General features: G+C 56.2%; 4 protein-coding genes across 4 annotated transcripts; 3 read left to right on the top strand and 1 right to left on the bottom strand.

Moving 5' to 3' along the window:
• Positions 1-2,534: 2,534 nt before the first annotated feature.
• On the bottom strand, positions 2,535-3,554 carry LOC133777356 (keratin-associated protein 10-4-like). Its single transcript, XM_062216901.1, has one exon. It carries the CDS (start codon positions 3,552-3,554, stop codon positions 2,535-2,537), a length of 1,020 nt encoding a protein of 339 aa, XP_062072885.1.
• Positions 3,555-18,074: 14,520 nt separating this feature from the next.
• LOC133777346 (uncharacterized) lies at positions 18,075-31,915 on the top strand. Its single transcript, XM_062216888.1, has 5 exons — positions 18,075-18,966; positions 20,449-20,578; positions 21,199-21,331; positions 27,685-28,460; positions 31,105-31,915. The coding sequence occupies exons 1-5, from the start codon at positions 18,075-18,077 to the stop codon at positions 31,913-31,915; spliced, it is 2,742 nt and encodes a 913-aa protein (XP_062072872.1).
• Positions 31,916-38,800: 6,885 nt separating this feature from the next.
• LOC133777342 (keratin-associated protein 10-8-like) lies at positions 38,801-39,520 on the top strand. The gene is made up of 2 exons (XM_062216875.1): positions 38,801-39,178; positions 39,242-39,520. Exons 1-2 carry the CDS (start codon positions 38,801-38,803, stop codon positions 39,518-39,520), a joined length of 657 nt encoding a protein of 218 aa, XP_062072859.1.
• A 16,498-nt stretch (positions 39,521-56,018) lies between these two features.
• Positions 56,019-56,702, top strand: LOC133769249 (keratin-associated protein 10-12-like). Its single transcript, XM_062204523.1, has one exon. It carries the CDS (start codon positions 56,025-56,027, stop codon positions 56,700-56,702), a length of 678 nt encoding a protein of 225 aa, XP_062060507.1. The 5' UTR covers positions 56,019-56,024.
• The last annotated feature ends 4,246 nt before the right edge of the window (positions 56,703-60,948 follow it).

The following is a 60,948-nucleotide window of genomic DNA, read 5'->3' as shown; positions in this document are numbered from 1 at the left end:
TGAACTGTAGTGCAGCTGGAACTCCTGCCAGGAGGTGCAAGTGTGAATCACAGAGGGACTGCACTGGATGCATCCTGTGAAGCAGCCGGGTTCAGTGACTGCCAGGACCCTCTGCTGCCTCGTCCTATGCCATGGAACAGGGGAGCCACTGGGCGCACGCAGTTGCCGAGCCCTAGACATGCAGCTTGGGCACACGCTGGAACGACGGCACTTTGGAGAGGCTGGGAGAAATAGAGCTGAGTTCACTGCACCTGGTGCCATTTGTTGGCTGTGGTAAACTGGGGCTCCGCTCCTCCTGGGGTCCCCTTCCCCGAGATCCCAGGCAGAGACGCCGAGGGACAGGAGCTCCTGCCCTACCCGGTGCCTCCCCAGCCACGCTGCTCATTCCTGACTTTAGTAACTAAAAATCCACATCAAGGAAAACTGATAACTCCTCCTTAGTACAGCCAGAAGCACAGCAGTGCACGCCTTCTAAAGTTCTGGAGAACGATGAAGGAAGAAACCAGATCCTCAAAGATCTTATTAAAATCAATTAACTAATTTTTATTTATTTGAAAGGCAGAGCAGCACAGAGAAAGAGGGAGAGAGAGGTCTTCCATCCACTGGTTCACTCCCCAAATGCCTGCAACAGCTGGGCCGAAGCCAGGAGCCGGGAGCTCTGGCCAGTCTTCCATGTGGGTGCGAGGGCCTGCGTGCTGGGGCCGTCGTCGCTGTCTCCCAGGGCGTGCATTAGCAGAAGTGGGGCCAGGACTCAGATCCAGGCTCTCCAGTACGGGCTGCAGGCATCCCCACGGCAGCTTCACCAGAGCACCACGCCTGTCCCTGTATTTTAGACTGAGAAGCGACAAAAGCAACAGACACAGAAGCAACATCAAGAGCAAAGAAATGCATCCAAATGGCAGGATGAGGAGTGAAATCATCAGTTGTGAAGTTTATCAAATATTTTTTCTTAGATGAAAAAAAAATCAAATGTAAAAGCCAGAAAGAAAGTGCCCAACGTTGACAGACAAACGTGGCAAAATGAGGGAAGGCAGGAGCTCTGTGAGCCTTGCAAGGGCATGTGTGGGGCCTGCTCCTCTCCTCTCTGGCCATCAGGACAGACTAGGGGGCGTCCTGTGCCTGGGCTGCCATCTCCCCATGCCTGCAGGGCTCAGCACAGGGCTGGCCCAGCTCATCACTGCATTGTTTCCAACTCAGGGAGGTGCAGCCCCCTGATAGAGCCAGGCTGGCCACCCAGTGGGGTGCACTTGGAGGGGGCCAGGGCCCCCAGCTCAAGGAGCCCCCTTGCGGCTCCAAGCTCCCAGGTGCTGAGCCTGCTGACTGCACCAGCAGGGTGTACGATGGTGACATGGTCCAGGATGGGGCAAGCCCACTCCTGGCTGCACACCAGACCCTGGACATTGGGGGCCCACTGCTCCCTGCTGTGCATGTGCCCCTCACATCCCTCACCCCCGCAGGTTTGGGACTTGGAAAGCAAAAGGAAACAAGAAGGACCCTGTCCTCCTGGGGCCTGCAGTGCTCCGAGAGTGGCTTCCTAGCTCTGTGTGGTCTGCCCAGAGGAGCTGGGAGCACACGGGCTGTGAAACCTGGCTAACGAGTGATACAGGGCTCAGGGTAGCGCTGTGGGAGGATGAGGGACTCAGCCCAGGGGTCAGAGTTGGTGCATAGCGGCAGCTGCAGGTCAGCGAGGGGGCTTCAGTGCCCCAGGATGGGGAGCTTCAGGCCAAGACCCAGGCAGGAGCTCCTCCCTCTGGGGCTGGGGTCTAGGGGAATCTCTGGAGTAGGAATAGGAAGACCAAGGGCATGGAAGCACAAACAGGAAAAGCAGTGGCCGGGGGTGACTCCAGTAGCCTGCAGGGTGTGCAGGCCACAATGAGGCACTGGCAGCCGTCACCCTCTTGTGCTCACAGGCCTGACAGCTGGCGACCAGGCCACTGCTGCTCCCAGGGGCCTACTGTCTGCAGCTGTGAGGGACCGACCACTGAATCCCACCAGAGGCTGTAGAAGACAGGCCGCCGGGGGCCCAGCCCTGACCGGCAGCACTGAGCAGGTGGAGCCAGAGTGGCTGTGCTCTCAGGGACGCTGCTGGTGTGATGGACTGACCGAGGCTGGCACATGTCTACAGGGGGAAGGGAAAGCATGCACGGCCTGGAGGCCACCTTGCCTGCAGGGCTTCCCTGCCCCCAGCACAGTCACCCCGGACACAGTTCCAGGCCAGGTCCCAAACGAGCCCACCACTTGCCAAGGCCATTCTCTGCCCATGGCTCGCCCAGACACACAAGGGAGACCTTAGAGGAGCACAGGCAGCTTTATTTGTTAACAAGCAGGTCAGACAGGTCACTCCCACGGGGCAGGACACATCTAGCTGGTGTGTTAATGAAGGGCTGGCAGAGGCATGGATCAGCGGGACTCAGAGCCAGCACGGCACCAGCCTGCCCACGAGGATGCAGGGCATGAGGCGGGAAAAGGAGCTAATGGTGCCAGGTGAAAATGAGTGTCTGCCCTGGACAACTTTGGAGGGCAGGACGTGTCGGTCAGCAGCAGGACTGTCCCGAGGAGAGGCCACAGCAGGCGGGGCGGGAGCAGGCGGGGCGGCAGAGCAGGGACACGCAGGAGGCCGGGCGGCAGCAGCTGGGCTGGCAGGAGGGGGCGGGCACACAGCAGGCGGGCCTGCACACGGGGCGGCAGAGCAGGGACACGCAGGAGGAGGGTCTGCAGCAGGACGAGGGGCAGGGGCTGGGCTGGCAGCACGAGGGGCGTGGGCAGACGGGCACACAGCTCACGGGCCTGCAGCAGAGGGTCACACGGCTGGGCTGCTGGCAGGGGGAGGGGCTGCAGGACGGCTGGCAGCAGGAGGAGGAGTCCCCAGAGCAGACTGGCACACAGCTCACGGGCCTGCAGCAGAGGGTCACACGGCTGGGCTGCTGGCAGGGGGAGGGGCTGCAGGACGGCTGGCAGCAGGAGGAGGAGTCCCCAGAGCAGACTGGCACACAGCTCACGGGCTCGCAGCAGAGGGTCACACGGCTGGGCTGCTGGCAGGGGTTGGAGGAGCAGCAGGAGGGCTGGCAGCAGGGGGAGGAGTCCCCAGAGCAGACGGGCACACAGGAGACGGGCACACAGCTCACGGGCTTGCAGCAGAGGGTCACACAGCTGGACTGCTGGCAGGGGGAGGGGCTGCAGGAGGGCTGGCAGCAGGGGGAGGAGTCCCCAGAGCAGATGGACACACAGGAGACGGGCACACAGCTCACAGGCTTGCAGCAGAGGGTCACATGGCTGGGCTGCTGGCAGGGGTTGGAGGAGCAGCAGGACGGCTGGCAGCTAGACTGCTGGCAGCACAGGGGCTTGCAGGAGCTGGTGCACACTGACTGGCAGCTCCCTGGGGTGCAGACGAGGGTCACGGAGGGGGCTGGGGCGCAGCAGCTGGGGGCACAGCAGGGGGGCTCGCAGCAGCTCTCTGGGCAGTCGTCCACCTGCCAGGAGTCGGGGCAGGGGTCACAGGAGCCGGGCATGCAGACGTTGCTGCCATAGCTCAGGTTGCTGGAGCAGACGGACATGGTGGGCGGTGAGCTGGGCAGGGGTGAGTGAGTGAGTGAGTGGGTGAGGATGTGAGGTGCTCAGGGCTGTTGGGGCTTTTATACCCCTCTGTGGTGTTTGTTTTCCCAGCAGCCGCTGGGTGGAGCCTCCTGCTTCCTGGCTTTTGGGAGCTTCATTGTTTTCTTGTTCTTTGTTCACACTTCATGGATGCTGCTGTCTTGTTGCTCTCTGGAGCTGTGCTGGGTTGTCCCGCCCTGCTTTATCCTGGAGAAAACCAGCAGCGAAGCCGATTGCCACAGCGCTCCATGGGCACAGCAGCAGCCGTGAGGCGCTCTCAGTGCCAGTGCCTGCTGCTCCCCGGGGTCGTCTTTAAATGAAATCCTCCTCCAGAGGGGGACAAGGACGGGGAACTCAGGCTCCAGGCTCTGCGGGAAGGCAGACGTGCATTCCACTGTGATGGGTCCAATGACACTGGGCTGTGCTGGTCACACTGAGGATGGGCTCTGTGCGTCCTCGTTGCTGGTTGTGAGTGGGGGGATGGACAGGAGCGGACGCAGGCCCACTCAGCACAGGAGGGATGACCACGAGGGAGAAAGCCTTTGATTCATTGCAAGCCAAACTTTTGAGACCCTTCCTTCTGATCAAGCGCATAATACTTGCACCATACCCAGTCCTCATGGCTCCTACAGATCCCAGGTATGGATCCTAGCAAGCTCTGTACTCTCATGGACATGATCTTCCTTGGCCAGAAACTCAACCAGAGGTGCTGGCCCCACTCATCTTCTGGACATGTCATGGTAAATGTACAGACAACAGGGTCGGCTGCACATGGAGCCTTGAACAGTCACGTCTGTATGTAGGGAACTATGGCCCAGTGCTTGGAACTATAACTGTGGGCTGGATAGCAGGCCCCCGCCCGCCCTTTCTGTCACTGGACTCCACCAAGACCTCTGACAAGGCAAGGGCTGGAGCCTGGTGAAGTTCAGAGCTGCAAGGATCTCTCCAGAATCAGCCCAGGCCCAATGAGTGCTTTTGGGGGCAGCGAGCTCCAGGGTTTGTGGCCCCACTGACCTCTGATGGTGGGGTGGGGACCCTGCTGGAGTCTGCATGCATGATCCCCAGTAGAGAAATCCTATTTCCAAAAAATAAGGACCTAAACTTTCCAAGTATATTTTCATGTACACATTCAAGAAGACCAGCCAGTGCCAAGTAGGACAGAAAACCCACATAACCGCAGGAAAGTAAAAATCTGAAGTCAAGAAAGGGAGAACATTCCAGAAGCAGCGAGAGGAAATGACAGGTCACATCCACAGGAACCCCGGGAGCTCAGTGATCGACATCATCAGACTAATGGCTGGGGCGTGGTGGGTGATCAGTACTCCAGGTACTCAGAGGGCCAAAACTGTAAGCCAGGAATCCTGTATCCAACACAGCCATCATTCAGAATTGACGGCAAGGGCAGACATTCTAGATAAATAAAATACTGAAGGGTGACATCTCTGGGTGCGTGCCCTGGAGTCCAGGTGAGAAGTGGCCCCAGGCAGAAGTCAAACTCAGTGGAAAACCTGGAGCACGGTGAGGAATTACACGGTGGTAGAGGGCACTCTGCACGCACGGCTTCCTCCTCTCAGAAGGAAACTGTGTGAGAACGTGCACTATGTCGGGCTGGGCCTGTGCCACACAGAAGCCTGATGGCTTTGAGCACCATGGCACGAAACAGTGCATGGGGAGAAAGCTGCACTGGGCCGACCTTGACGTCTGCAGGACCGAGGGGACCAGGCAGTAAACACGAACCTACTCTCGTCTTCTCTAAGCATCTTTAAAAGTCAAGAAACCCTAGGAATCAGTCATCGTGAAGACACAAAGTCCGGCCTTTCCATTTGTAGATGTAGTACGTGGAACAACGAAGCCACAGAAACAGAAAGGGAATAGACATACACAGGACAAATTCTTTTTATCCTCACTGGAATTAAGTTACCATAAGTCGGAAGTTACTTTTGATAAGATAAGAGTATGGTAAGCAGTGGGCAACCACTACAGACAAGCTACAGCAGCAGCGTGAAGGCATCATGGACTAAATCAAAATGCTGCGTTGGAAAGATCTTCACCTGATGCCAAAAAAGAGTAAAGAAGGAAGAGAAGAGTGAAGTGCAGGAAAAGATGTCGGACGGACCAGGAGTAAAAGTAAAATAGAAGACACCAAGGCGACTACCGCTGACTTTTGTTTGTGCTGGTAATTACGTCACATGAAGCCACTGCCAGGACTGAACATATTGAATAAGCAAGTGTTACACTTTGTTCCTAGCAGAAATACAGAGTTAGGTTCCTGAGAAGTTCTGGTCATGTGGTTAGCAGTACATCACCTTGTTTTGTGCGTGTGTGATTTTACAGCTTATGCATCAGCGTTGAGTTTGTACCCAACAACTGTAACTCACAACTGCATAGATGAGTCTGACACACACGTGTCCACAGTCACGACAGAGCCTGTGCCCTAGGACACTGCACTGCCTCCATCATCACACTGAGGGAAATCACAACAGCAAAACACAAACACCGGGACAGGCGGTGTTAAAAGGGCCCCCGAAGCTACTTCCTGTACGAGGCTGAAAGGAGGCGGAGTCTCGCCTTGCTTAGCCTCTGTAGGGCCAGGTGTTGGGGGCTGACATTTTCTTACCACCCTGTGGATGCCCATGAGTGACCACAAAAGCCCGCAAGTATGGGTTTGGAGGTTACAATCAGTTTAAATGAGTGCAAATAGAAAATCCAAAAATAATGAGGATCAACTGTATATCAAGAACAACATTAGCTATGAATGAATTACATAATCCACTCAAAAGGCAGAGACTGTTCTATTGGATTGAAAAGTACAAGATTCAAGTAAATGCTTTACGTCATAGACATAGCTGAGATTCAAAGGAACAGATTGAACGTAAAAGGATGGAGAGAGCTGTACAAGGCAAACAGCAGCTATAAAAAAGTGTGGCTGACCTGAGTTCAGACAAAATAGACTTGAAAACAAGAACCTTTACTAGAAATATAGGGTCACTTTATAATGATTAAAAGGTCAACCCATCAGGAAGATACAACAAACAAATGCAAATGATATAGAGCAGCAAAATACAAGTAAAATGCAACAGGAAGACAGAAATAGACAACTCAGCAACATTATTGACAACATCAACTGCGTCCATTTCGATAACGGGTGGAATGACTAAGTAGATCACCAAGGACACAGAAGGCGTGAGCAGTACAAGCACAGAGGACCTGGAGACGTCTGCAGTGACGCCGCCTGACAACCGCAGAAGGCACCTGCGGCTGACAGCACAGGGGCCTTGTCTAGGGTAGGACCCATGCTGGGCCGTGACCCCAACCTCAGTCAGTCACAGAGCAGAGAAATGATGCCAAGTGTGTTCTCTGACTACAATGTAGTGGAATTAGAACTAATTGGAAACTTCACAAGAATGTGGGAATTCAACACAGTGCTAGAATATCAAAGGGTCAAAGAAGACATCAGAAAGCAAATAAAAATATATTAGTGTGAGTAAAAATGGAAACCAAACTGCTGGAGTGTGTGGGATGCAGCAAAAGCACTGTTTAAAGGGAAGTTGATAGTTGTAAACAGCTATTTTAAGAAAGGTCTCAATCAATAATTCAGCCTCCTGCTTTAAAACATTGGGAAATGACAACAGCTACATATAAAGCCAGCACAGAAAAGGAAATAATAAAAATTAGAGCAGAAATAGATCAAGAGGAGTTAATAGCTAATGCTGCACAAACTCTTCTAACAACTAGAAGAAGAGCCGATACTTCCAAGCCCATGCTGTGAGGCCAGGATGACTTCTGCTCTCACATTCCATAACTGTACAAAGACATCACCAGGAAATACAAGTAGAGACCATTGAGTCTGGTGGTTATAAAATCCTCAACACAATACGGACTCTTGCAACATGAAAAGAATTGTTCAGCATCACCAGGAATGGGAGATTGACAGTGTAGTACAGTGTATCAAAACAGGCGGAATGAGATGTCAACAAATGAGAAAAGGCACTGAGTAATAGCCACCACTCTTGTGAAAACAGAAATCACAAAGCCAGCACCAGAAGGAAACTTCCTCCATGTGTGGCCCACAGAGGACACCACACGCAGGGTGAAAGACCGGGTGCTTCTCCCTGAGATCAGGAAGGAGACGGGCATGTGTGCTGCCGCTTCTGTCCAGCCTGGTGCTGGCAGCTCTTGTGAGGGCACTAGGCAAGAAAAAGAACACGTGTGGAGATTGGAGAGGAAGAAACCACAGTTTCTCTACTCACAGGCGACATGATCTCACACATGGAAAGCCCTAAGGAATCTACTAGAAAGACGGAACTAGTAAATGACTTAGCAAGACTGCAGATACAAGATCAACACACCAAAATCAACTCTATTTCTACACATTGGCAATGGAAAAGCCAAAGGAATTGGGAGGATTCTATATGTAATAGCATCAAAGGAAAAGATATACACAGGACTTGATTTGACAAAAGAAGTACAAAACACATCCCCTGAAGGCTATAAACCATGGCTTTTGTCTTATTAAAAGAATGTGAATCAATGGCCAAACACCCATGCTCGGGGGTCAGGGGGTGCAGCCTTGTTGCTGTGGCAACATTCCCAAATCTACCTACTGATTTATTTTCTCCCTATCAGACTCCAAGCTAACTTATTTGTAGACATTGGCAAATTTGTTTGGAATTAATATGTAATTGCAAAGGTTAACAACAACAAAAACACTTTGAAAAATAAGAGCAAAGTTGGATGACTCATGGTAGTACATTTTAAAATGTCCTACAAACTTAATAGTATTGAAGACACTGTGGTTGCGGCATAGAAATAGACAAGTCAATAGAATGAAATTGAGACTCCAGAAATAAGCTCATAAGTATGTGGCCCATTAATTTTCAGAACAGGTGCCAAGTCCTTCCAGAGGGGGACATTTTGTCTTTTTAACAAATGCTGCTAGGACAGTGGATAGCCATATGCAAAAAAAGCAAGCTGGACCCCTACTTCATATCATACACAAAATCAACCCCGATGAATCAGAGATTTAAATCTAAGTACTAGGTCTGTAAAACTCTTAGGAGAAAACACAGGGGTAAGTCTTACCTCAGATTTGGCATCAGATTCTTAAATATTGTGCCAAAAGTATAAGCACCAAAAGAAGTTGAACTTCATAAAAATTAAAAAGTGTGCTTCAAAGAATTCTATCAAGAAAGTAAAACTGCAGTCCACAGAATGGGAACAAATACTTCACATCCTGTATTTGACAAGGGAGTTTTATTGAATATACAGAGAACTTTTTATACCTGAACAATACAGTGGCAATTAACCCAGTGAAAAGCCTTCACAGAGAATTTGGACAGGTATTTCCACAGAAGATACAAGAATGGCCAGCACACCACAGCAGAATCCTCAGTGCAATGACTCAGCTGGGACATACAAGTCAAACCATGACGAGACACCAGTGCTTGCCCACGTGAGGGATAGAACCATAGAGCTCGTGCTGGCTGGGACATGAAGACGTCTAAGGCCCTGTACCACTGGAGAGCGTACAAAATGGCGGTGCTACCCGGGAAAGAAGTCTGAAGTTCCCCCAAAAGCCATCACAGAATCACCCTGACTGGAGAATTCCCCGCAAGGTGTAGACCCAAGAGAAAAGAAGACATAAACAGTATACGTGAATGCTTATGTTTCGGCAACAGTCGTCATCCCAAAGGTGGAAGCAACTCAAGTGTCCATCGCCGGATGAGTGGACAACCAGAATCCAGATGTCCGCAGGAGCACTATTCAGCCACGGGAGGGAGCGATGCACTGACTGTGCCCTGACCTGGCCCGGGAAGGCGGTGTGCTGAGCACAGGAAGCCAGTCACAAGATCCTAAATCGTAGCAGTGCACTCGTGTGGCCAGAGAGGTGGGTGCACAGAGCCAGAGAGGAGGACAGGTGCCGCTCAGGGCAGAGGCCGATGCAGGGCCCAGGGCAAGAGCTGAAGAGGGCAGGACTGTAGGGTATGTGGATGACATCTCAGGACGGCTGTGGAAAACTGCTGTGTAGGACAGAAAGGAGAAAGTATGGCTGGCGGCAGGTGCCTTCCAGACCAATGAGGGACAGAGCTGGGCACACAATGGCATCATTGGAACCAGACGGTGGAGTCCGGTGGGCAGGCGCTGGCACAGCGGTTCACTCACCAGGCCAGACACCCGCATCCCACATGAGTGCCTGGGCTTGAGTCTCGTCTCCACTCCTGATCCCAGCTTCCTGCTGGTGTGCACCCTGGGAGGCAGCAGGTGATGGCCCAAGCGGTCAGGTCCCTGCCGTCCCTGCGGGAGCCCTGGGTTGGGTTCCCAGCTCCGTCTTGATACCCAGCATTTGTGGGTTTTGGAGCGTGAACCACTGGGTGGGAGCTCTCTCTGCCTCTCATACCAATCAGTCAATCATATTTAAAAAATTTATAGCTGCATTCAGTAAGATAACTGGCAAGATGAAGAATCTAAACTGAAAGTGGGAATTTGTGTGTGTGTGTGTGTGTGTGTATAAAAGAGTGAAATGGAAATTATAGGACAGGAAAATTCTGTCACTGAAAGTGGAGCAGCTGGGTTTTCCAGGAGATGAGACAAGAGGACCAGGAATGGGACGGCTGAGAAGTCAACAGGAAGTGCCAGGACTGCCGACCCCAGGAAACCCTCAGGGTGCTGCCGCCCCCGGGAAGACCTGGGCTCCCCGAACCTGCATGACCTCACTCTTGGCCACTCCAGAGGAGTTTGCTGCACACATGACGCCCATCATCCCAGGAACCGTGGGGGAGGGGGACCGACGAGCACCGTTGGCCTCCACCTTGCAGACCATTGGGAGGGGGAGAGGCAGGGGTAAGTCTGGGTCTGGGATCCGTGGGGCAGCAAACAGGTGAGGGGCCAGCCAGCGCAGGTTGCATTTGTGGTTTCACCGTTTCCTGCCAGAGGGCATCAAGACTGCGACTCCAAGCTCTGCACCTATAACGGCAGGCAGTACCAGCACAGACCCCGAGACCCCGCATGCATGTCCCAGTGACGGGGACCTCACCACCTAGCCAGGCGAGGCTCTTCTGATCCCCATGGTGCCCTTGAGTCCTCACCGTGCCCGACCAGTGGCACCCTTGCACCACTGGCATGGGGAGCCTCGGAGAGGGAACAGGGTATCCTGACATAAAGACAAAAAGTGCCACTGACCTTGGGTGTGAGATGGGGGCATTTCAAGGTCATGACGATGGAGAATTCTTCAGGGAAGAGGTCACACCTGAAGAAGATCCTCGAGGCAGGGAAGCTCGCTGCACGGGGGGCGGTGGCCTGGAGCTGGAGGCCCCACACACCCTGCACCTGCACCGTCCTCACTCCGCCCATGGCGCTGTGCAAAGGGACTGCCTCTGCCAGGAGGTCCAGGGGCCGCAGGTCTGTGGCAAAGACAGCACAGCTGGGTTAGGCTGGAGTCCCTGTAGGGTGATGACTGTTGTCTCTGGCATTTTTGGGGCATAGAGGTGGGCTCTGGGTTCAGTGTCTTCAGCTCTGCACACTGTGAGAGCTGCCAGAATCAAAATGGAGTCTCTTGTCAGGCCCTCACCAACGAAGCTAGTAGCTGTGAACCTGGGGGCCTGGGAAGGGGGTGATGATAGGAACCGTTGGCCAAGGCCGGGAGTACTGCAGCCTGCACAGACACCACTCCTGTGAGGACGTCTGCCTGGCAGAGCCTGTCTCTCTGCCCTGGGGCCACCGTGTCATCCGTCTTTGTGGCAGAGGGTGATTCTTCAGAATGCATCACACAGGCCTCACTCTGCCCTTAAAGGTTCCCTGGTCAGAATCGCTGAGTGGCTCGGAGACCCCCACTGCAGGGCCCTGCTTGCTGCTTAGGTTGCCGGCTCTGCCCTCGCCACAGCTGGGCAAGCTGTGGCCCAGGAGCGTCCCAGACCCTAGTGAGGAGTGGTAACAACTGCCTCTGGCTGCCCGCGTGTCACTCCTGAAATCTGCCCAGGCTGAGTGGGCCCTGCCTTTTGGTTGTGCGTGCTCAGAGGAGGGAGCAGGGCCCTCACACAGAGAGGCCTGCCGTAGTGGGGCTCCTGGGAGAAGGATCCCATCACTAGGCCTCTGTGTGCCATGTGCCCTGGCAGAGCCTGTCCAGGTGCTGTCGCACGGTGCCGTGTCCCACATGGGCCTGGACACTGCCATGGAGCTGGGCAGTGCCTCCCCCTGGCCCGCATCTGAAGCAGTTGCACCCTGGGGAGAGGCTCCCTTTCCAAGTTCAAAGTCGTCAGAGGTACCTGCTGGGCTGATGCGGCCTGACATGTGCCTGGCAAAAGCAAAGGGGGTACGTGGAGAGCCTCAGGACAGATGGGGGCTTCTGGAGCAGCTCATCCAGGCCAGCTGATTGGCTGGGATGCCTTCTGGCCCTGCTGCCAGTCTGGCCATGCAGCCTATGGAATGACCCAGAAATCTGAGCAGCACCCTCCCTAGGAGTCGAACCAGTGACCTTCCTGAAGCAGTATGGCTGTGGCTCCACTGGGCCATGGGGGGTGTTGGGGTCAGTGCTGTGAAGTGGTCTGGACCACAGGAGAACCATGACAGACACCCCGCTACGTGCAGCACCCCATGAACAGGGGGTGGCAATTGGAGGGTCTCTGCCCTTGGCCAAGCTGCCCCTGCATGGATGACTCCCTCCAAGACAAAGGAGGGGCTGGCAGCAGGCAGGTGCAGCTTCCTGGAGGGTGCTGGGAGCAGCGGCCACAGGAGACAGAGCTGGCTGCTGGCGGGGTTTTGGCAAGGACCACTCGCCAGGAAAAGGGAGAAGTGGACAAAGCCGAGCCCACTTCTCTCCACTCAAGGAAAGCAGCCTGTCCACAGCGTGGTCAGGTATCAGGCAGATGTTGCAGCAGACAGGAAACAGGGCCATCGCAGGTACAGACACGAGGGAAGTTGGGGAGGTGGGGATGACACAGCCACAGGAGGATGAGCAGTGGATGGCACTCCTGCTCGTCAGTACATCAGCCTCCATACAAATGGCAACGCCACGTCGAACATTTTACGGCACAGGAGACCCCTGCAGCCACAGACCAGGGCGAGTGGCACGGTCTGGACCAGAAGCCCGAGCCCTCTGCCCCATGTCTGGAGCATCAGGCTGGGTGCAGAGAGGGCCCCAGGCCCCTCCATCCTTGCACAGCATGGCCGCCAGGCTGGAGTGAGCTGCAGAGCACTGCACCCCCCTGACCCAGTCCCCCATTGGCATGGGACAAGCACATCCTTGTTCTGCAGAATCTGGCTGTGCTCTTGGGGCAGCGAGTGCCCCTGCTGTGACTGCTCTGTGGGCGTGGCCAGCACAAGGTGGGACTCCCTCACAGTACATACTGTGGGCGTGCATGGCTGCATGGCCCATGGCCGCAGAAGGATCCTGGGCACGTGTGGATGGGAGGCTGTCTTAGTACACGATGCTGTGTTTGACCGCAGGAGGCCAACAGTGCGGCAACTCTCGTGACCTTGCACAGTGCTATGGGATAAGCCACCGGGTGGGGAGGGAGGTTTTTGCCACAATGGTTACGTCACACTTGGGATGCCTGCATTGTGTATCTGAGTGCCTGGTTCCACTTCCTGTCCAGCTTCCTGCTAATCCTCACCTTGGGAGGCAGCAGGTGATGGATGGCTCAAGCACTAGGCCTCTTCTTCGTGGGAGGCCCAAATGGAGCTCCTGACTCCTGGCTCCAGCACTGGTTGTTGCGCCCATGTGGGGAGTGAACCAGTGGATGGAAGATCTCTCTTTGTCTTCCTCTCAGTGTCTCTGCCTTTCGAATAGTAATGAAAATGAATAAATTTTAAAAAGCTTAAAAAGCCACCAGGCCATGGAGCACCCATGAGGAAGGACCTGTGTTTTCTCCACTGTCATGAACACTTAAAGGTAGCCAACACCTGGAGGAGGGACAGGTCCCACTATGATACAGGTAGGATTCTGGCCCCTGGAGGTGGGGATTGGGGGACAACTCTGTTCTGGGACCTTGACCAACATCCTAGAGAGTCTGGGCTTGGCCCCAGGAATGCCCACTGAGGCCCAGCAGGTTCTGTGCACCCAAGGCCTACCCCAAGCCTCTGAGAGACCCTGCTGGGGGGGCGGGTTCCCTGTGGCACTGCCAACCCCCAGGGTATGGCTGGGCCATGTAGAGCCCCTTCCCCACTCCAGGCAATCTGGGCAAATAGGAGAGGGCTTTGCTTTGGCAAAAACCCACCCCAGATGTGGTGTTGTTCCCTGCCTACACAGGGAGCTTTGTCTCTTCCTGAGGGAGTTCTCCATGGACAGAGTGGGAGAAGCTGGCTTGGTGCCGATCACAGCCTCCCTGAGCACACTCTCCTCCGTGGCCATCCCAGGAAACGACACAGCTCTGCCCCGGCACAGGTGACAGGGCTCAGCCCAGGACCTACCCAGAAGGCCAGAGATGCCGCACATCCATCACAGGCCACACCGGGGGCCATCCGTGGTCCACGTGCCCGTGGGAGCCCTGCTGGGGCCAGCCTGGCTTCTTGTGATGGTCCTTTCAGAAGGGAGCAGTGGCTTCCTTGAAGCTGAGTGTAGCTTGGCAGAGGGATGTGCTAGCCAGAGAGACCAGCTCAAAGCTGGCTGCACACGGGACCCTAAAACAGACCACGGTCTCCAGATCTGGCCTACGGCTCCCTCAGCCTCTCAGCCTCACCTGGAAAATGGAACCTTGGAGACCGTCACCTGTCAGGAGCTCAGCTGAGCTGGAGAAGGTGGAACATACTGCTGAGTGGAAAATGCATTTACTGCGCCCAAGCCACCGCACACTTAGCACAAGCGCCGTGCTGAGCACAGTCACTTCCCTCCCGCCATGGCTGAGGAGAGGATGGGGCCGCAGATAGCCGCCCAGGAAGGCTCCGAGTGCGGAATCCCAAGTGTGGCTTCTGTGGCGTGTGCTCTGCCACACCTCTGTGAGGCTGAAAGTCTTAGTGGAAGGCGTCTGTCGTGAGAACCATCAGTGAGTGTCACTGCCTCGTTCCCAACTGGAGCCGAGTGACCATGCACCTGTGACACATGGAGGCCGAGAGCAGCACAGGGCCTGCGTTACTCAGGCTGCCCCTGCCGACTTGTGCATCCCCCAGTGCCGTATCCTGTGACCTGAAGGTGGCTGGGGCCCTCAGACCTGGAATCTGCTTGGATGGGCTCATCCTGTGACCGCATCTTACGAGCCTGAGTTTGCCGGCTGGAGCCCGTCACCAGGGCTGCTGTCTCACCCACTGCACATGGTGGGCAGCAGGGCTCTTGGTGAGGCTCACACAGAGCCTGGGAACCCATTCACCCATGGCCACACGCCTGCCAGCTCGAAGCCAGATCTTCACTTCCTGTCATTCTCATGTGTGGTCCAGCGGCGTGCAGGGATGGCGTCTCAGGAGACTGCCCAGGGCCGGCCTGGGGACGGAGAGCATCATCCCCAGTTCTTCCAATACCGGACACTCCGCGCCTGGGATCCCACCCAGGGAGCTCCTTCCAGGACCCAGGACACTTCCTCCTCCTCCTGCTCCCGCCTCTGACCCCAGGATTTTGCAGGAGGAAACACTGCTGTCTCCTGCCAGGCGGGATTAGCCCCACAATCCAGTGGCTTTCCGGGCCTGCTCCATGTCCCAGTTGGCAGGCGCAGGCAGGAACAGCAGAGGAGCCCTGGAAACAGCCCCAGGCCCCAGTGCTTGCCTGCACTCAAATCCCAGCACGCGTGAGTCCTCACCACATCACAGCCACAGGACACGCATGTTGGGGCTGGGACTCTGAGAAACAAGCCAGGAGGGCCCTAGGGCGGGCACATCCAAGGCCTCAGTTTGTGGGCCAGGTTAGGCCCCCGGATGCGCAGAGGTGAGAAGGGAAGGAAGGTGTGGACCCAGTCGGCGGAGCTCAGCCTTTGGAAACTAGAGAAAGAAAGGCAGAGGAGCCGGCAGGGAGGGGCATGAGGGTGGCCAGGGAGAGGGGAGGGATCGCCCCCAGTGGACTGAGAGGGTCGACGGCATTGGCAGAGCACAAGGGGGAGGGGGCAGAGAGATTTCCGATATTAAGGACAAAAAGGGAGGACTCCAAACATCTTACAGCCATTGCAAGGAGAACCAGGGCGCCCTACAAGCTGCGCATGCACACGCATTTAAAGCCCTGGCAGCAGGTCCTCACGGCATGCACCCCGGAGCCCAGGAAAGCAGCGGCCACTGCCACGAGGGCCACTGGCACCCAAGAGAGGCCTCCACTGAGGAGGCGCCAGTGCCTTGGAAAATTGTACCCCTTATTTAAAGGAGATAAAAGGCAATTCTGTGTCACCTTGTATAGGAAACAGCAGTGGAGGAAACAGCTGCCACACCCAAAAACCCCGGACACACAGGGACCAAGGCCCTCACGAGCATGCAGGCACCCCATGGAGGACACTGAATCTGAGGACGTCAGATGGCACAGGATTTGCCCGGAGCTTGCTCGGGCTGCCGCGTGTGGAGCCTCTGATTCACGCAAACGCTGCATAAACCATTAGTCCATTCTGTTTGGGGGCTCAGGAAACGGGCGGTGTGGTCAGCTCAGACGCCGCTGTTCCCGGAGGTCTCGGACATGTACTCAGTGGAACCTGCAGATGCAACCCCATAGAGACGGGCACCGCCCACCCGAGGCCTGGGATCTGGGCAGGAGCTCTGTAAGTATGCGGGTACCCAGGACCTCGGCGCTGGCTCCACAGCTCCAGTGAACCTACTTCTGAGCCAAAATGTGTTAACAGTCAGCTAGGGGAATTCACCCTGAAACAGACTGAGACAGGAAACTGATTGTCTCCACGTGAAGAAAGACATGCCACAAAATCCAACATGCGCTCATGAGAAAATCGCCCAGCACAGAAGGGATGAAGCTGCCCGCGAGAGCCGGAGCCGACAGCATCCGAACAGTTCCATCAGCGTGGACCCCCACAGCTATGCAGAGCGGGGTCTCCCCAAAGTCGGGAAGAATCTCCCAAACCATTCATGAATCACAGAGGAGCAACAGTGGCCTCACCAGTGATGACGCCCCAGCCTGCAACTCTGCTACAGCAGAGTCAGCACTGCTGTGGGATCTGTCCCAAGTGCGGGGACCTCAGTGGAACCCCGAGAACACACCAGACAAACCCTATGGGAGGGGCGTACTGCAGTGCTCCCAACCAGTCCTCTGCACAGGGACCAGGCTCACCAGGGACAAGGACAGGCTGAGCCCCCATCAGGCCATAGAAGCCCCATGGGTCTCTGGACAACGTAGTGGGGTCCAGAGCAGATGCTGCTGTGGTGTTGGGTGGGGGGTGTCCCAGATCACTCTGGGGAGGAGTGGCCACCATGCTGGTGTCCAGAGCAGGTCCCTGACCCCTGGTTGTGTGGCAGTTGTCAGAATGAAGATGGGCTCTTGCACACGTTGACCCCGACAAGAAAGCCTGTAAGTGAAGCCGAGAGGTCACAAAGGAAGGCTCCCTGGGCACGACCCCCTGGCCCTGGCCATCACCACGGCTCCAGTACGAGCTTTCCATGCAAGGCCATGGTTCTCCTGGAGCCGTGATGAGGGCCATGGTCAGGTGGGAAAGCGCATGTGTCCACCACTGGCCAATGAGCTCAGCCTGTGGCCGAGGAGTCAGAGGGCATACCGACAGCCACTCAGTAAACCACGATTCAAGAAATGGCCCTGGGATCAGTCCTTGCCTGGAGCAGCTCACACCTTGAGTGCCCCAGCCCTGGGAAGGCACCCATTCAGGTCAGGTTACAATGAGGTCAGCAGGGTAGGCCCTAACAGAGACCGGGGTCCCCAGAAAGGGGGGTTCAGGTGCACAGCCCCAGGAAGACACCTTGTGATCACAGACTGAGGCTTGGGCAGGGCTGCTACACGCCAAGGCCAAGGGAAGCCCAGGTTCACCAGCAGCAGACGGAGGCCTGGACAGGTCCTCCCACGTGGCCTCAGAGGAACAGGCCCTGCTGACAGCTTGACCCCCAGATCCATGAGACCGTCCAATTTGCTTAACCACACAGTCTGCTGCTGAGGCCAGGGAACGAGCAGCTCATGGCATGGAGACCGTGACACGGCCATCTTTATTTAGACGGCAAGCAAGGCTGTTCTCCGAGCTTCCACTGCAGAGGGGCCCAGAGTGACTCACAGTCGCCACTCCCAGGACCCAGGGCCCTTGACAGCCCTGGGCTTGGCACCAAGAGACTCTGGGCAGGCACACAACTGGCTACGTCCCCCTCCAGCGATCCTTCTAAGACAGAACATCCAGGAACAGCCCACGCCAATTTCAAGTTTTGCAAGCTGAGCAGCCACTCAGGAAACTGAAACAGCACTGTTTGTTCTCCAAGGCATGGCTCCAAACACCAACAAGGAAGGGGTGGGAGATGCAGAGCCTCCTGTCGGGACAACACACACCCTGCAGGGGGATAAAAGCTGGAGATCCTGGAGCCACACACACACACACACACTCACCCCTCCCCAGCTACCGCCCACCACGGCCGCCTCCACCATGTCCGTCTGCTCCAGCAACCTCAGCTATGGCAGCAACATCTGCATGCCCGGCTCCTGTGACCCCTGCCCCGACTCCTGGCAGGTGGATGACTGCCCAGAGAGCTGCTGCGAGCCCCCCTGCTGCGCCCCTAGCTGCTGCGCCCCAGCCCCCTCCGTGACCCTCGTCTGCACCCCAGGGAGCTGCCAGTCAGTGTGCACCAGCTCCTGCACGCCCCTGTGCTGCCAGCAGTCTAGCTGCCAGCCATCCTGCTGCTCCTCCAACCCCTGCCAGCAGCCCAGCCGTGTGACCCTCTGCTGCGAGCCCGTGAGCTGTGTGCCCGTCTGCTGTGTGCCCGTCTGCTCTGGGACCTCCTCCCCCTGCTGCCAGCCCTCCTGCCCCTCCCCCTGCCAGCAGCCTAGCTATGTGACCCTCTGCTGCAGGCCCGTGAGCTGTGTGCCCGTCTGCTCTGGGACCTCCTCCCCCTGCTGCCAGCCCTCCTGCAGCCCCTCCCCCTGCCAGCAGCCCAGCCATGTGACCCTCTGCTGCGAGCCCGTGAGCTATGTGCCTGTCTCCTGTGTGACCGTCTGCTCTCGAACCCCCTCCCCCTGCTGCCAGCAGTCTAGCTGCCAGCCCTCCTGCAGCCCCTCCCCCTGCCAGCAGCCCAGCCGTGTGACCCTCTGCTGCAGGCCCGTGAGCTGTGTGCCCGTCTGCCCACGCCCCTCGTGCTGCCAGCCCAGCCCCTGCCCCTCGTCCTGCTGCAGACCCTCCTCCTGCGTGTCCCTGCTCTGCCGCCCTGTGCGTAGGCCCACCTGCTGTGTGCCCGCCCCCTCCTGCCAGCCCAGCTGCTGCCGCCCGGCCTCCTGCGTGTCCCTGCTCTGCTGCCCCGCCTGCTCCCGCCCCGCCTGCTGCGGCCTGTCCTCGGGACAGTCCTGCTGCTGATGGACCTGTCTTCCCAGGCCAGTCATGTTCTTGTCCCTGGAAGCTGGTCACCCTACAGTTAGAATGTACCCTGGTGTCTGCTGGTCCTGTGTGGGGCTGAGCTGGACCATAGGGCATCGTCCATGCCTGGCGCTATATCCCCTTGGGCGGCCTCCCTTCCACGTGCTAAGTCCGTCTCTAAAGGCCCTTGAGCAAATGCACCATTAAAGATTTTTGGCTCTGTAACACCCTTGGTTCAGTGTCCGGCTACTCACAGGGATCCTGGGTGCTTCTTGTGCACAGGGGGCGGGGCTCCCAGGGGTCCGCACTTGGCATCAGAGGCTTGGGTACAGCCCTATGACCTTCGGGGCCATTTTGGGTTGGGCCCTAATTCCTGTACCAGTTTCACTCCATGGCCATTTTGTGGGGTGTCCACTGCCTTGTCTCTTCCCGGCCGTGGTAGCTTCTGGATCCACGGCTCTCCCGCACGGGGGCCTTCCCAGGGCGGGGTGTGATGCCGGGGAGCTGGGTTTTGGGTTTGAGACTGCCCGTAAGGCGTCGTGGACTGGCGAGGATGGCGGTAGCCATGTGGGAACACACAGACACGTGATATGCCAGAGACATTGTGGTCCTGATTGGGCGTTTTAAGAAATCTTTCAAGTTCGGATGATGACGTGTGGGCACCACCGAGGAGGCACTGACTTCAGGCCACTGCTTACGACAGCAAAAAGGAATTTCAGGGGCCGGCACTGTGGCACAGTGGGTTAAGACCCTGGCCTGAAGCGCCGGCATCCCATATGGGCACCTGTTCGAGACCTGGCTGCTCCACTTCCTATCCAGCTCTCTGCTATGGCCTGGGAAAGCAGTATAAGATGGCTCAAGTCCTTGGACCCTGCACCCACGTGGGAGACCCGGAAGAAGCTCCTGGCTCCTGGCTTCGGATCAGTGCGGCTCCTGCCATTGTAGCTATTTGGAGATTGAACCAGTGGATGGAAGACCTCTCTCTCTCTCTCTCTCTCTCTCTGTGTAACTCTGATGTTCAAATAAATAAATAATTCTTAAAAAAAAAAAAAAAAAAGGATTTTCAAAGCAAAGTGAGAGAGTGGCTGAGAGCTCACGGAAGTGGACGCAGGGCAGGGGTAGAAGGGGACAGGATCTCTCTGATGCACGGGCAGAAGTGGACGCGGGGGCGGGATCCCCCTGACGCATGGGCGGAAGTGGATGCAGGGGCGGAAGTGGACGCGCGGCGGAAGTGGACACAGGGGCGGAAGTGGACGCAGGGGCGGAAGTGGACGCGCGGCGGAAGTGGAGGGGGCAGGGAGCTCAGCGCCGGCGCAGGCGGAGGTGGACGCGGCTGGGGCTCGCTGCGGTCCAGCGGAAGTGGACGTGGACTGCGATGCGAGCGACGCAAGGTGAGGTTGCGGGGACCCGCGACGGTGCTGTGGCGCTAACCGCGTGCTTGTGGGGGTCGCAGCTCGTTCGCTCATGGCCGCGCCTGTGGCCATTCCTGACCGAGAGCCGCCTTGGAACCGAGGACCGGGAGGAGGCGGCCTGTCCCCGCCCAGGCACTCGGCCTGCGGAGAGCGGGGCCGCAGCCCGCGAAGGTAGTGTCCGCACAGGGCACGGGCTCCTGTGTCTCTTCGTCTCTGGATTTCTGACTCCATCGGGAATAGCAGACAAAAACATCTCGGGCCTCGCGGTCTGCCCCGCTGAGCCGCTGGTGGCGTCACCAGGGACAGACAGGAGTGACCAGAGACCCCCGCTCTGGGACCACCGCCCGTTTGCTTCCTCAGTGCGCCCCCAGGCTGAGCCTGACCCCCGAGCACGGCCTTGGCTCTTTCTAGGAATTAATCTGATGACATCGCCTGGGGACTTCAGAGTGCACAGATAGGGGCCTGCGTAGCTGGTCACAGCCACTGCTGTCTACGGTCCGTGTCTCCTAGGAACCACACCCTCACACGCACGCCCCAGCAGTGGCGGGGTGGAGGGCGGGCCTCTCCCTTGCCCACGCTCTCCCACGGTGTTGCGCTCTGGGGAGGGGGTTCCACAAGGTGCCCTGGCGTACGCTGCTGAGAACGCACCCATTCGGGTGGAGCTTGGCACCCACAGGCTGAGCAGACCAGGCAACTGCAGGGTCAGTAATTCTCGGAGCTCCCGAAGGTCCCAAGACACCTAAGTTCCAAACACCCGGAGAGAAAGCTCTCTGAACCCTGTAAGTGTTTAGCGCGGAGTCGCACCTACCCTCAGAGAGCTTCAACATGAGCACGAAGCCTCAGAGCCACCGGCAGGTACAGAGAGTGGCCTCCGAGGCCCAGCACTCTCTAGGGAAGAAGGACAACGTTCAGCCACAATCAGACGTATGGAAAAGAGGAGTGCCGCTCATCACCAAGGGACAAAGCCGCCTACAGAAGCACACCCAGAAATGAAGAGCTGTCGGGATCAGCAGACAGGGGGGTATGGCGCTGCCCTTAACTGTTTCGGGACCTAAATAAAGCATGGACAAATGAGGAGAGGACTGGAAGACAAGAAAGGAACCAAACAGAACTCAAGTGCTAAGAAATACAACATCAGCATTTAAAACAAAAAAAAAAAAAAAAAAAAAAAAAAACACCAAAAACACCTCGAAGATTAGATGATTGCTGTTACCCCAAGAGAAAATGTGTTCTCTAACCTGGGATAGGCCCACTCCCTCGACCTCCAGGGTCAGCGTCTTAGTCGAGCCTGGTGGGGAAGCCGGTGTGGAGTGCCAGGAGCACCCACCAACCAGCTGTGCTGGTTTTGCTGTCTTACACTGTGTGCTGTGGCCAGGTGCGAGCAGATGTGTGATTGGCCACCCTCGGTCCTGCCTGTGACTAAAGGTAAGTGTCTGTCCCTGCTGGACTTCTGGGTGGTTTTCTTTGGGATCTTCTTGGAGGTTTGTTTGATCCTGGGCCCTCACAGTGTGACAGCAACAGAAGAAAAGATCAATGATGTTGAACTTACCACCACAGAAGTTTTCCAAACTCCAAGACAGTGAGAAAAGAAAACATTCAAAAATTAACAGAGCATCAGTGGCCCAAGGACTGATCTTCAGTGTGTGACTTAGGAATGACTGGAGACCAAGGGGAAAAGGTGAGAGAGGAAGACTACTAAAAGAGAAATGGCCACATATTTTCCAAATGTGATGAAATTGGTATAAAGAAAACTTGAAAACTCACCATGAACCAACCTTTTAATTGGCATTTATACAGTGTTCCATCCAGCAGTAGAATGCATTTTGTTTTCAGGTGTACGTGGGACACACACAAAAGTAAACAAGATTCCAAGCCTCCAGCAAGTCTCGGTGTATTTGAGGGATTTAAATATCGAGTGTGTTGTTTGACCACAACAGAATCTAAACCATTAATGAAGGAATTTGGAAAATTCTCGAATGTTTGAAAATTAAACCATATGCTTTAAGATAACCCATGAAGCAAATGAGAAACCACAATAAAAATTAGAAAATATTTTTAATAAAATGAAATCACATACCAAAATGTGTGAGACACCACTAACACAGGACAGAGAGGAAAACATGTTGCTTTCATTGCTTATGTTGAAAAAGATAGAAGACCTAAAATCAATTATCCAAGACCCCACCTTAGTAAGCTAGAAAACACAGCACAAGGTGAACCCAGATATGGCCAGAGGGTTGGAAATAATTGAGAAACATGGAAATCTGCCAAATAGAAAGTGGACAATTGAGAAGGCAGTGAAGGAAACCAGGGCTAGTGCTTTGAGAAGATAGTAACAGTGACAACTGTGAAAAAGAAATAAATTACCAACATCAGGATTGAATATAGGATTACCACCATAAATTCAGTAGGTATTAAAAGAACAATATGAGGATAGTGCTGTTGCATAATAGGCTAAGCCTGTGGCACTGGCATCCCATATGGGCACCTGTTCATGTCCCTGCTGCTCCTCTTCCAATCCAGCTCTCTGCTAATGGCCTGGGAAGGCAGTAAAAGATGGCCCAGGTGTGTTGACCCCACATCCACGTGGGAGATCCAGAAGAAGCTCCTGGCTCCTGGCTTTAGACCACACAACTACAGCCACAGTAGAGATGGCTTCCACTGGCTGCTGCTTATGCAGGGACTCAGAATGCAAGAGATATGGGGTCATGGCAGCTTCCACCACGCTTTCAAAGGAAAACCTATAAAAGTTAAGACAATACATGTAGAAGTCAGCACAAGGAAGAACTTTTGTGTTCTTGGGTTGAAGCAGAGTTTTGTTTTTTTTTGTTTTTTTTTTTTTACAGGCAGAGTTAGACAGAGAGAGAGAGAGAGACAGAGAGAAAGGTCTTCCTTTACCGTTGGTTCACCCCTCAATGGCCGCTGCAGCCAGTGCATTGTGGTCGGCCGATCTGAAACCAGGAGCCAGGTGCTTCCTCCTGGTCTCCCATGTGGGTGCAGGGCCCAAGCACTTGGGCCATCTTCCACTGCACTCCCGGGCCACAGCAGAGAGCTGGACTGGAAGAGGAGCAACCAGGACAGAATCTGGCGCCCCATCTGGGACTAGAACTTGAGGTACCGGCGCCACAGGTGGAGGATTAGCCTTATGAGCCGTGGCGCCGGCCTGAAACAGTTTTCTTAGGAACATTGAAGAAAAAAATGACAGATGACTGTAATCAAAACTAAATATTTAGCTCAAAAAACACTTAAGGAAATGCAAGGGCTGGACATGGATGGGGAGAGGTTTGCCACAGGATGAAAGCCCTACAGGGAGCCCCTCACGGGGTGATGCTTGCCGGAGCCCTGGGAGGGAAGCCACAGTGGAGTCTCAGGGAGGCAGAGAAATCAGTGGCAGGCAGTGCCTGTGGGGGCGAGCTGTGAAGAGTGAACTGCACAGCTTTGAAAGCTACTGACATCCGTGTGCAGCCTGTGAAAGTGGCCATGGGGCGGCACCACTGCAGACTCCAGAACTGTAGAGCCATCCCGTGCAGTACCAGCCTGGAGAGCTGCAACCTCAGGCTCCAACCTGTGAGCCCTGACACATGGGCCAAGCCCAGGAGAGCTGTAGGGTTAGGGCTGCCCTAACACGTTGTGCCCAGATGTGCACAAGACACTGGATATGCAGCTTGAGGATGTAACACTTGCTGTACTGATTTTTGGTCTTGCTTCGGGCCAGTACCTACTTCCTATTTCCCTTCCTTTTAGAATGGAAGGCACACCTGTGCCTAGCCTGCCGTTGTGTCTCAGGAGCAGGTGACTGGTTTTGATTGAACAGGGGTTCACAGCCATTAGAGTTTGGGGTCTCAGAAGCTCAAAGTCAGAAACTTCAGACTTTGGGCTTTTTTTTTTTAAAAAAAGATTTATTTATTTTGAAAGAGTTACGGGGGTGTGAGGGGGGAAGAAAGGAGATATCTTCCATCTATGTGTTCACCCCCAAGATAGCCCCAATGGCCAGAGCTGGTCTAGGTTGAATCCAGGAGCCAGGAGCGTCATCTGGGTCTCCCACATGAATGACAGGAACCAAAACTCTTGGGCCATCTTTTGCTGTCTTTCCCAGGCCATTAGCAGGGAGCTGGGTTGGAAGTGGAGCAGCTGAGACACTAAATGGCACCCATGTGGGATGCTGGTGTAGCAGGCAGCTTCACCCACTAATCCACAACGCCAGCTCCTAGACTTTTGAATCAGTGATGGGCTGAATGAAGAGTTGCAATTGTTGGGGATTGGATAAGTGTATTTTTTGTAGGAAAAGCACACAGGTTTCAGAGGGCTGGAGGCAGAATACCATGGTTTGAATACAGTCATCCCCTAAGTGTTATGTTAACAGAACCAAGAGGGTTGTGGCTGAATCCAGTTGTGTTGAGAGCTGGGCCTTGGAGAAGAGGTCAGGCCAGAGTAGGTCATGAGGGTAGGACCCCTGTGGTTAGATCCACCAGGATCCTGTGTAAATCCACAGGTCTTTATAAAGCAGCCTGCCTCCGGTTTTCAGTAGAGCATCAAAAGCTGACTAGCCCAAGATCTGTGTGCTAAAAATGACAAACATCGCCACAAGAGATGAAAGAAATCCTAAATGACTGGAGAGAGGTATCTTGATTTTGCTAGATCTGTTCTTTACAAATGAACCAATACATTTAATGTAATCCCAATAAAAATCCCAGGAAGTTGGGACTGGTGTTGGGCAGCAGGTTAAGCTGCCCCCTGCGATGCCAGCATCCAATACGAGTGCTGGTTCTGGATCTGGCTGCTCTGCTTCCGATCCAGCTCCTGCTAATGTGCCTGGAAGAGGGCAAAAGATGGCCTGACTGCTTGAGTCCCTGCCACCCACTTGAGAGACCTGGGTGGAGATCGAGGCGCCTGGCTTTGGCCTGGTCCAGCCTTGGCTATTGTTGCCACTTGGAGAGTGAACCAGTGGGTGAAACACCTCCTCCCTCTCCCTCTCCCTCTCCCTCTCCCTCTCCCTTTCCCTCTCCCTCTCCCCCTTTCTTTCCCTCTCCTCCCTCCCCCCATCCCTTACCCCCTCTCCCCCCTCCCCCCTCCCTCTCCTCACTGTAACTCTGCCTTTCAAAAAAAAATAAACCTTAAAAAAATCCCAGTGGGCCTTTCTGTAGAGATTACTGGCTGATTCTAGAATCTTGTGGAAGTGGCCAGCCAGTTATGAAGAAGGAAAGCAGAGTAGGAGAACTTCTATCACTGGATGTCAAGACTGCGTTTAAGGCCACGTCGATGGACACGGGGTCTCAGCAGCTGCTCACAGCCACTTAATCAGCTGTGGACACTCTTCCCAACAGATTATGTGGGATACGTCACAGCATACTCAAAAACTAACTGGAAAGACATTCTAGAACTAGACATAGAAACCATGAAGCATCTTGAAATCAGCCCAGGGGAGAACTTGTGCAATCTTGAAGCAAGACTTCTCAAATGGGAGCCTTGAAGGAAAAATGGTGAATTGGATATCATCAAAATTAACTACTTAGCTCAAAAACACACTATGGTGAAATGAAGAGGCTGGAAATATCTGCAGTGCATACATGACAAACCGATATTCAGCATCTGTAATGAACACTCACAACTCCAGACAGACAACCTGATCCAAGACAGGTGGGCCACATGGCTGATGCAGACAGGTGGCACATAAGCACAGAAGAGAGCTCCGTGGAGTCGTCAGAGGAATGTGGACTCCACCCCCTCTCTAGGGCAGCTCAGTAAAACACTGAGGGTGACAGGTGCTGCTGGGGAGGGGCAGGACACACAGTGCAGAAGGGGAGTACAGAGTTCCACATGCACTGATCACAGGGTCTGGCCGTGGCATTGACGAGGATTGGAAACATTTGCTTATGCATCCGTCATCACCGAAGCCCAGACAGCCCAGAGCACTGCAGGTGCATAGACCGGGGACGTCTGTCCCTGCAAAGGGAACTGCCGATATTCACGTGAGAGAGCAGACAGCTAGATGACCATGGACACACCGCACGGCTCCTTCACACTAGGACTCCAAAATGGTGCAGGTCAGGGGCTTGGAGCATGGAGCCTGGGCTGTTTACTGGACAAGGATGCAGGAGCTCTCATTGTGCGGGAAAGTTGTGCACTGACTGAGGGGAGGCTACCGATGGAGACCACTAGCAAACTTAGCAAACTGTACAGTTGTGATGAAGCAATTTAACTGTATGTAACCTTACTAATGCTGATTCTAAACATAGTGGTTGGTGAAAACTTGGTAGGTTATGGCTCAGACTGTGGGCAGGTTGCGGAGGGACTGTGACCCTCATGGGGCTGCAAGGCTCCTTCTGTGGGTTCTGGCCATGGACATGGGCCCATGGGGGGAGCAGAGCCCAGGCTGTGCAGTGGGCAGGGGAGAGCTGGAGGTTGTCTACTTACAAGCAACAGATGGGGTGCCTTTATGGCCATGGTTCATCCCCTGCCCCGGGTTGTCATCCTCCCAGGAAATTGCTCCAGTTCTGGCTGGGGGCTGGTCCAGTGCCCTCCCGAGTTCCCTCCAGAAGCATCCACCACCAGAACAGGCTGCGGTCCTCAGCTCGCTCTGCTACAGTGGGGCTTGACACAGCCCTGCCAATGTGATACCATGTCTCTGACACCCCCTGCAGAACCTGAGGCTCCCAGGGGGCCTGGGCAGTGCCCGGCTGTGGGGTCCTGCGCATCCTCCTACTGGAGAGTATTTCTGTCCCCAACCAGGTCATTCTGTCCTCTGAGCCTGGAGCAGCTCCTCTCTGCAGAAATCACATATCTACTAAACAGAGACCTCGGACAGGCGGGAAAGACAGGAATCCCCAGAGGGCTGTGGTCCTTGCAGCCTCAGGCAGCTACTGAGGGCAACACGGCAGGATGAGCTGCCTATGCGGGCAGTGGGTGGGGAAGGTCCTTGGGGCCTGCAGTATCCCCAGACTAACACACGACTATGGTGGCAGCCTCAGGAAGCCTTGGCATGGGCAGGGTCCAGCTGGGTCCCTCCCAGAGGGGTGGGCCACGTCCCTGTGATCCCCAGGTTGAGTCATTTCCCCCGGAAACACTCGCAGCAGAGGTGAACAACTGCTCCCCCCTCCCCCCATGAACGACAGAGGAGAGGAGTCAGGTGCTCAGGGCAGTTTATTGGGGGCCCTGTGAGATGCTGACAGCTGAGGTTGGGCCAGGTGACCCAGAGCAGATCCTGGGGACACAGGAGAGCTGGGGGCACGAGGGAGGTCAGTCAGCAAGGTGGACACACAGGGACTGGTCTGGATCAGGACCAGACTGGGGATGAATGGGAGGTGCAGGGTAATGCGGAGGGCCCAGAGGAGCATGCCGGTCAGCAGCAGGACTGTCCCGAGGAGAGGCCGCAGCAGGCGGGGCGGGAGCAGGCCGGGCGGCAGAGCAGGGACACGCAGGAGGCCGGGCGGCAGCAGCTGGGCTGGCAGGAGGGGGCGGGCACACAGCAGGCGGGGCGGGAGCAGGCGGGACGGCAGAGCAGGGACACACAGGAGGAGGGTCTGCCGCAGGACGAGGGGCAGGGGCTGGACTGGCAGCACGAGGGGCGTGGGCAGACGGGCACACAGCTCACGGGCCTGCAGCAGAGGGTCACACGGCTGGGCTGCTGGCAGGGGGAGGGGCTGCAGGAGGGCTGGCAGCAGGGGGAGGAGGTCCCAGAGCAGACGGGCACACAGCTCACGGGCTCGCAGCAGAGGGTCACACGGCTGGGCTGCTGGCAGGGGTTGGAGGAGCAGCATGAGGGCTGGCAGCTAGACTGCTGGCAGCAGGGGGAGGAGTCCCCAGAGCAGATGGACACACAGCTCACGGGCTTGCAGCAGAGGGTCACACGGCTGGGCTGCTGGCAGGGGGAGGGGCTGCAGGACGGCTGGCAGCTAGACTGCTGGCAGCACAGGGGCGTGCAGGAGCTGGTGCACACTGACTGGCAGCTCCCTGGGGTGCAGACGAGGGTCACGGAGGGGGCTGGAGCGCAGCAGCTGGGGGCGCAGCAGGGGGGCTCGCAGCAGCTCTCTGGGCAGTCGTCCACCTGCCAGGAGTCAGGGCAGGGGTCACAGGAGCCGGGCATGCAGACGTTGCTGCCATAGCTCAGGTTGCTGGAGCAGATGGACATGGTGGACGGTGAGCTGGTGAGGGGTGAGTGAGTGGGTGAGTGTGGAGGGAGTGAGTGAGTGTGAGGTACCCAGGGCTGTTGGGCTTTTATATCCATCCGTGGTTCCTGTTGTCCTAATGAGAGACTCAGCAACCTCCCCTTCCTTGTTTGTGTTGGAAGCTGAAGAAGATTTGTTGTTCCTGTGCTGTGTTCAGTGCCATGGGGCATTGCTCAGCTTGTAAAAGTCCCAAGTGCACCTGGAGTCTGTTGACCTCTCACCAGCTACTCTTGCTCATGGCTGGAAGTGTTGTGGGGGGCAGGGTTCATCCTGCAGGTAGGGGGCTCCTAGGGGCCATGCTAGTGGTATGAGGAATGCTCCCATCCTAATCTCCCCCATACACCTGCGCTGGTTCCTGCACACCTGTGGGGACCCCGCGTGTCAGTCACCACTGCTCCCTGAGGGCCAGGCTGGAGAAGCCCTGGCCAGTGAGGGGTTGAGAGTGGCTGCTTTGGCAGTGACCCCCGCGCTCTCTGTGCACGGGTCGGGGTGACAGTGGTGGGCAGTGTTCTCCTTGTCTTTCTTGTGAGCACTGAGGGTAACCCAGGATGCCCATGGTCTGTCCATGGCCGTCCCATCTCCATCTGCTCTAACTCTGGAGCCTGCAGAGCTGGGAGCTGCACTGGAGCTGTGCATGCATCTCCAGCCCTCCCCACCTCCACCCCCGTCAACACTGCCCTCAGCTTGGTTGTGGGCCGAAAGGCCCTGCCCCAGCCACAACCCTGAGAGCCACTGAGTCTCCCTCTCCTCTCAGTGATGTCTGCTGCCCACCAAGTCCTCTAGTGCTTCCTGCTGGGAACACCAAGGCCCTTTCACTTCCTGAGCACCCACCAGCCCCACACCCCACATATGAACAGCCACACGAGGGACGAAGGATGACAGACACGCACTGTCCACACTGTGGGGAGGGGGGCAGGGCCAACTGCTGTGGCCCAGGGATGTCAGTGACCACGGGGCAGCCCAGCCCGCGCCAGCCCAAAGGAGTGGCACCTGAGCAGGTGGAAGGGCTCAGAGCCCTCCCGGTGGGCCTGCAGCCCCTGGGCAGGTCTCAGGTTCCACTGCCCCTTCCTAGGCTGCTCTGTCTTCAGCAGGGGTCTCCTTCCAGGCCGACCATTCCTGGGGGCTTAGAAAGGGATGCAGGGGTGCGGTAAACTCAAGTGCACCATGGGCTGGTTGTCTGTGTGAGGGATTATGGAAATAATGCAAATTCAATCCTGGCCTGTGCCTTCCTTTGGCACCGGAACTGACCACTGGACATAGGAGTGAAAGTGAGGGCAGCATGGGGGACCACTGAGTCGGATGGAAACTCCTGCTGAGAACACATGAAAAGTGAAGTTTAAAAAGCATCTCTTAAAGGCGTTTGAGGGCCATGGTGAATCAGGGTGGACAGGCTAAAACCCCGGATGCAGCTCAGGTCACAGCGGGAATCGGCGCCAGGTTGGGGCGGGAAGTGCGGCAGAGGGCTGCAGAAGAGGCTCTGGTGCCCTCGCGGGGTGGAAGAGGCAGTACGGGTTCTAGAGAACAAAGTCCTGAGCACAGCTTGATGATGGGGGGCAGGGCCTCGGGTTTTGTCACGTGCTTTTGCTGGAAAGCACAAGAAAGCCACTGAAATGCCAGAGTTTTGGCCATCTCATCACTCCGGGGATGAACCGTGGTGTCCAGCCTAGCCAAGGAGTGGCTGGCACCTGGAGAACTGGATCTCAGACCCGGGGGGAAGACGCAGTGCAGAACTCAACTCCATGGGGTCCTCAGTCACCCGCAGGTCGACCACCAGAGGACGAGGCCAGACTCTGCCAGGGAGGAGAAACCCAGCCAGACAGGCAAGAGTTCTCCCACTCAAGGTCAGACTCAGTCATCACAGCCATGCCAAGGGACAGAACGGACGACACAGGCAGACCCAGAGGTGTCACCAGCCACAGGTTTGAAATCTCTGCTGGGAAATTCTATCCTGAGGCAGATATTCACGTAAAAAGAAACATCTAGAAATTCTCCAGCTGAAAATACCTGTAATGATTGTATTTCTGACCCAGCAGGTGGGTTTGACAGAAGGAGGGGTGGGCGAGGGGATCACTGCCCAGAAACATGAAACGCCTGGGGAGAGAAAGAGAGTTGCCCCGGGGGGAAGTTACACGATGTGGGGGACACGATTAAATGAATGTGGCAGAGAAGGCAGCATCTCCCGTGCTGCGGCTGTGGAGGCCATGGCCCAGATACACCCACGCACTCAGAAGAGCCCAAAGACCATGCCGCTGCCTGAACCCATGGCCTCCCTCTCTGAAACCGGGCTTGGCCCAGGCCTGCCTCTCAGTGCCTGAGGGTACCACGTGGGACGGTGTGGAGCAGATGCAGTCGGTGTTTATGACCTGGGCTGCGTCCCAGGAAGCAAACATCCCTGATGCGACAGGAGCCATTCTTACCACAAGGAAGGGGATGTGGCCTGGACAACAAGGACGGGCAGAAGGATAAAAGCCAGAGAGCCCTGAGCCCTCACACACTCACCCTCCACACACACTCACACTCACCCCTGCCCAGCTCACCGCCCACCACGGCCGCCTCCACCATGTCCGTCTGCTCCAGCAACATGAGCTATGGCAGCAACGTCTGCATGCCCGGCTCCTGTGACCCCTGCCCCGACTCCTGGCAGGTGGATGACTGCCCAGAGAGCTGCTGCGAGCCCCCCTGCTGCGCCCCCAGCTGCTGCGCCCCAGCCCCCTCCGTGACCCTCGTCTGCACCCCAGGGAGCTGCCAGTCAGTGTGCACCAGCTCCTGCACACCCCTGTGCTGCCAGCAGTCTAGCTGCCAGCCGTCGTGCTGCTCCTCCAACCCCTGCCAGCAGCCCAGCCGTGTGACCCTCTGCTGCGAGCCCGTGAGCTATGTGCCTGTCTCCTGTGTGCCCGTTTGCTCTGGGACCCCCTCCTCCTGCTGCCAGCAGTCTAGCTGCCAGCCATCCTGCTGCTCCTCCAACCCCTGCCAGCAGCCTAGCTATGTGACCCTCTGCTGCAAGCCTGTGAGCTGTGTGCCCGTCTCCTGTGTGTCCATCTGCTCTGGGGGCTCCTCCCCCTGCTGCCAGCAGTCCAACTGCCAGCAGCCCAGCCGTGTGACCCTCTGCTGCAGGCCCGTGAGCTGTGTGCCCGTCTGCCCACGCCCCTCGTCCTGCTGCAGACCCTCCTCCTGCGTGTCCCTGCTCTGCCGCCCCGTGTGCAGGCCCACCTGCTGCGTGCCTGCCCCCTCCTGCCAGCCCAGCTGCTGCCGCCCAGCCTCCTGCGTGTCCCTGCTCTGCCGCCCCTCCTGCTCCCGCCCCGCCTGCTGTGGCCTCTCCTTGGGACAGAAGTCCTGCTGCTGAGTGGCCTCATTGAGGTCACTGGGTGCCCTGTCCTCTGCTGCCCTGTGTTGGCTACCAGTAGCCACACCAGCCGCAGTGCCCTTCCCTGAGCCCCTGTAAAGGGCCCTGGTACCTGCTGCTCCTCTGTGTCTCTTCTGTGGGAGCAAGCCCCTACGTCCTCAAGAACTGACTTTCCTCCAATCAGTGAGCCCTGCCCCCAGCCATGGGTGTGCAGTGACCCCAGCCTGGGAGAAGACAGGCTGACTAGCTGCTGACAACTGTCACCCCTCAGCCTGTGGGAGGATCCCTGTGCCAGGATCCGGGATGCCCCGGACTCCTCTCCTGGGTCAGAGCCTCTGGCTCCACTTCCCCTCAATGTGGGGTTCTCCTAATTCTCCCAATAAATCCCTTTGCCTGATTACTTCTGCCGTTTTCACTCTGTCATTCCATACCCATGGCACTCTCAAGTGCCACCATGTCTCTTTGTGCCTCTCTGACCTTGCCCATGTCCAGAAGACAGACCTATGCCTAGGACCCAGAGCCTGAGTCTGGAGAGGGACCAGGGACCATGTTTTAGGAGTTACTTCCCCTAAATCCAGTGGATTCCAATTCCTTGGCCAGGGTCTGGGAACTTAGACTTGGGGAGAGCTTCCCCCACCTGCCTCTCTGGGCCTGCTGAGTACCATACCTGCTTCCCTATGGCCCAGGCAGAAGGCGGCCTTGTGCCCAGCCCCCAGTGACCACCCCAGACTCGGGTCTCTAATGAGCTCCCTGCTGGGTGACATCTACACCAGTCCACCTGGCTCCTTGCTGGGGCAGTCAGGTACACTCTGTGCTACCTCTCCCCGCCCAGAGGACTGTGGAGCCTGCTGCTGGCTTCCCCAGGTTTCACTATCTCTGCCGTTCCCTTGGAAACCACTGTGTTTCTCACCCAAAAATGATCACAGCCACCATGTGACTGTGGGCCGAGTCCTGTGGGCCCTCCCAGTAGCTCACCGAATGGGGGGTGGTCCTGGGGACCTCAGCATAGCCTGGGCTGCCTTCCTCCAGTGAGGATTACGGTGTCCCAGGACAGAGCTGCACTGGTTGCTCTTTGACTTGCTCAGGAGGGGGTAGAGGCATATGGGGAACTGGGCTGGGGCCTGGGCACCTGGGCCTCACAGAGGTGCCCCAGGTATCCTCAGAGCTGTGGCCTCAAGTCCTGGCATTGAGCCGAAGCACATGGCGGGCAGAGAATAGGCCCCCGCCCCTGCCCCAGGTCTCTCTGCCCATGCAGAGAGAGTGAGCCAGGCTTCTCTCTGGGGACCAGGATGTGAGCTCCTGTCTGCCTCTCCAGGGAGACTCTGGGAGCACGCAGGCTGCCCAGCACCCCAGTACCACAGACAGCAAAACAGATGGGAGCCAGACTGGCTTCTTTGGGGAATGCAAGAAAACTGCGAGAACTGGTCAACAAATCCAGTAAAATTGCAGGTTATAAAGTCAGCATACAAAAGTTAGCAAGGGGCAGGCATTGTGGCACAGCAGGTTGAGTTGCTGCGTGGGGCAGCTGCATCCTATGTCAGGGTACCTGGCTTGAATCCTGCCTCAGGTTTTGACCCAGCATCTGTATAATGCACACCCTGGGAGGCAGCACATGATGGTTCAAGTACTTGCCACCCCTATGGTAGACCTGCAGGCAGCCTGGCTCCTGGTTTTGGCTTGGCCTAGACCTGGTTGTTGTGGGCATTTGTGGAATGCCCACTGGATAGAAGGTCTCTCTGCCCCCCCTTCCCTCTCAAACAAATAAAAAAATAAGCATTTCTATATATTAACAATAAACTGTCCAAAAATAAATTAATATAATTTACAATAGCAGGAAAAAAGCCTGAGGAAATTTAAATAAGTTGGTAAAAGATCCATATACCGAAAAATATAAAACACTGATGAAAGAAATTGAAGACACAAATAAATGGAAAGATATCCTATGTTCATGGATTGGAATAATTAATATTGTTAAGATTTCCATACTGGGACCAGCATTGTGGCGTAGGTGGTTACCCTGTGATGCTGGCATCCCATAGGGGCACTAGGCACTGGTTTGTGTCCCAGTTGCTCTGCTTCCAATCCAGCTCCCTGCAGCCCCAGCCATTGCAGCCATCTGAGGAGTAAACCAGTAGATGGAAGACATTTTTCTGTCCCTCTTTCTGTCTTTCTCTGACCACGATTTTCAAATCAATACATCTTCAATTAAAAAAATGTAAAATTTCCATGCTAGCCAAAACAATCTATGTATTTAAAATAACAATTGATTCATTGTAATTTTCTATATTTTGAAAAACACTAAAATTCATTTAAAATTACAAAAGGGCTCAAAGAGCCAAAGCAATCTTTAGCAGAAAGAACAAAAGGCACCACACTCTCTGGTTTCAAAATATATTATAAACCTATTATAATCAAAACAGCAGGGTACTGCCATAAAAGTGGGCACATTGAACACAGAAGAGAATAGAAAGCTATGTTATCATTGATTTTTGACAAAGATTCCAAGAAGACATAAGGGATAGAACAGACTCTCCAATAACCTTTCTTGGGGAAATTGGACATTCACATGAAGAAGAATGAAATTGGCCCCTTTTGTCACATGATAAAATTCAACTCAAAATATATTAAAGATTCCAATGTAAGGACTGAAAGTGTAAAATTTGGAGAGAACATGGGAGAATGTTTTCTCAGACTGGACTACAGATACAAGGCAATGAAAACAAAACAGGTGGATGGGCATCACCTATCATCAAGGCAGGCGAATGGGCATCCACCCAGTGTAGAATTTTCTGCAGAGTTAAGAAAACAATCAATGATCTATACGTTGGGAGAAAATATTGGCAAACCATAAATCTATTCAAGCAATAACACTCATAAATGAGGAACTGAACCAACCAAGCAGCTAAAGAAAACAATAACTCAATTTAAAAAATGAGTAACAAAGACCCAAACAAACATTTCCCAACGTACACATCCAGTGGCCAACAGAGCCATGAGAAGTGCTCAGTATCCCCGATCATCAGGCGAAGGCAAGCGAAAGCCACAGGGAGGAATTCCCCCCGGCCCTGCTGGAACAGCTGTCATTAGAAAGAGATGAATGCTGACAAGTGCTGGCGAGGAAGGGGAGAACAGCGGACCCTGCTCAGTGCTGCAGGAGAGGACGTCAGCATGGCCACCATGGGGACAGCGTAGTGGCTCCTCGGAGAACTGGAGATAGAGCCACCTGCGGCCCCCAAGGCCATGCTGGGACACTGTGGAGGCACTGAATGTGCCATGCCTGCCCATGTCACACAGCCAGCCAGAGTGTCCATCAAGCACGAGTGGGTAAAGATGAAGCGTTCTGCCTACCCAGCAGAATACTAGCACAGGGAAGTGACTTCTCGCTTGTGGCTGCATTGCATTAAATGGAAGAGCCAGGCACAGAACCACCAGCATGCCTGACCTCACCGTGGGCCCTGAGAGGCTCTGCTTTGTGCAGACATGCAGGCAAGGGCTCAGTGGCTGGCCAACACCAGGGTGGGATGCCGGGCCAGAGCACACTCCAGGTGGAACCAGGGGACCAGAGGGAATGTGCTGCACTGCAGGTGGCCTCAGTCACTTCTGCTTACCTCTGACTTAGAATTCCAAAAAGAATAGATTTTTTTTAAACATTTTCACCACCAAAACTTTGACAAGGTGTTAAGGTGACAGATATGTTAATTAGCTGGATCTAATCTTCCTGCAATGTATACATGGATCAGAACCTCACACTGTACCCCATAGACGTGCACAATTACTAAATGTCAATATAAAAAATAAATAAACTTTAAGAACTTGACAAAATTAAATTAAATAATAAAGATCTTAAAGAATACGTAGGAGATATTTTCATGAGATTGTGGTAGGCAGACTTTGGAGCAAAAGTAAAAGGCACTAAACTTAGAAAACTAACAAACCTGATGTCATTAAAATTAAAAGCATCTTAATTTTAATTAATTCATCTTAATTCACCCAAAGACACTGTGACTACCACAAAATAAGTTTTTAAAAGATCCATATACTGAAAAACATAAAACACTGATGAAAGAAATTGAAGAAGACACAAATAAATGGAAAGATATCCCATGTTCATGGATTGGAACAATTAATATTGTTAAATTTTCCATTACATTTTGTAATGTGTCTGTTACGGTGACACTAGCCAGGGCGGGCAGGTGTGAGCATAGAACCACTCACAGGTTTTGTGGTTTTAGTATCACATGGTGCAACTCCTCATTTATTTGAAAGGCAGAGTGAGAGAGAGCGAGTGAGTGAGAGAGAGAGAGTGCGAGAATGAGCCTGGGTCTGTCAGTGACTGGAAGGACCGGCACACTGGCCGTGGGCTCACAGTGGAGTCCCGCTCAGCCTGGGCAGACGGTGGAGATGTACAGCCGTGTGTGGCCATGCAAGGGGAGGCCAGCCTGGAGGCAGGTGCACGAGCCCATCCGGCTGTCACAGTGACACAGGGACAGCCTGTTCCTGGACTGATGGTGGAAGGGACACATGGGGGTGTTGGGGTGCTGGAGCTGTCCCAAATCTCACAGGACACAGGTGTGCATGTGACATGGGAGCTCCTGACAATAGGTAAATCGTATCTTCATAAAACTGATGCTTTCAACTTTATCTTTATTAAAGATTCATTTATTTGAAAGGCAGAGTGAAACACACACAGAGACAGAGGGAGGGAAAAGGAGAAAGAGAGAAAGATCTATCATGCACTGGTTCAGTCCTCAAATGGTCGTAACAGCTGGGGCTGGGCCTGGCCAATGCCTGGAGTGTGAAATCTTTCCAGGTCTCCCACATGGGTGCAGGAGCCCAAGCACGCGGGCTGTCTTCCGCTGCTTTCCCAGGTGCACTAGCAGGGAGCTGGATCATAAATGGAACAGCCAGGATGCAAACCAGTGTTCCAGTATGGCATGTCAGTGTCACACATGGTGGCTCAACCCGCTGCACACCAACACAGGCCCCTCAACTGTATTTAAGCCCCAGATTTGGGAATGACTTGTGAGTCACACACACAGCAGGGGATTGGAACCGGCTTCCATGAGCTCACAGGAACCGCCTGTGTGCCTCTCACTTCCCAGCTCAGGCTCGGCAATGTTGTGCTGACAGCTTGCCTGTGGCTCGGTGGGGTGTGTGTGTGTGGCACCTACAGCACAGAAGCTGACGGAGGCAGCGGTCAGGGCCTCCCTGTCGCCTTGTGTCACAGCAAGGGATCTCAAGCACAAGGCGGGACTTGCTGAGTCATGAAAGCCTGTGTGTTCATGAGAACTAAAATTGCTATTGAAGAAAACAACAAAATCAGCGGCCAGGCACCTACCAGCTTCTGTCATCAGGGGCTACAAATGGACGCACAGCGCAATACCCTGCACACTCCCCAAGACGGGGAAATCTGGCTTCCTGAAGTTGACCTGTGGGGATCTAAGTTCCTACAATCACGTCTGGAGGCATGTCCTGAATTCAGGTCACACCGATCCCAGGACACGCAACTCCACGTGGGGGTGTGTGTCAAAGAGAAAACAGCAAGTGTGTCCACCGCAGATGCAGGGGGCTTCGTGGCAGAACCGTCTACCTGAGCCCAGACCTGGAAATGGCACAGCTCCGTGTCACTGGGGAAGAATGGGCAAGACACAGCAGATGGGCTGCTGTTGGAAGGAGGAGCTGCTGACGACCTCCCATGCCAGTGCACACGGCAGCAGAGTTGTCAAGGGCTAGTGAAAGGGGGTGGGACTACTACTGGATGAGGCGGGGTCAACAGGGAAACAGCTCCAGGGACCCTCTAGGATCGGGGAAAGTCCCATCTTCAGCTAAACCTCCAGCGTGGACGATGACACCCAGGGTGAGGACAGAGCCAGACATGTTGAGCCGTGGTGTCTCCAGCCGCCCATTTCCAGAGAGCTGCTGCAGGACACACTCCACCAAAACAAGGGCATAAACTCAGAGAAAAGGACGTGGAGTCCAGGAAATGAGGCGTCTACCCCTGGAGGACAGCAGGACGGACACGTGAAGATCTCCTGGCAGAGGGCCCTGGGTTACGGGAGAGAGGGCTCCAGGACAGAGGTGGCCAGAAACCAGCCAAGCTGGAGCATCCCCTGATTCATCAGACTCGAGTGGAGCGTGGGTGAGTCGGCCAGAGTTCAGGGAGGGTTTAATGGGAGGTACACGGAAAAGCAAGGAAATACACAGAGGGAGCCACTGGGAACCCCAACAAGGAAAACACACGAGCGGACAAGGCTGCACCAGCGACCTGGGATGAATGGCAGTCACCTGACCAGCGTAACCCAGGCCCCGGGGACTGATCTCCCAGTCGCAGGGGTCTCACTGCTTTCTAGGCGCAGGCAGGCCAGGGCTGTCCATGGAGCTGCTGTGAAGCAGGAGATCACATCCAAAGCTGACAACTCCCATGATAAAGCTCGCACACCAGCAGTTATGACACAAGGAGGGCTGAGAGCAGTGTTGGGGATGGGCCGGGAGGGAGACACACTGGGGGACAGACGGACACCCCCAAGTCTACAGGTGGAGCAGGTGGCAGGGGGTGGGGCACCTGTTGGTGCAAAATATGCCAAAACGAAGACCTTAGAAAAGGCAGACAGGAAGAGGAGCCAGGGTTTCTGGACAGCCCTGCCAGCCACCAGCCCCCACCCCATACTCGGCGTGCTGGGCACTGCGCCAAACAGCTCACGGGTAAGCTAATGAGGGGAACCAGGAACCCAATCTGAGCAACAACAAGGAAGGAGAAGGCTTGGGATACCCGTGAGGAAAACATGGGATGAGGGTATAAAACCCCACAGCCCGGAGCACCCACAGACACCCTCCCTCATACTCACACTCACTCACACTCAGCTCACACAAGCCTCCTGCCCCAGCATGGCTGACACCTGCTGCACCAGGACCTGCGTGCTAGCTGCGTCCACCGTGTCCATCTGCTCCAGCGACCGGAGCTGTGGCAGCCGGGCCTGCTCACCAAGTGCCTGCACTGGCTGCTCCTGGCAAGTGGACAATGGCCAGGAAAGCTACTGTGAACCCCCCTGCTGTGCCCCCAGCTGCTGTGCCCCAGCCCCCTCTGTGACCCTCGTCTGCACCCCAGGGAGCTGCCAGTCAGTGTGCACCAGCTCCTGCACGCCCCTGTGCTGCCAGCAGTCTAGCTGCCAGCCGTCCTGCTGCTCCTCCAACCCCTGCCAGCAGCCCAGCCGTGTGACCCTCTGCTGCGAGCCCGTGAGCTGTGTGCCCGTCTCCTGTGTGCCCGTCTGCTCTGGGGACTCCTCCCCCTGCTGCCAGCCCTCGTGCAGCCCCTCCCCCTGCCAGCAGCCCAGCCGTGTGACCCTCTGCTGCAGGCCCGTGAGCTGTGTGCCCGTCTGCCCACGCCCCTCGTGCTGCCAGCCCAGCCCCTGCCCCTCGTCCTGCTGCAGACCCTCCTCCTGCGTGTCCCTGCTCTGCCGCCCCGTGTGCAGGCCCGCCTGCTGTGTGCCCGCCCCCTCCTGCCAGCCCAGCTGCTGCCGCCCGGCCTCCTGCGTGTCCCTGCTCTGCCGCCCCGCCTGCTCCCGCCCCGCCTGCTGCGGCCTCTCCTCGGGACAGTCCTGCTGCTGACCGGCATGTCCCAGCCAGACTTAGGTTCCCGCTCCCACCAGCCTCCTGATCACCCTGCCTACCACAAGCAATGAGCACCCTGTTCTCCGCTCCCCACATGGCCCACGGGGCCCTGGCTTCTCCCTTCACGCTTCCCAGCTGCGTGAGCCGTCCCTGCGCTGGTCAGGGCTGGCCCCGGCCTGGCACCAGCAGTGTCACTCTCAGTTTCTGAGCACCAATAAAACCCACACTGCCCACACTGACCTTGGAGTCCTCTGTGACACCCCTGGGCGGGAGGTGCCCAGGCTCTGGGCCACTGCTTCTCGGACCAGTGGTGGGGCCTGGGGTTCTTACACTTGACCTGACACCCCCTGATCACCTCATACTGTTGCCCAGCTGTCTGGCTGCCCTTCCAGGTCCTGTGGGCTGCAGGAGCCTCACTCCCTGGTCAGGCCCTGTGGGCATCACCTGGGCCCATCTGGCAGGTGGAGGCAGCCCCTCCCACGGCACAGGTGCTGGACTTCCAGGGTGCACAGCCCAGCTGAGCTGGGATGTGGGGGATGGGAGATTCTGGCACCAGCTGGCCTTGGGTCCTCAGTGGCACCTCGGGATGGCATGGGTGTCCCCTACCTGCACACACACAGATGTCCTGGCTGCCCCCCACCCCCCCACCTGTGAGGGCTACTGCCCGTGGCCTGGGTGGGGGAGAGCAGTTGGCAAAGCCAAGGTCACAAGGCTGTGATGGTGGTGGGGACAGAAGGCAAGGGAACCTGTCCCGATGCAAGGTGGGAGGCGTCCCGGGCACCCTCATGCAGGGGCAGGAGGCTGTGTGTCCCCCCACACCAGGCACCAGGTCTGCTTCCTGCAGGGGAGACATACGGAGGCCAGGCCCCTGGGCTCCCTGCCTGCTCCCACACCCCCATAGCCTCCTTGCCCCCGTGACTGGGGGCTGCGATGCCTCCCACGTGTCTCCAGCTCCGGGCTGGCTGGGGACTCGGCCATGTGCTGTGGCACAAAGCAGCCACCTCTCTGAGGGGCGGGGTCAACTCCAGTGCCTCCAGAAAGCACCACAGCCTGGGGCTTACGCGGGGCAAAGGTCTCAGAGCCTGGAGATGCAATCCAGGGTCCGGGTGTGGGCAAGGCTGGTTCCCCCAGGGCCCCGCCCCTGCCGTGTCCTCACTGGTCATCCCCTTGCGTGAGGCTGTGTCCCTCTTGCCTCTTGTGGGATTGGCGCCCATGCTAACGACCACAATGTAACTTAAGTCCTCTGGCAATGCCTGGTCTCCCAGTGCAGACGCACTCCCAGGGACTGAGGGCTGGGGGCACGATTTGGCCTTGGTTCCGTGAGGCCGTGACAGCCAGCTCTGCCCCTGACACCCCACCGTGGCTTCCAGGTCATAGCCTGCAGGGTGCCAGTGTCACTCGGTCACCCTCAAGGATACTTTACTAACGTGGGCCACAGCACCCTCCCCACAAGGACCTGCTGGGTCCCAGATGGTCGCCATCGGGGTCCCATTGTCCCCCTGCCTGGCCCACACTTGGGAATCTGCAGGGGTCCCTCAGCGGGCTGGGGCTGGCCTGAGCAGGGGAGCGGCTGTGAGGGTCTGGAGTGGGCGGCTGCCTGGGTGGCCGTCCCCTGGTGTTTTCCTGCACTCTGGTGAATGTGCGGGGGTCTGTGGGGGTCCCTGCACCAGTCTGTGACAACGCAGCCTGGGGGACAGTCCACAGCCGTCCCCTTCCTCGCTGGCGGGGACAGAGGTGTCCAGATATGGCCAAGAGTGGCTTCCCAGGCAGCTGAGTGATGCTGGGGGCAGAGCGGCGCGACACGGGTGGGTGTGGCCCTGCAGGCTGCACCCTGCACTGAGGACAGCAGTCACCACCCCCGCCAGTTTACAAAGAAACATCACAGGTGCTCCTCAAGGACACACGGCGCTGCCAAGGACGGGCGCTGCACCTGGGCGGGCGTCGGTCCCGGTGGCTGATGGATGGTAACCATAGCAACACCACGGTGCGTGTCCTCACCGTAACCGTGGGCACTGGCACACATTTCTTGTTCCTACATTCCTAGAAGTAGGATCCCCAGGCAAATGTTTGCCAGTTTTACATTCTGAGTGGAACTGACAAGTGCCTGGGAAAGGCCTGTTCTGGATCCTGCCTGCTGACGGTGCAGGCACAGAAAACAGTGCAGCAGCAGCTCTGAGGGCCCAGCCTTCCAGAGAACACGGACACACAGAGTCCTAGTGCAGTCGGCTCAGCCGGGACCCCGGAAAGCAGCCAGAGGTCCCAGCACGCAGACGGCTCCTTGTCCAACAAGCCACGGGGGCCTGGCAGGAGCTGGGAACTCACTGGCCCTTGCCCTACCCCTGCTGTGACACAGGCAGCTGGGGCTCCCGGTGTGGGTTTGGTGCCTGGAGGAGCAGAGCAGACCAGGTCCCTGGCCGTTGGCGGCCTTGAGGGTAACACAAGCATCTGCCTACACTTCACCGAACTCCGCTCTCTTGAGGCCCAGAGGCAGCTGCCGGACGACTGGTCGGACCTGGGACAGCGAATGACCCAGCCATGGCCGTGGAGGGCAGAGTGCCTGCTGGGCAGACAGTGGGCTTCCAGCGGGCCTGGGAGGGAATGCTGGGGAAGGAACAAGATGCCAGGGAGAACACAGGCTTTAAAAAGATTCCAGGTGTTCCTGGGATCGACAGCCCCTCTCGTCCGTGATGAGGCACATGCTGCGAGAGGCGCTGAGACCCTCAGCACGCGCCTCTGGCTGAACCTCAAGCCCTGAGCAAGCAGGAAGTGGAGAGGAAGCTGCCCATGGGTGTGCGGGGTGTGCACCAACACAGAGATGCCCGTGGGTGTGCGGGGTGTGCACCAACACAGAGATGCCCGCTGGTGTGTGCAGTGTGCACCACGCAGAGATGCCCGCTGGTGTGCGGGGTGTGCACCAACACGGAGCCAGCCACAAGTGTGGGGGCTGTGCACCAACACAGAGATGCCCGCGGGTGTGCGGGGTGTGCACCAACACAGAGATGCCCGCTGGTGTGCGCAGTGTGCACCACGCAGAGATGCCCGCTGGTGTGCGGGGTGTGCCCCAACACAGAGATGCCCGCTGGTGTGGGGGGTGTGCCCCAACACAGAGATGCCCGCGGGTGTGCGGGGTGTGCACCAACACGGAGCCAGCCACGGGTGTGCGCGGTGTGCCCCAACAGAGCCGGCTACAAGGAAGTCTGCCAGGGCACCGTCTGAGCACTAAGCTACGAGTAGCGTCATTGCAGAAAGAACGTGGAAAAGCTGCAATCCAAAATCAGCAGCCACGACAGTCAGCAGCCAGAAACTACAGGAGGGAGAGGGGATCGAGCGGCCATGATCACCACGCATGGCACTGAGAACGTCCAGTGTGAAGCAGGAGCCACGCTGACCCCAAGGAAAACCTGAGCCAGCAGAAAGCTTCCCCGAAGAAGTCCGGGGTTGTTTTCCGAGATAACTCTCCGAAGAAACCTCTTACATGTGCTCAGGGAGGATACCGCGGGGAGACACCGGGAGGAAATGTCTCGACAGAGACGAAATTCTAGAAAGTAGGCCGGCGCAGCGGCTCAATAGGCTAATCCTCCGCCTGCAGCGCCGGCATCCCGGGTTCTAGTCTGGTCGGGGCGCCGGATTCTGTCCCGGTTGCCCCTCTTCCAGGCCAGCTCTCTGCTGTGGCCCGGGAGTGCAGTGGAGGATGGCCCAAGTGCTTGGGCCCTGCACCCGCATGGGAGACCAGGAGAAGCACCTGGCTCCTGCCATCGGATCAGCGCGGTGCGCCAGCCGCAGCGGCCATTGGAGGATGAACCAACGGCAAAAAGGAAGACCTTTCTCTCTGTCTCTCTCTCTCTCACTGTCCACTCTGCCTATCAAAAAAAAAAAAAAAAAAGGAATTCTAGAAGTGAACCAGACAGAAGCTCCAGGGTTGCAGCCTCGGGAGGTTCGCCTGCTGAGCGGGCGGAGGGAGGACAGGAGCGGGGACAACGTTCCCTGGAAATGCTCCGCTCTGCGGAGCAGGACAGCGAACAGTGAAGATAAACGAGCAAAAAAAAAAAAAAAAGAAGATAAACGAGCTGAGTGCAGTGCGCCCAGGCACCAGGGCCACGCACAGGAGACACAGAGCACAGGACAGAGGGAGCGGAGGACGGCACTAGGAGGTAACTACAGGGACGGGAATAGGAGCGACGGGGGCTGTGCCCGGGAGGGGTGCCAGCCGCACCTCTCTAGAATGATGCAGACGGCGATTTTATGTTATGTGTATTTTACTGCAGTAAAAATAATTTTTAAACATTTGAGGACACAATGGTCAAAATTCCCCACTGTTACGGACTCCGAGCTCAGTGAACTCCAGGAGACACCGTGATCCAGCTGTTGAACTCCAGGTGCCCCGAGGCGCTGTCAGACAGCAGGCGGAGAGCAGAGCCGGTTCCTAGGCAGAAGGCCGTGGGCGGCATGTGAAGCACTGGAGTCCGTATCCAGCAAAACCACCTTCAGACCTGAAGCAGAGGGCCCGGCGCTGTGGCGCAGTGGGTAGAGCCGCTGCCTGCAGGGCTGGCATCCCATACGGGCGCCGGTTTGAGTCCCAGCTGCTCCACTTCCAATCCAGCTCTCTGCTGTGGCCTGGGAAAGCAGTGGAAGATGGCCCAAGTCCTTGGGCCCCTGCACCCACGTGGGAGACCCGGAAGAAGCTCTTGGCTCCTGGCTTTGGATCAGCTCAGCTCAGGCTGTTGTGGCCATTTGGGGAGTGAACCAGCAGATGGATGACCTTTCTGTCTGTCTGTCTGTCTCTGCCTCTGGAACTCTGCTTTTCAAATAAATAAAATCAATCTTGAAGGAAAAAAGAGTTGAAGCAGAACTCGAGACGCCTCTGGACAAACAGGCAGGAGGCAGTGCCTCCCTGCACACCTGCCTCCCAGGAGCACCCGTGCAGCCGCAGCCTGGGCTGCAGGGAGCCGACGGCGCCCGCGGGGGAGCTTGGCCGGTCTGTGTGCTTGTAGGAACTGTGGACAGCACACGTTCATCCCACTTGTGGGTGCCCAGTCCCCCCGGCCACGCTTGTGCAGGGTCAGCAGTGTCGCCACTTCACGCCTGCTGTTGCTCTCTCTTCCTCCCGGTCTGGCCAAATGTCTGCCGGTGCCATCGCTCTTTTCAGAGAGCTGCGTTGGGTCGCATTGTCTCCTGGGGCTTTTCCAGGCTTCGTCTCCTTTACCACAGCCTCTCTGCTCCTTCCCTCTGCCAGCTCTGGGTTTAGGTCGCTCCCCCTTTGCTGCACTGACGGTATAAATGCACGTGATTGCTTTGGCATGGTTGCTGTTTTCTTGTGTATTTACAGTGTGAGTGTCCCAGTGTTCACCGCGCCCTCGTGCCCCGTGAGTTTGGCTTGTTGTGTTTTGGTTTTCACGCGTGGCGTAGTATTCCCAAACTTCCCCCTGACTTCCCCCTCGGCCCACTGGCTGCGTCAGTGCCGTCGTCCTCGCGCCGCAGATCTGTGAGCTTCCTGGTCTCCTTCCAGGGTGAGTCCGCGTCTGTTGGCTCCGAGCTCAGAGACGTCAGCCGTTTACCGTCTCCTGGGATTTGTCCTGTGGCCTGACGATGGGCCGGTCTGGAGAGCGGAGGGGAGTCTGGCTTCCGCCGCGCTGGGTCGAGCGTGTTGCCGATGCCGGGCCCCGCTGGGCTCGCTGACCGCGACGCCGCTTCCGTCTGGCTGCTTCGTCGCTGTTTAAAGGGGGCGGGGCTGACTGAGTCTCCAGCTGTGCCCGTGTGGCTGCCGCTTCCTTCGTTTGCATCAGTTGGTGTCCGTGTGCTCTGAGGCTCCAGTGCCAGGGTCATGAATGACTGTGGTCGCCTTGCCTCCTTGGTGTCGGACACTTGCCAGCGCGCCTGTCCCCGCTTGTCGCTCGGAGTGCACGCTGACTGTCGGAGCCACTCAGCCCGCTGCTGCTTGTTACTTGGATGCAGCACCTTCCCGTGCTTTCTCTCTCGACCCACTTCCGGCTTAGGAGCTGTAGATGATAAACTGACTCCACAGAGAGAACGGGGGAATTCAGAGCAAGCAGAGGCTGCACACAACAAAAGCAGACCAAGGGCCAGACGGCTCCAACAGATGCTGCTGAGCACGGATAGGAGAATCGCACCGAGCCGTCCAAATCCACCCAACGAACAGGACGAGGGGACGCTTTCTGTAACTCAGTTTAAGAAGTTAGCGTTATCCTGGGGCCGGGGCACAGCGGGTTAAAGTGCTGCCTGTGATGCCAGCATCCATATGGGCACCGGTTCGAGTCCCAGTGCTCCACTTCAGGTCCAGCTCTCTGCTATGGCCTGGGACAGCAGTGGAGGATGGCCCAAGTGCTTGGGCCCCTGCATCCGTATGGGAGACCTGGAAGAAGCTCCTGGCTCCTGGCTTCAGCCCAGCCCAACCCCAGCTGTTGCAGCCATTTGTAAAGTGAACCAGCGGATGCAAGACCTCTCTCTGTGTCTCTCCCTCTCTCCATCTCTGTAATTCTGCCTTTCAAATACAAAAAGAAGTCTTTTAGAAAGGAAGTCAGCATTATCCTATATCAAATGGATAAAAACTACACCCCAATACTTCTTTTAAATACAGATACAAATACCTCCAAATACAAACACACAGTCAAACCAAATAGAGCAGCGCAGGAAGAAGGTGGATTTTACACGAAGACCAAGCGGTATTTGTGCCAGGAATGCAGAGTGAGTGACGTGCGAACATCAGCCCACAGGAGGCGCCACAGGCCCAGCGCGGAGGAAAGCCACAAGGTCGACTCAACTGATGCAGAAAATGCACTTCACCAAGCCAGCACTCTCTTGTGATGAAAACACCCGGCAACACAGGAGCGTGGAGCCGTTTCCCCCAGCACGAAAGAGGGCATTCAGAACAGCCCGGCTCACCCCACGTGTGGAGAAGGTCAGCAGGCCCCCCAAGATCAGGAAGAAGCCGAGACGTCCACTTCCTGCACCTCCACTCCACAGCGCTGGGAGTTCCAGCCGAGCCAGCAGGGAGGAGAGGAAATCGAAGCAGTCAGCCCAGAGAGGAAGAGACCGGACGCGTCCTGCAGCAGCACGGACCCACGGATCGAAGCGGCGGCACTGGCAGCGCAGTAGCCTCCAGGGGGATGGAATAAAAGGAAGGGTCCAGAATTCACCGGAACATGGATGGTGAACCGACCTCCACACGCCGCGGGAGGGCGGTCTCTTCACCACGCGCTGCTGGGAAGGCTGGACGTCCACACACGGAACAGTGGAGCCCCACTCTAAACACACCTCTGCAAAAGTCAACTCCAAATGGGGCCGGCGCTGTGGCACAGCGGGTTGGGCTGCTGCCTGCAGTGCCGGCATCCCATTTGGGCACCGGTTCGAGTCCTGGCTGCTCCACTTCCAATCCAGCTCCCTGCTAATGCGCCTGGGAAAGCAGCAGAAGGTGACCCAAGTGCTTGGGCCCCTGCACCCACGTGGGAGACCCCAGTGGAGCTCTGGGCCCAGGGAACAAAAGAAAAACACCAGGTAAGGTTTGTTTCACCAAATTAAGAAGGGCTGTACGTCAGACACCGTCAAGGGAGTGGAAGGCTCCTACGATGGGAAACACGCGGAAGCCGTAACCCGGGCAAGGGTCTTGAACACTTGCCAATCTCAATCCTGATAAGGGTCTGACACCAAGAAAACACGAAGAAGGCCGACATCTCAACAACACACAAAGCAGTGAACATGGGCAGCAGCAGGTGTGCGGCCAAGGCCCCCGTGCACAGCAGAGTTCCTGGGTTCAGCTCTCTGCTCTGGCCCCCGACCCCCGCTTCCCGCCGGGGCCGACCCTGGACGGCAGGGCTGAGGTTCAAGTAGCCAGGTCCCTGCCAGCCACATCGTAGGCTTGGGCTCTGTCCCCAGCGCCCGACCTGGGGATGACCCGACAGATGGGAGCCCTTTTCATCTGTTTCTGTCTCACAAAAATTAAATAAACAAACGTAAAGTGGGCAAAAGCCTTTCCCAGCCCAGAGGAAGCACAGGACGGACCCACAGGGACATGACAAGGACAATGTCACTGGTCAGTAGGGAAATGCAAACCAATACCACGGACACCACTTCACGTCCACCAGGCTGGTGTAACACACACACGCACATGCACACACATACACACGCGCACACATGAACATACACACACGTGCACACATGCTCACACACATGCACACACACAAGAGCCAGCATTGACTAGGACACAGAGAAAGTGGGACCTCGGGTATCGCTGGTGGGAGTGGAGAAGGAGACACAGCCGCTGTGGAAACAGCCCGGCAGCTCCTCAAAGGTAAACACCGCGTTGCCGCCCGGCCCAGCGAGTCCTCTCCTGGGAGCCCACAACCGGAAAGAGGTGTTGACAAGAACCACTGCACAGCGCGCTGGTGGTGGAAGCCACCCGGGCTCAGGCGTGGGTGAACAGACGGCGGGGTTCCCGTACACGGGATATCACGCAGCCGCAAACAGGAGTGGGATTCTGAACACGCGGCAGCACGGGGAGCCCCGCAAACATAGTGAACATAGTGCTGGGGAGAGCAGCCGGACACCAACCCTGTCAACTCTGAGAAGCATCCGGGAAGGGCCGATCCCGAGAGGCAGCGAGTAGATGAGCGGCTGACGCGGTATGGGAGAAATGGCCCAGTCCCGTGCGGGTGAGAATGTTCCAGAACAAGACGGCAGCGGTGGTGGCACTGCACTGTGACTGTGCTATCTGCACTGGACATAGACCCCAGACTGGACAAATGGACCTTCTGCCTTCCGTGTTACCACAGCGAAGCCACGAGCACCGAGGCCCCGCACCAGCAGAGGGCGCTCTTGTCAGTGGTCTGACAGGTGGGGATCCGTGGTCACGGGGGCGGGCCTAACCATCGCGGAGACAGAGCGGCTCACTTTCTGAAACTTGGGTTCTCTGCACCTCAGCCTGCCTTTAACATGTTCCTCTGAGCCCTCTCCATGCAAGCTGCAAGTTGTTTACGATTCCTTTATTGATTTCAAAGTCAGAGTTGCACAGGGAGAGGAGGACACTTTCCATCTGCTGGTCCACTCCCCAAATGGCTGTAACAACCAGGGCTTCGGCCAAAGCCAGGAGCCAGGAGCTTCCTCCGGGTCTCCCACGTGGGTGCAGGGACCCAAGGACTTGGGCCATCTTCTACTGCTTTCCCAGGCCACAGCAGAGAGCTGGATTGGAAGTGGAGCAGCTGGGACTTGAACTGGTGCCCACATGGGATGCCGGCGCTTCAGGCAGAGGCTTTACCCACTACGCCACAGCACCAGCCCCACGTATATTGCAAATATATGCTGGCAGTTCAGTTTTTCAGTTTTTAAACACCAGGCTTTCTTAGGGTTCCGGCGGTTCCGACATTGGCTGCAGGCCCCTGGACCTCCTGACAGAGGCAGTCCCTTTGCACAGCGCCATGGGCGGAGTGAGGACGGTGCAGGTACAGGGTGTGTGGGGCCTCCAGCTCCAGGCCACCGCCCCCCGTGCAGCGAGCTTCCCTGCCTCGAGGATCTTCTTCAGGTGTGACCTCTTCCCTGAAGAATTCTCCATCGTCATGACCTTGAAATGCACCCAAGGTCAGTGGCACTTTTTGTCTTTATGTCAGGATGCCCTGTTCCCTCAACGAGGCTCCCCATGCCAGTGGTGCAAGGGTGCGACTGGTCGGGCACGGTGAGGACTCAAGGGCACCGTGGGGATCAGGAGAGCCTCGCCTGGCTAGGTGGTGAGGTCCCCATCACTGGGACATGCATGCGGGGTCTCGGGGTCTGTGCTGGTACTGCCTGCCATTATAGGTACAGAGCTTGGAGTCAGTCTTGATGCCCTCTGGCAGGAAACGGTGAAGTCACAAATGCAACCCGCGCTGGCTGGCCCCTCACCTGTTTGCTGCCCCATGGATCCCAGACCCAGACTTACCCCTGCCTCTCCCCCTCCCAATGGTCTGCAAGGTGGAGGCCAACGGTGCTCATCGGTCCCCCTCCCCCATGGTTCCTGGGACAATGGGCGTCATGTGTGCAGCAAACTCCTCTGGAGTGGCCAAGAGTGAGGTCACGCGGGTTCGGGGAGCCCAGGTCTTCCCGGGGGCGGCAGCACCCTGAGGGGTTCCTGGGGACGGCAGTCCTACCACTTCCTGTTGACTTCTCAGCCGTCCCATTCCCGGTTCTCTTGTCTCATCTCCTGGAAAACCCAGCTGCTCCACTTTCAGTGACAGAATTTTCCTGTCCTATAATTTCCATTTCACTCTTTTATACACACACACACACACACACACAAATTCCCACTTTCAGTTTAGATTCTTCATCTTGCCAGTTACCTTACTGAACGTGACTACAAATTTTTTAAATATGATTGACTGATTGGTATGAGAGGCAGAGAGCTCCCACCCAGTGGTTCACGCTCCAAATGCCCACAAATGCTGGGCATCAAGACGGAGCTGGGAACCCAACCCAGGGCTCCCGCAGGGACGGCAGGGACCTGACCGCTTGGGCCATCACCTGCTGCCTCCCAGGGTGCACACCAGCAGGAAGCTGGGATCAGGAGTGGAGACGAGACTCAAGCCCAGGCACTCATGTGGGATGCGGGTGTCTGACCTGGTGAGTGAACCACTGTGCCAGCGCCTGCCCACCGGACTCCACCGTCTGGTTCCAATGATGCCATTGTGTGCCCAGCTCTGTCCCTCATTGGTCTGGAAGGCACCTGCCACCAGCCATACTTTCTCCTTTCTGTCCTACACAGCAGTTTTCCACAGCCGTCCTGAGATGTCATCCACATACCCTACAGTCCTGCCCTCTTCAGCTCTCGCCTGGGCCCTGAATCAGCCTCTGCCCTGAGCGGCGCCTGTCCTCCTCTCTGGCTCTGTGCACCCACCTCTCTGGCCACACGAGTGCACTGGTACAATTTAGGATCTTGTGACTGGCTTCCTGTGCTCAGCTCACCGCCTTCCCGGGCCAGGTCAGGGCACAGTCAGTGCATCGCTCCTTCCCGTGGCTGAATAGACTCCTGCGGACATCTGGATTCTGGTTGTCCACTCATCCGGCGATGGACACTTGAGTTGCTTCCACCTTTGGGATGACGACTGTTGCCGAAACATAAGCATTCACGTATACTGTTTATGTCTTCTTTTCTCTTGGGTCTACACCTTGGGGGGAATTCACCAGTCAGGGTGATACTGTGATGGCTCTTGGGGGAACTTCAGACTTCTTTCCCGGGTAGCACCGCCATTTTGTACGCTCTCCAGTGGTACAGGGCCTTAGACGTCTTCATGTCCCAGCCAGCACGAGCTCTATGGTTCTATCCCTCACGTGGGCAAGCACTGGTGTCTCGTCATGGTTTGACTTGTATGTCCCAGCTGAGTCATTGCACTGAGGATTCTGCTGTGGTGTGCTGGCCATTCTTGTATCTTCTGTGGAAATACCTGTCTAAATTCTCTGTGAAGGTTTTCACTGGGTTAATTGCCATTGTATTGTTCAGTTATAAAAAGTTCTCTGTATATTCAGTAAAACTCCCTTGTCAAATACAGGATGTGAAGTATTTGTTCCCATTCTGTGGACTGAAGTTTTACTTTCTTTTTTTTTTTTTTTTTTTTTTTTTTTTTTGACAGGCAGAGTGGACAGTGAGAGAGAGAGAGAGAAAGGTCTTCCTTTTGCCGTTGGTTCACCCTCCAATGGCCGCCGCGGTAGCGCACTGCGGCCGGCGCACCGCGCTGTTCCGATGGCAGGAGCCAGGTGCTTCTCCTGGTCTCCCATGGGGTGCAGGGCCCAAGCACTTGGGCCATCCTCCACTGCACTCCCTGGCCACAGCAGAGAGCTGGCCTGGAAGAGGGGCATCCGGGACAGGATCGGTGCCCCGACCGGGACTAGAACCTGGTGTGCCGGCGCCGCAAGGCGGAGGATTAGCCTGTTGAGCCATGGCGCCGGCCCAGTTTTACTTTCTTGATAGAATTCTTTGAAGCACACTTTTTAATTTTTATGAAGTTCAACTTCTTTTGGTGCTTATACTTTTGGCACAATATTTAAGAATCTGATGCCAAATCTGAGGTAAGACTTACCCCTGTGTTTTCTCCTAAGAGTTTTACAGACCTAGTACTTAGATTTAAATCTCTGATTCATCGGGGTTGATTTTGTGTATGATATGAAGTAGGGGTCCAGCTTGCTTTTTTTGCATATGGCTATCCACTGTCCTAGCAGCATTTGTTAAAAAGACAAAATGTCCCCCTCTGGAAGGACTTGGCACCTGTTCTGAAAATTAATGGGCCACATACTTATGAGCTTATTTCTGGAGTCTCAATTTCATTCTATTGACTTGTCTATTTCTATGCCGCAACCACAGTGTCTTCAATACTATTAAGTTTGTAGTACATTTTAAAATTTACTACCATGAGTCATCCGCTTTGCTCTTATTTTTCAAAGTTTTTTTGTTGTTGTTAACCTTTGCAATTACATATTAATTCTAAACCAATTTGTCAATGTTTACAAATAAGTTAGCTTAGAGTCTGATAGGGAGAAAATAAATCAGTAGGTAGATTTGGGAATGTTGCCACAGCAACAAGGCTGCACCCCCTGACCCGCGAGCATGGGTGTTTGGCCATTGATTCACATTCTTTTAATAAGACAAAAGCCATGGTTTATAGCCTTCAGGGGATGTGTTTTGTACTTCCTTTGTCAAATCAAGTCCTGTGTATATCTTTTCCTTTGATGCTATTACATATAGAATCCTCCCAATTCCTTTGGCTTTTCCATTGCCAATGTGTAGAAATAGAGTTGATTTTGGTGTGTTGATCTTGTATCTGCAGTCTTGCTCAGTTGTTTACTAGTTCCGTCTTTCTAGTAGATTCCTTAGGGCTTTCCATGTGTGAGATCATGTCGCCTGTGAGTAGAGAAACTGTGGTTTCTTCCTCTCCAATCTCCACACGTGTTCTTTTTCTTGCCTAGTGCCCTCACAAGAGCTGCCAGCACCAGGCTGGACAGAAGCGGCAGCACACATGCCCGTCTCCTTCCTGATCTCAGGGAGAAGCACCCGGTCTTTCACCCTGTGTGTGGCATCCTCTGTGGGCCCTGCACTGAGGAAGTTTCCTTCTGGTGCTGGCTTTGTGATTGCTGTTTTCACAAAAGAGTGGTGGCTATTACTAAGTGCCTTTTCTCACTTGTTGACATCTCATTCCGCCTGTTTTGATACACTGTACTACACTGTCAATCTCCCATTCCTGGTGATGCTGAACAATTCTTTTCATGTTGCAAGAGTCCGTATTGTGTTGAGGATTTTATACCCATCAGACTCACTGGTCTCTACTTGTATTTCCTGGTGATGTCTTTGGAAGTCATCCTGGCCTCACAGCATGGGCTTGGAAGTATCGGCTCTTCTTCTAGTTGTTAGAAGAGTTTGTGCAGCATTAGCTATTAACTCCTCTTGATCTATTTCTGCTCTAATTTTTATTATTTCCTTTTCTGTGCTGGCTTTATATGTAGCTGTTGTCATTTCCCAATGTTTTAAAGCAGGAGGCTGAATTATTGATTGAGACCTTTCTTAAAATAGCTGTTTACAACTATCAACTTCCCTTTAAACAGTGCTTTTGCTGCATCCCACACACTCCAGCAGTTTGGTTTCCATTTTTACTCACATTAACATATTTTTATTTGCTTTCTGATGTCTTCTTTGACACTTTGATAATCTAGGACTGTGTTGAATTCCCACATTCTTGTGAAGTTTCCAATTGGTTCTAATTCCATTACATTGTAGTCAGAGAACACACTTTGCATCATTTCTCTGCTCTGTGACTGACTGAGGTTGGGGTCACGGCCCAGCATGGGTCCTACCCTAGACAAGGCCCCTGTGCTGTCAGCCGCAGGTGCCTTCTGTGGTTGTCAGGCGGCGTCACTGCAGACGTCTCCAGGTCCTCTGTGCTTGTACTGCTCACGCCTTCTGTGTCCTTGTTGATCTACTTAGTCATTCCATCCGCTATCGAAATGGACGCAGTTGATGTTGTCAATAATGTTGCTCAGTTGTCTATTTCTGTCTTCCTGTCATGTTTTGCTTGTATTTTGCTGCTCTATATCATTTGCATTTGTTTGTTGTATCTTCCTGATGGGTTGACCTTTTAGTCATTATAAAGTGACCCTATATTTCTAGTAAGGGTTCTTGTGTTCAAGTCTATTTTGTCTGAACTCAGGTCAGCCACACTTTTTTATAGCTGCTGGTTGCCTGTACAGCTCTCTCCATCCTTTTACGTTCAACCTGTTCCTTGAATCCCAGCTATGTCTATTACGTAAAGCATTTACTTGAATCTTGTACTTTTCAATCCAATAGAACAGTCTCTGCCTTTTGAGTGGATTATGTAATTCATTCACAGCTAATGTTGTTCTTGATATACAGTTGATCCTCATCATTTTTGGATTTTCTATTTGCACTCATTTAAACGGATTGTAACCTCCAAACCCATACTTGCGGGCTTTTGTGGTCACTGTTGGGCATCCACAGGGTGGTAAGAAAATGTCAGCCCCCAACACCTGGCCCTACAGAGGCTAAGCAAGGCGAGACTCCGACTACCTTCAGCCTCGTACAGGAAGTAGCTTCGGGGGCCCTTTTAACACCGCCTGCTCCAGTGTTTGTGTTTTGCTGTTGTGATTTCCCTCGGTGTGATGATGGAGGCAGTGCAGTGTCCTAGGGCACAGGCTCTATCGTGACTGTGGACACGTGTGTGTCAGACTCATCTATGCAGTTGTGAGTTACAGTTGTTGGGTACAAACTCAACGCTGATGCATAAGCTGTAAAATCACACACTCACAAAACAAGGTGATGCACTGCTGACCACGTGACCAGAACTTCTCAGGAACCTAACTCTGTATTTCTGCTAGGAACAAAGTGTAACACTTGCTTATTCAATATGTTCAGTCCTGGCAGTGGCTTCATGTGACGTAATTACCAGCACAAACAAAAGTCAGCTGTAGTCGCCTTGGTGTCTTCTATTTTACTTTTACTCCTGGTCCGTCCGACATCTTTTCCTGCACTTCACTCCTCTCTTCCTTCTTTACTCTTTTTGGCATCTGGTGAAGATCTTTCCAACGCAGCATTTTGATTTAGTCCATGATGCCTTCACGCTGCTGCTGTAGCTTGTCTGTAGTGGTTGCCCACTGCTTACCATACTCTTATCTTATCAAAAGTAACTTCCGACTTATGGTAACTTAATTCCAGTGAGGATAAAAAGAATTTGTCCTGTGTACGTCTATTCCCTTTCTGTTTCTGTGGCTTCGTTGTTACACGTACTACATCTACAAATGGAAAGGCCGGACTTTGTGTCTTCACGATGACTGATTCCTAGGGTTTCTTGACTTTTAAAGATGCTTAGAGAAGATGAGAGTAGGTTCGTGTTTACTGCCTGGTGCCCTCGGTCCTGCAGACGTCAAGGTCGGCCCAGTGCAGCTTTCTCCCCATGCACTGTTTCGTGCCGTGGTGCTCAAAGCCATCAGGCTTCTATGTGGCACAGGCCCAGCCTGGCATCGTGCACGCTCTCACACAGTTTCCTTCCGAGAGGAGGAAGCCGTGTGTGCAGAGTGCCCTCTACCACCGTGTAATTCCTCACCGTGCTCCAGGTTTTCCACTGATTTGACTTCTGCCTGGGGCCGCTTCCCACCTGGACTCCAGGGCACGCACCCAGAGATGTCACCCTTCAGTATTTTATTTATCTAGAACGTCTGCCCTTGCCTTCAATTCTGAATGATGGCTGTGTTGGATACAGGATTCCTGGCTTACAGTTTTGGCCCTCTGAGTACCTGGAGTACTGATCACCCACCACGCCCCAGCCATTAGTCTGATGATGTCGATCACTGAGCTCCCGGGGTTCCTGTGGATGTGACCTGTCGTTTCCTCTTGCAGCTTCTGGAACCTTCTCCTTGTTCTTGACTTCAGCTTTGTTACTTTCCTGTGGTTATCTGTGGGTTTTCTGTCCTACGTGGCACTGGCTGAGCTCCTGCCCATCCCCCCACTCACAACCAGCAATGAGGACGCACAGAGCCCATCCTCGGTGTGACCAGCACAGCCCAGTGTCATCGGACCCATCACAGTGGAATGCACGTCTGCCTTCCCGCAGAGCCTGGAGCCCGAGTTCCCCGTCCTTGTCCCCCTCTGGAGGAGGATTTCATTTAAAGACGACCCCGGGGAGCAGCAGGCACTGGCACTGAGAGCGCCTCACGGCTGCCGTGCCCATGAAGCGCTGTGGCGATCGGCTTCGCTGCTGGTTTTCTCCAGGATAAAGCAGGGCGGGACAGCCCAGCACAGCTCCGGAGAGCAACAAGACAGCAGCATCCACGAAGCGTGAACAAGGAACAAGAAAACAATGAAGCTCCCAAAGCCAGGAAGCAGGAGGCTCCACCCAGCGGCTGCTGGGAAAACAAACACCACAGAGGGGTATAAAAGCCCAACAGCCCTGAGCCCTCACATCCTCACCCACTCCCTCACTCACCCCTGCCCAGCTCACCGCCCGCCACGGCCGCCTCCACCATGTCCGTCTGCTCCAGCAACCTGAGCTATGGCAGCAACGTCTGCATGCCCGGCTCCTGTGACCCCTGCCCCGACTCCTGGCAGGTGGACGACTGCCCAGAGAGCTGCTGCGAGCCCCCCTGCTGCGCCCCCAGCTGCTGCGCCCCAGCCCCCTCCGTGACCCTCGTCTGCACCCCAGGGAGCTGCCAGTCAGTGTGCACCAGCTCCTGCACACCCCTGTGCTGCCAGCAGTCTAGCTGCCAGCCGTCCTGCTGCTCCTCCAACCCCTGCCAGCAGCCCAGCCGTGTGACCCTCTGCTGCGAGCCCGTGAGCTGTGTGCCTGTCTCCTGTGTGCCCGTCTGCTCTGGGGACTCCTCCCCCTGCTGCCAGCCCTCGTGCAGCCCCTCCCCCTGCCAGCAGCCCAGCCGTGTGACCCTCTGCTGCAGGCCCGTGAGCTGTGTGCCCGTCTGCCCACGCCCCTCGTGCTGCCAGCCCAGCCCCTGCCCCTCGTCCTGCTGCAGACCCTCCTCCTGCGTGTCCCTGCTCTGCCGCCCTGTGTGCAGGCCCGCCTGCTGTGTGCCCGCCCCCTCCTGCCAGCCCAGCTGCTGCCGCCCGGCCTCCTGCGTGTCCCTGCTCTGCCGCCCGGCCTGCTCCCGCCCCGCCTGCTGCGGCCTCTCCTCGGGACAGTCCTGCTGCTGAGCGTCCTGAATCTCATCTGGTCCCCTGTCACAGGCCGGGTTCCCAACTGTCCCTGCAGCTGCGCCCTGTCTGGCTTCCACAGCACAGGGTCAGGGCAGGCCCCCTCTGTCCCTGAGGTGCCGCCAGGTCTTTTAGACCTGGCTGCAGCCCTAGCTCTCCCTCAATGCCCCAGGCTGACCCTCACCCCCAGCAGACGCGGCCCCACCCTGGGCAGTGGCCCCACCCAGAGTCCTAATAAAGCTGCCTGTGTTCTCCACTGGTCTGTCCTGCTGTGCACTCGTTGGGAGGGGTGCGGGTGATGGGACACGAGGCCTCCTGGGGCTGGCTCCTGCCCACCAGGGAACACAGCCAGAGGGGAGAACGGCCTGTCCAGCACCGTGGGAGGGCTGAGGCTGTGAGGAGGTGGGGTCGGTGAGGGCTTCCTCCGGGAAGAGCACGAGTCGCCTGGTTCTGCGCAGACTCGGCAAATCCACAGAAGCGGACTGTTGGGCCCAGGGCCGGGAGGGCGGGGGTGGGGAAAGGTGTGCACAGCGTGTTCCAGGACGACACGTGGTGGCGTGAATCCAGTGAACACCCACGACCTCCGCTTGTGAGTGACGCCTGGGGGCCTGAAGACAGAGCCCTGGGCCCCTCCTGTGGTGGAGGCGGGGCCACGGCTCGCCCCTCCCACTTTCCCATGGACTCCTGGCTGAGCTGCCCACAAGTCTCAGCTGCTCCAGCTGCTCCAGCTCTCTGCTAATGTGCTGGGAAAGCAGCAGAAGAAGGCCTGAATGCTTGGGCCCCGGCACCCATGCGGGAGCCCCGGATGGAGTCCCAGGCTCCTGGCCTCCGCTTAGCCCAGCTCCAGCCATTGCAGCCAGCTGAGCAGGGAACCCGTAAACGGAAGATACCTTTGTTTCTCTTTTGCCTTCCAAATAAATGAATCTTAAAAAAAATTTCCCCCAGCGAGGAGGCGGTCACGAGGCTCCCTGAGCACCTGGCCTATGGGGCCGCACGAGGACGGCCAGGAGCTTGGGGTCTTCTACGCAGACTCCAGTCCCGCAGACGCTGCCCCACGGAGGCAACGCAAGGGCCTGGTGGGACGCTCCACCTGGGGGCTCCGGCGCAGGCAGTGCCGCGGCACACTCTGGCCACCAGGATGAGCAGGCAGCCCAGCGGTCAGCTCAGAGGGCAGCGCCTGTGTCCCCCGTGCGGGGCTGTGTCATCTCGTCCACGAACACCCAACACCCCAGCTTTCTCTCAGGCACAGCGGCCACAGCCAAGCACGACAGCAAAGTAAGACGGAGCAAACCCAATGCAGAGCGCAGAGTACTGGGGAGGCTGTCAGGGCGGTGCCCCCCACCCACGGGGGATCCCCAAGGCACACCACGGATGCCTGAGCCATGGAGCCCAAACCTACGTGTGTTGTGCTTTTTCCTGCACATATACACGCACACGCACACACACACACATGCACACATGTGTTCATACATGTGCACACGCGGGTACCTGTGATGAAGCTCAATTCATAAACCAGGCACAGCAAATGATTAACACTCATACCTAATCATAGCAATAAAGTAATTATCACAGTAGAGTGGAACAAAAATTATTTAAAATTTAAAAAATATTTATTTCTAGAATTTTCCATTTGGGGCTGCAGTTGACTGAACAGAAAACGGAAATTGAAGGAAGTGATGAAGGAACAGATGAAGGAGGCCACTGGGTGTGGTCAGACAAGGAGAGGGGAGGAGGAGCCAGAGACTTGGGGAGTGGAGAGAGAGAGGGAGGGAGAGGAGCCCCAGCAGTCCTGCAAACTGAAAAGTGTGACAGGCACCTGGGGTGGAGGAGGGGAGACTCGCGGCCAGGGCTGGGGGACCCTGGGAGGGGCCAGCAAACACAGGCAGCCACAGGGGGGCTGAGGGACTGAGGTGGGCGGGACCAGAGGCGCTGAGGCACCTGCAGGCAACCCCAGCAGAGCCAGCATCCGTGTCCCCCCAGAGCTCCAGGCGGAGAAGCCCAAGAACGGAGCCCAAGTGCCGACCCACAGGGCGTCAGCCCTGGCCACAGCACAAAAGAGCTGTGCTGATTCGAGGCTCACTGGGACTGCACCCAGAGGGGGGGCAAAACCCAGGCAGCCATGGTAGTGCTCTCTGTCTGGGGGTCGGTGGCTCCCAGTCTGACAGCACTGAGTGGTCAAACCCAGGGAAGAATTCACCTGATGCACACTCAGGAACCCTGTGTCCTGGAGGAGGGGGAGGGAGGGGGAGGAGGACAGCTGGACCCCAGGCCCTTATCAGCCCCAGTCTGAACACAGGCTGCACCCAGCTCTCCTGGGCCGCCCGCCTGGCCTGCCGTGTGCGTTCCCTCCATTTAACGACGTGACCTGCTCTCCCTGGTCTGTGCGACTGGACTCTCCGTCTCTCCCTCTCTCCCTCTCCCTCTCCCTCTTCCTCCCCCTCCCCTCCCCTCCCCTCCCTCTCTCTGGTTCTGTCCCATCTGTTCTGACGATGCCCCCACCCCCATAAACCTCACTCCCTCGCTGACCACTGCTCCCCATCTCACGTCTGAATTTTCTCTCGAGTGAAGACGAGCACCTGGCCCACCCACGCCTGCTGACATGACCAGGGGAAGCAGTGACCACCCGGAGGGGTTGTGACAGCTCGCTCACCGCCCGGGCCCTGCCCGACGTCACAGGAACGTGTGAGTGTGGATACAGCGTTACAGTGAGTGGTGTCTGCCAGACACCGGGATGCGCCAGGCCGCCGTCACCTCAGGCATCAGAGCGAGTAAGGCGGGGACCCTGGCGCGAGCCTCGGCAGCGCCCCAGGGCAGGTCCAGGTGGGACGCGGGCATCGCTGCCAGGGAGAGACTGAAGTGACGCTTCCTGGGAAGGCGCTGGCCTGGGGCCCTCCTGGTCACCCGTTAGCCCCGCGTCGCGGCCTCCTGCAGACGCACAGGCCTCTGGGATGGGGGCTCAGGCAGGGCTGCACCTGCACCGGCCTCTCCTGCCTGGGGCCCCCCCGGACCGGGGAGTCTGCAGCCACGCCACTCACACAGCTCCCCTTTCTCTTCCGGCCTCCGCCTCGCTCGCCGTCCTCGCACACGCTCACGGCTCACCTCGATACCGTGTTCTGGAGAATTCTCTGCGGTCTTTGCCTCGATGGGGAGACGCAGAGAGCTGGGGAGGTAGGGAGCTGAGAGCAGCGCACACCACGCTGACTGCGGCCGTGAATCCAGGGCAGGTGCAGCCCGGGGGCCCACACAGGGGACAGCGGCAGGCTGGCCCCACCTCGAGGCCTCAGGGGCCTGCCCACTGCCCTGAAGAACCAGCAAGTTCCATGTACCCCAGAGGGGCTGGGGCCGTTCTCCTGTGTGGGCTCAGAGGCCTGCCTGAGAACCCTGGGGTGGTGGGGTGGGGAGGCTGTGGCTCAGTGGGCCCCGGCCCTGGAGAGCCAAGCAGCCCCGGCCAGATGAGCCGATGAGCACTGGGTGCTCGAGTCAGCCCCTTTGCAAAGAGAAGAGTGGATAAGGCCCGGGGCCAGGGGCGCAGGGGCTGGGCGGCCATACTGGGAACTGGTGGCCCCTGCTCAGAGCCGGGGACCTGCGAGCCCCTCCCCACTCCAGCTTAGCCTGATCCAGACAGAGTGAACAGCGCAAAAACCCCAAGAGGACCTGTAAACAGGCGACGGCCAGAGCCAAGCAGCGCTGACACAAACTCTCTCGGTTTTCCAGAGGTAATTTAAGTCCTGGGTCCGTCGCCTGCTTACTCAAGCGTTAAGAGAAACACAGCATGTCCACTGATTGACACACGGAGCCCACGCGGGGCTCTTCATGGCTCCAAGAGTTAAAAACACAGGGGAAAGGCGCCACCCCTCCAGGAGCCACGGAAGTGTGCAGCACACGTGTTGACACGCATAGAAGCCCCATCCAGCGAGGGACGACACGCCCACTGCCGCGGCCTCTGGGAACCATCCGAAGCTCCCGACGAGAAAGCCAGGGACAGCCCAGGGACCAGCACAGCCAGGCAGCAGGCAGACACGTGTGCTCTGTGTGGCACCAGCAGGTGGACGGTTGCAGCGTGTTCACATGGCTGTTGGGAAGCGTCAGGGCACGGCAGTGGCTCATGTCACATGTGGGAGGTGTTTACGAGGCCGCGACAATCCCAGGCGTGAAGCAGGCGCAGCCCACTGTCATCCCCGGGCCTGGGGAGCCACCGCCGTCCAAGACACACAACAGGAGGACACTGTAGTGCTGGGGAGGACAT

Source organism: Lepus europaeus, chromosome 2, assembly GCF_033115175.1.
Source record: "Lepus europaeus isolate LE1 chromosome 2, mLepTim1.pri, whole genome shotgun sequence".
Classification (NCBI taxonomy): Eukaryota; Metazoa; Chordata; class Mammalia; order Lagomorpha; family Leporidae; genus Lepus; species Lepus europaeus.
Note: the sequence above shows the minus strand (reverse complement) of the source record. Positions and strands in the feature narration are given on the sequence as shown.

Bases quoted from the DNA above. Each gene is read 5' to 3' on its own strand.
- LOC133777342 (XM_062216875.1), top strand. From the start codon at position 38,801: ATGGCTGACACCTGCTGCACCAGGACCTGCGTGCTAGCTGCGTCCACC. The intron at 39,179-39,241 runs GTCTGCTCTGGG...CCCTGCCAGCAG, and splicing joins TGCCCGTCTCCTGTGTGCCC to CCCAGCCGTGTGACCCTCTG.
- LOC133777346 (XM_062216888.1), top strand. From the start codon at position 18,075: ATGTCCGTCTGCTCCAGCAACCTCAGCTATGGCAGCAACATCTGCATG. The intron at 18,967-20,448 runs GCCTGTCCTCGG...TGGGGGTCGCAG, and splicing joins CTCCCGCCCCGCCTGCTGCG to CTCGTTCGCTCATGGCCGCG. The intron at 28,461-31,104 runs GTCAGGGCAGGG...ACCCCTGCCCAG, and splicing joins CAGTCGTCCACCTGCCAGGA to CTCACCGCCCACCACGGCCG.
- LOC133769249 (XM_062204523.1), top strand. From the start codon at position 56,025: ATGTCCGTCTGCTCCAGCAACCTGAGCTATGGCAGCAACGTCTGCATG.
- LOC133777356 (XM_062216901.1), bottom strand. From the start codon at position 3,554: ATGTCCGTCTGCTCCAGCAACCTGAGCTATGGCAGCAACGTCTGCATG.